Raw genomic sequence first — 72,089 nt, forward strand, 5'->3', positions numbered from 1 at the left:
CATTCCAGGAATCTACTAGAAAATAATGACTTTTAAAAGTTAAGCATCTGCCCGTTTCTAAATGCAGCATAGGCTACACTGCTGGCTGTGAGGCAACCCTTGGTTACCTGAATTTCAAAAGCAACAAGGAAAATGGTACTTAGATTTCAAAGGTTGGGCAGTAGTTCTAAATAACACCCACGTTTTTTTAAAAAAATATTTTTTAAAAAATATAACCTCTCAACAACCAAACAACTGATGAAACAGAGAAACTACTGGCTGTGAAAAAGACTACAAAAGCTTGATCTCCTCACATGGAGAGTTTCATTTTTATTCTATGAGAAAGAGGGAGGGGTTCATGGTGAGTTCAAGCAGCTCTTTATCTCGAAAAATAGCATTGCTCTCAGGCATCATGCATTGTAGGGGTGGGGAAGAATTCGGCTTGGTCTACATTTTAATGTGAACCTACTTAATTCTCATTGAAACAATATGCAAACTTGAAACACAATGCTCCTTCAAAATGCATAGTTCATCTAATTTGGGGATACAGGTCTCCAGCCAAATAATGTGTACAAGAATGTGTATAATCTATATCCATAATCTATAGTGTGACAGGACGTCTGTTAGGCCCACAAAAATAACAAAAATAGTGAGCAAACTTTAGAGTTGTCCAGAACTCTTTGTTGGGCTGGGTGTAAAGCAAAGAAGGCAGACAGGTTTGGGGTGGAGAAAAATTTCAGCTAAACGCTGAAGCCTTGGAGACTTATAAGAGCCTAACCTATTAAATCGGCTAGCTTGTACCATAATCCAGAGGTTTTCAATCTTTTTGACTCCACAGCTCCCTTGACCAACTACATTTGTTCTGTGGCACCCCAGTGGGGCTCAGGAGCCTAGTTGGGTCAGCCCTTGCCTGCAGAGCTGGCAGCCTCTCACCATTTTTCAAACACCCTCCCTTGTGGAGGGTTCCCTCAGCCTCATCTCCTCTCCCCTCTCCTTGGGAGTCCTCTGGGCAGCCACAGCTGCTGCCCCTAGTCTCTGAGCTGCCCCCCTGCCCCAAAGAGAGGTGCCTCCTCACACTGCCCCACAGGGGCCCGGAAAGCACCCCCTGGCCAGATCCAGAGGCATCATTCACCTGCGGAGCTTGTAGCCAGGGCTGCTGCAACAAACAGCTGTGCAGGCCTTTGGGAGGCAGAGATGCAAGAGGGTATCAGAGAAGGGAGGGAAGGAAAGAGGGACAGAGACCAGTGTTGTCCGCGGCATCCCTGACCATCATTCAAGGCACCCCAGGGTGCCACGGCACACTGGTTGAAAACCACTGCATAATCCATGAGTTGCAGACCTTGTGACTTTAACCCCAAGTCAGCCTTCTTCTCATTAATCCATTTTGTTTCTGGTCAGCACAGCTACCTTTTGCTTACTGTGTGACAATAAAAAATTAACATCATTTGGTGAGATGAACACGCACATTACATCACGTCTTAAACTAATCAAAATCTGAAGGAAATGAACACCAAATCTTCAGTTCTCCTCAAAGGAAACACTTTTTGGAGTTACTTTCCCTTGATTTAGTTTTCAAATGTGCAGAGTTATAATTCATAATTAAGCATGCTGCATTTTGATCATGCAAATGAAAGTAGGAAAGGAAAGCTGATTTTTCTGAGGGGAAAATGATCAGAGTAAACAGATGGCAAGCAAAAGAGGAAAGCATGATACAACTCGGTTTAATTAGCATTCAGTGTGACAGTGAGACTGGCTTAGCACTTGCTGAACTTGGCGCTGGGTTGGCAATCTCAACTGCAACGCTACAGAAATATAACATACTTCTGTTTGATTAACAAGCATCTTATGGCATGAGCCTCGGAGCTTGCTGTGAGGCAATAGAAGGGTGGGTGCTTATATAATCAACTATTCTGAGATAATAAATCCTGGACTCAGTACAAAAATATTTGTTCGCACATCCCAGAAGTGAATTACAGGGCGAAATGAGCTGAAACGTTGATGAAAGTCAGCATCTCACAGAAATGCCTCTTTCATAAAGTTTCATGGTGTGATTTTTTTTTTCTATAAAGAAATCCAAATGGGTGGAGTTTGCAAGTCCTCTTTCAGATCACCTTCTTCCTACCAAGTTGAAAAAACAAGGTCCAGAGTGTGGTGTGCTGCATGTGTTGGGATGGTGACATGTTGGGTGTTCATGGCAACCATAAAGTGCTGAGCCACCCCACAGCCAGTCTCCTTGGCAGAGATGTTGCAGTTCCCCAAAATAAGCAGGCTGGGTGTCCTCAACACTGCCTCTGAAACCAGCTCTGTCAGCTCAGGTAAGGAGACTGCTAAGCAGCAAGACGGGTGGTAAACCAGCAGAATCCCTAATCTGTCCTGATTGACCAGTACACACTCTAGACCCCCCCCCCCACCAATTGGGGAGAGAGAGAGAGAGAGAGAGAGAGAGAGAGAGAGAGAGAGAGAGAATTTATATAGACCACAGTAACTCCACCTCCCAGGATGCAGGTGGCACTGTGGGTTAAACCACAGAGCCTAGGACTGGCCGATCAGAAGGTCAGCAGTTCAACTCCCCGTGACGGGGTGAGTTCCCATTGCTCGGTCCCTGCTCCTGCCAACCTAGCAGTTCGAAAGCACGTCAAAGTGCAAGTAGATAAATAGGTACTGCTCTGGCAGGAGGGTAAACGGCGTTTCCGTGCACTGCTCTGGTTCGCCAGAAGCTGGCCACATGACTCGGAAGCTGTACACCGGCTCCCTTGGCCAATAAAGCAAGATGAGCACCACAACCCGAGTCAGTCATGACTGGACCTAATGGTCAGGGGTCCCTTTACCTTTACCTAACTCCCCCTCCCAGACCCTCAAGTCTGCCCTGATTCTGCCCTGAATACTCAGGTGAGCACCATTGGGTGAGAAAAACTCCACCTTGCTCACCCACCCAGGTCTCAGTGATGCAGGTCAGATCAGCCTCCTCATCCACAATCTGATCATGTATGAGGGAGGTCTTGTTCAGAGGTGACCTGGCATTCAGCAGCAGCAGCATGTGCAGACCCAACAGCTGGCTGATAGGACAACAATTTCCCAGGCTGGAGGAGGAATGGGCACACGGCAGAGTCACTGTCAGTGCTGTGTACCCCTTACCCGGTCTGTCTCACCTTCCACACCATACTTCCTCCTTCCCTGAACCACTGCAACTGTCCCCTTCCTCTCCCTAGCTCCTCTGTTCCCAGGCACATCTCTTCTCCTTCAGAAAAATAATCCACACAAGTTAACCCCACAGTCCAAGATTCTGTTCAGCAGCTTCAGCTTTTGTAGCTGGAGTCAGTCGGGGGGGGGGGAGAGACCAGGGGGGAAAGGTCTGCCAGGCAAGAAGCAGGTCCTCCAGGACTCACAGCCAGGATTTCCCTGGTTTCATAGTTTCGTGTTGCTTCCAGAGGACTTTAGTGAAAATTCATCCTGTTTTGTTTGCCCACAGTACCACTTACCTCTGGGTAAAATATGCAGAGGATTATGCTGCCAGGCTACAAATCTACATCCTAGTCTGGAAGTAAGTCCATTGAACACAGTGGGGATTACCTCTGAGCAGACATGTATAGAATTGCACTGGCAGGGTTTTGAAGAAGGCCAGGCATGGTGTTGTGTTAAATGAAGTTTGGAAGCATCTGAACTGAAGGATTATTTCCTCCAACCTGCTGAGTTATTTTCAAGTACATGAGGCGGATTGACAAAGCAAGTTGCCACTTTCTAAATTAATTTCAGGGCCATCAACCACTATTTCTCCTTGACTTGGCGAACTAAAACTTTTTAATTAACATCAACAGAAATTAGGCCAGTGTCAACAATGAGCCTAATGCTGCCTGACATTTCCCACAGACTAAGGCTCAGCTTGAACATACAGCAGTGCGTCTTTTTAATCTTAATTAAGTAAACACAATCAAAAACAGCCTTTACATTCCATTTAGTTCATTGCAGAAAACATGTGTTTCTCTCAGCTAAACGTGGCATATACTGCCATGGCTTTTTATAGGCCGCAGGACTGATATGTCTGATGACTGAAATCGACCATGCACTTGGTAATACGTATTTCCAACATTTCATATGATATGTATCATCAGAAAACACTCCCTCTGGATTGATTTTACAACGATTTTTACAGTAAAATAAAATACTATGTTGAAATGAGAAATACTTGAAGCATTTACACAGAGGATCCTAGATGCTAAGTACATTTCCCTCACTGCAGCTAGCCTTATTTTCTGTTTTAATGCTAAGATAACACGGGGAAATGTCTGAGAGGCCAAGCATTTGTGTGTCTCTTGATCCTGTCAAGGTGAGCAAAGTTATTTGTGTATTTAAAGGTGACTTTGACCTAACATGAGTTAGTGTGAGCTAGTGGATTTAGTGGACATAGAAGTAGACTTGGTCCTCAAAGACATAGGCTGACAGTCACATATTGGCCAGGTGTCTATATTCTGCATACACACCATACATTTAAAGGGCATCTCTTCTTCCCTCCCCCACAAAGGGGGAGAGTACTCTAGTTTGCTTTGCACAGAGCTACAACTCCCAGCCCCCTGAGCAAACTCTGCTTCCAAGAATTCTTCAGGTAGTGACTTCAGGTAGTGTATGGTGTGTACACTGTCCTACTCTGTAATTGGGGGACAGGTGAGGAACTGGCAAGCTAAGAGTTTTTATTCTTCTCTAGGCACATCACTCTCTCTGTATATGTTGGTTTTAGTTTCTGTGGCTTTTAAACAGAGTAATTCAAATCTCTTGAAGGCCTTAACCAAAATTTAAATGAGTGCATTACATGGTTAATGGACTCTTAATATCTAATGAGCAGACTAAAAGAGAGATAGTTTACTGCTTATGTTTTTCCCCATCTGCCTACAAAGGCTGTGTAGTTTCATTAATTAACTATGCCTTTATGTTAGCAGCCGGATCAACTGCAAATCATCACCATGCATTATTTGGAATAGTTGCCCCTGAGTAATCCAAACCATACCCTGAATGTAGTTTAAACAGGATGCTTTAGCCAAACGACATTATCATCTTTAAGTATACCTCTGGTGCATTGTATGGGAGATGAAACTGAGCCTCTTAACTACTCCAGATTAGCACCCACATAGTGCCAACCATATTAGGAAAATGTGTTAGGAAAAATATCTACAGGCTCCAAATGACTTTGGAGTCATGAATAAAAGCTTCAAGGCAGGATGTGTTCCTGCTTTTAGATAAGTGCTAAAAATGCAAAAGACATTTGTCATGACTGCCAAACAAAACTGGCACAAAGCTTTTAAATCCTTAAATACAGTTAATTGTTCACAGGAAAACATAGGGAGCATGTCAAACAGCTTTGTTTTGTTTTCATATCAGGATAGAACCTCAGAGGAGGACAGAATTTAAGTACTTGCTTAGTGAATTTTAAAATATTTAGGCCATGTAATACACACTCAATGTGGAGAATCTTAATTCTACAGGCATAAATTAAACATAAACATTCCTAGCAATGGTCTAAAAAGCTATTGCATGCCACCCTAATCTCAGAGCGGTACAAGATTCCAGGGATTCCAGGCACTCACCCAGGGTGTGTGTTTTATTTTGGAAATGAAGCACAGTGGAGACTGTGGAGTCTTTATGATATATGGTTTATTTATACATACATATATACACAACCTGAAGCCTACAATGGAGGGGCTCACAGCATTAACAACCCAAAAGGTTTCTCCCATATCTGCAGCCTTGGATTCAAACAGACATCAAACATTGTGCTCTGCTTGTCTGGCTTTGCAGCTTGCTGCCTGCCTTCTCCATGGCATCACTCCTAACTCTGCTCTAAGCTTCTAGCTCACATTGCTTCTAACTCTCTACACTAATCTTTGGCTGGAGAACCTGGAGAAAGGATGGGGGTGGAGGAGAAGAGAGACATGAAGGATGAGTTGGCGAGTCCTGGCATCCAAGCCATGTGTGTGCCTGTTCGCTGTTCTCTGAACTTGCCCAGCTGCTAGCATAACTCAAAGGATTAGAGACATGCATAGAACAAGAAAACAAACCCAGCAGCTATTGTGCAACAGAACAACAGGAGCCGAGTACAAAAGCCAATGCTGGCTGTTCCATATAATCTGATCTTCCATTGTAGAAGGCTGTAGAAATGAGCAAATGCCTACTCCAAAATACATCAGCACCTGTTCTGAAATACTTCTTTAAAGTAGATAATTTACTTCTGGCTTCCACCCACCCCTGTGTATATGCTTCCTATTCTAAATATTTGTTTCATATTTAGCCAAGAAGATAGAAATTTGTTGGAACAAGAGTCCCCTTCAGCATTTTAATTAAAGCTTCTCAAATATAGAGTCCCCTCACAGGCATAGTATAAGTAGCTGCTGGCTGAGAGCTGTTTGTCAGTTTGCTTACAATTCTGCAGGGAGATCAGAGTGGCTGGGGCAACCCAGTCAGACGAGCGGGGCACAAATAATAAATCATTATCATCATCGTCGTCAACATCATTCTTCAGATTCAACATTTAGGCTGAAAGTCTGGTGCAAGTCCTATTCTAGAAACACAGACCAATTTGCTTGCAGGCTAATAATCTGCCGGAAATCAATACATTAGGCTTTTCCTGGCTAAAGTCCCCCATTTTCTTTGATCAAGATGTTGGTGAGGCATCTATACACGGTATTTGCAGGGATATATATATATATATATATATATATATATATATATATATATATGCTTTCGTAGATTTTCACGGGTACAGGAATGCAGGTTTTGGTGTCTTCGGGTGTCTTCCCGTGTAAGAGTTGGGGTGTCTAGGCGACGTTTCGACGAGGTCTCACTCGTCATCTTCAGGCTGGTGCTTTCGGCTTCTTGTTACTGGAACAGAGCAGGATCTCAGTGTTTGAGTTCCTATAAATACTGTTGAGGGGGTGTGGTGTATAGCCTCCAACGTTCTGGGCAGAGAGGAAGTTCCCAGGTTAGTGTGCCTTTTCTTCTTTTGTTCCTTAATTACTTGAGGGATATCTTGAGTGATTTCTTGAGTGATATTCTGAGTACCACTTAGGTGGGTCATTAAGTGTGGATTAGTTGCTAAAGCTTTCGTGTCTTGACCTCTTGAGCTTGTGAAGAGTTTTCTATTTAGACAAGTCAGAACACAAACCCAAACTTTGGCTCAGATATGTTGACGACACCTTTGTAATTTGGCCACACGGGAAAGAAAAACTAGATAGCTTCCTCACACATCTCAACAGCCTACACCCCAAAATACAATTCACTATGGAAATAGAAGCCAACAACCAACTTCCCTTCCTTGACGTCCTAATCTACAAAAAACCTGATGGCTCCCTAGGACACACTATCTACCGGAAAAAAACACACACCAACCGCTACTTACATGCACAATCACACCACCACCCTGCACAAATAAACTCCGTAGCCAAGACTCTCATCTCCAGAACCAAACGCCTGGCTGACAAAGACCACTTGACAACTGAGTTACAGAATCTCTCAAATGTGTTAATCGCCAATGGATACCAGCAAAACAGGGTTACGAAGCTAATCCAAAAAGAAACACCCCCCAAAAACCAAGACACAGAAGAAAACAATGGCATGGCCCTCCTTCCTTATATCAAGGGCACTACAGATAAAATTAGCAAAATCCTCCATAAACACAATATCAAAACAGCCTTTTGCACCAACCAAAAAATAGCCAATATCCTCAGAAACCCCAAAGATAAAATCCAGTTGGAAAACCAAGGGGTCTATGAAATACCCTGCAAAGTCTGCCCAGCCACGTACATTGGACAAACAAACAGACGAATAAATGCACGTATCGCAGAACACAAGAATGCCGTCAAAAAAGAAGAAAAAACTTCCTCTCTTTTCCAACACATGAAAGAAACAGGACACGAAATTAATTTTGCAGATTCCAAATTGCTCTTTAACATGGAACATCACCACAAGAGAATAATCATGGAAGCCATCGAGATAGAGAAACACCCTCACAACATGAACAAGCGTGACGACACATCCCGCCTGCCAGACATCTGGAAATTAGCCCTCCCCACAAAAACCGACACCAGAACCAGAGGCACACAGAACGCCATCACCAATCAACCACACCAGACCCAAACCCAGACCCTCTCCACAGATAAATTACAGACACCATCCAGTAGCCAAACCATAGTGGCACCTCCGGATGCTGCACCCCCCTGCAATCCCTACACAGATCTGGCTGGCACAGGGCACAAAACCACAGCTCGCCCCTATACACGAAGCCAAGCCAGAGCACAACTAAGTGCAGTACAGCCATCTTCTCAGAAAAACTCTTCACAAGCTCAAGAGGTCAAGACACGAAAGCTTTAGCAACTAATCCACACTTAATGACCCACCTAAGTGGTACTCAGAATATCACTCAAGAAATCACTCAAGATATCCCTCAAGTAATTAAGGAACAAAAGAAGAAAAGGCACACTAACCTGGGAACTTCCTCTCTGCCCAGAACGTTGGAGGCTATACACCACACCCCCTCAACAGTATTTATAGGAACTCAAACACTGAGATCCTGCTCTGTTCCAGTAACAAGAAGCCGAAAGCACCAGCCTGAAGATGACGAGTGAGACCTCGTCGAAACGTCGCCTAGACACCCCAACTCTTACACGGGAAGACACCCGAAGACACCAAAACCTGCATATATATATATATATATATATATATATATATATATATATATATATATTAGCAGTGTCTTCAAAATATTTATAATGAAGCCATGAGCCTCAGTGGCAGAATGATAGTGACTGACTGAGGGGGGGGAAATAATTAAAAAGAAGCTGTGCTTCAGATCAAATTCTGTTCAATCAGTTGTTGTCTGTAGCTTCTTATTTTTATTGCAAGTGCTATGCACTCCATTGAAAACTTTTATGAAGACTGTAGTTTACTATAGTTATTGTTTAACTACCATGGAGATCAAAGTAGGGGGTCTGTGGCTTGGATTTGAAAAATAGGGAGTCCTCAGTAATTAGCTAATTGGGAACCACTGTTCTGGTGCATTTTGACCATATATTACATGTTCTGCTGGACCTTAATAGCTTGTTCACTTTAAAAATGGCTCCATTTCTTTACAAATAGTCCATAATTGCATAGAATGTAGACTGAAAGTAGCTATGTTGCTATCCAAATGTTATTGGACTGCAACTCCCATTGTACCTTATCATTGTCCAGAATAACTAAGGCTGATGGGAGCTGGAGTTCAACAATATCTGAAGGGCACTACATTGGCTACCCCTGGTGTCGACAATATTTTAACAGGGTGACATTCCAAACAGGGTGACATTCCAAACACCAGTACCAGCACCCTGAAGTCACTTAAATGCTATTGTCCTGCAATAGATAACTCGCATGGGACTTCTTTTGGTGTGCTTTAGTTTGGACCACTAGCTTATCAAGCGCCCTTAAGCACTTTATAGTAAGCTAACCCCTTGATGTGGTTGTCTGTGTTCATTTCTGGCCATGTCCCAACACATATTCAGAACATGAGTAGGGCAAAGCAAATTGAAGCAGTTCTGATAAAGCTGTTCTTCTGGGGTATGACATCTGTGTGAAACTAATTTACATTGTAAAGCAAAATAGACTTTGATTTTTATACCTCACAGAAAGAAAGTCATTGTCTCATTAATTTAACATTTCTTCTGAGACAAAGAACTAAAGCACTTGGCAATTCCCTAGCCACTAAGGGATAACATAATAATGTTATCTACCTTTGCAGCATTAATTCATAGTTTAAAGTTTAAATTGAAGACAAGGAAATACAATTTCAGTCTTGTTTTTCTTCTGAAAGAAACATTCTGTCATAACTGCTTGCCTCTAAGCTCTTGGTAACATGAGTCATTTAAAACAAAAAAGCATTAATGCGGGGGTGTTATGTTATCCTAGTAATTTCTTTTATTTTGCTTTTATTTTCCAGCAAGTGTTAAAATATAAGGCAGGCTTACTTCTTGTGTTGAGGTGATAGCCTGGGTGATGGGCAGTTAAGATAAATGAAGCAAAGGGGCTATGTGAGAGATGGCAAGATGGGCTAGAGAAAGACTCAGAGCAATGTTTGAGAGCAAAGTTTGATTTCTGTTTGAATCCAGGGCTGTGGCTATGGGAGATCAATACCTTTTTGGGATGTTGATACTACGAACACATCCATCGTAGGCTCAGGTTATATGTGTGTGTAAACAAACCATATATCATGAAGACACCACATTCTCCTCTCTGCCTTGTTCAAAAGAAGTATGAACCTCGGGTGAGCACATGGAACCCCTGAAATCTCATACTGCTCAGGGATTGGGGTGGCATGATACGATAAAAAACTCTACCTCCAGTCAATACAATGAATTACCTTATCAAGCTGTTATCCTGATCCTCTGGATAAGTATGCAGAAGTGGAAACAGCCACCCTTTTCTGAGCCAAAATAAGCTCTTTCAAAAGCCCAGTACCTTCGTTAAAAAGAAATGTGTGGTGCTGTGATTGTGCTACCTGGAATGGCATCCTACCTGGCCCAGTGCCCTCATAGGATGTCTGCTGCTGGTGGCTATTTCCAACAGAGTGACTCTGTGCCACCCTATGCCGCCAGTGTGACTGGCTGCACACTGATGCAGCGTAGGCAGACATGTTAACATTGCATGATTCTTGTGGTGGTTGTGCTCCCAGGCCGAGCACTTAAACAGAGTGGATCTTGGGGCCAGTTTTTATCTGCAGCTTCCAATGTACTTTTATAGCTTCCTAAGAAAGAATGACTGGTTGTGAAAGGGTGTCACTTTTATGAAGTGCATATCAGTAAAAAGAGGACAGGAAGAGACTGATCGCCATAGAAGTGCTGAAATATTTCCATTCTTAGACGACTTGTGCACTTAACTGAGCTATGTTGAGGATCGGACAAGATTTTTACACAAAGGCATGTGAACTGTAGCAATCTCTTGTTTCACTGGCAAAAGCAGTAGGATTCTGCCCTTTGTACTGTTAAACTAGCTGAAGTCAGGATAAGAAATTAGGAGATCTGAAATTTCAATAAATCTGAACAATTATTCATTAAACTTCATAGGGATTTTGTTTTTATTTGATTTCTGGTATGCATAACTGTCATAGACATAGGAAGCTGCATAGCAGCAAATCTGATCATTGGTCCATCTAGCACAATATTGTCTACACTGACTCTTTCCTGCCCTATGTGGAACTGGAACACTGGAAGCTGAACTTAAAACCTTCTACATGTAAAGTTTGTGCTTTACAACTGAGTTGCAGCCCTTTCTGTCATATTTAACATGCACATTTTCCATCACCAATAGGTCTAGAAACTTTGTTTTAAAGAAAGGTGGCATCCTCAGAATTCTTACAGAACCAATTATCTTAACCCCAACCTTCCTTTTTGCTCCATGACTCTGGTTTGGCTGGAAATACCCTACAACCTAAGTCCAGATAATTATTTTATTTTATATATATATTTATATGCTACTTTTTTCTTCCAAGGAGCCTATGGTGGATGAGATACACGGTTCTCCTGCTGCCCTTTTCTTCCTTACAACAACCCTAAAACAAAAATACCAGCAGTAATTTGATACTGTGGTAAAGTGATGAGTGATGACTCTACATTGCTTTTTTTGCAGTGATTACAATAATTTTCAGATTAACTCATTGTTATGGACAGTTATGATTATGCTAGTTGCTTTAAAACAAACAAGCCCTCTGAAATTTGGCATTTCAGTGGTTTATTTTTACTTTAAGATGAACCACTAGGCACTGGCAGGAAGAGTAAACAAAGTAAAGAACAAATTTATTTCTAGCTATCAAAGATGTTGGTGATGGTGATATTTTACAGAACAGAAAAATCCAAAAGCACTCTGGTACATACATTCCTTGGAAGCATTTGCCAACTTGCCTTTCTCATTCAGAAGTGCAATGGTACTCCCTAGTGGAAGACCTCAGCAACTACTATTTCTCATTCATTAGTTAAGAAACAGTTGGAAATATACACTATGCAAACTTTTTGTTTCCGAGAACATGGGAGATTATCATTGGAGAATGACACTGGTTGGATCTGGACCACAAACAATTTACACAGATAGGTGTGCAAGACAGTAAGAGGGCTAGTACATTTTAGGAAATTGCTTGAAAGATGGAGTGCTCTCTATCAATGCCACTTGTACTAGCAAAGCTGTAGATCTGAGAAACTGGGTGCTTCTTTATTTTCAAAAGGAAAACAATCACTGCTTTGCTGTTCCTGTACACTTTGATGCCACCTGAGATCTTCTACACTTGGCACAAAGGAACATAATTGCTCTGTAAAGAGCTTCCTGATTCACCATCTTAAGCCTGGGCACATTACAGACATGTCTCTACCATTCCCTTTACAAACAGCACCTTTAATATTCTCTTTCCCAGTTGCCGCTCCACTGACCCACACCATCTTTTTCTTTAGCACCCAGCCTGAGAAAGTTCTGTGAAACATGAAAGTTACACTGTTGTTTTGTGACATTCACTTGGCCCTCCTCATTAAGGCATCACTATACTTTCTCCTGTTTCCATTACTTTCCTCACAGACCAACATGGCTGTCTGCATTTTTAATCTATGAAGCATAGCTTGATGACACAAAGTGTTATCATGGAAACCCATGATCAACTAACTGAGATAAACTAGTCAACCCCTATGCAGAAGCTCATGTGTGAAATCAAAAGGGAGAGCTAAATTATTTGTCCCCAGCCCCAAATCATGAAGGTCTTGAACAGGGGAGCATCCTGTACTCATGAAGGTTTCCCCCATGATTCAAGACCCCCATTTATTCAGGGTTCTGAAGCTCTCTGAACCCTGATCCCTCTTATACAGGATGCCTCCACAGATACACAAGCTGAAAATTCCTGAAGGTAACAGAGGAGTCGGAGGAGTCACCTGGATCTGGGTGATAGAGCTAAACCATACGGGCCTGTTCTACCTGTATTCTCTTCAGGCCATAGCACCTGAAGGAACCTTAAACCATGTAGGGAGAATTTGTGAGTATAGAAGGCTCCCAGCATCAGAAATTTGCTCTCCACAAGGCAATGGGGCAAGGAGTTTATTGCATCAGTTCCAGTTTCCTGCTTGGCAGGGGGTTGGACTCGATGGCCCTTGTGGTCTCTTCCAACTCTATGATTCTATGAATTGCCTGCCCATATTACATTGCCTCGGATGTTTCCTGAAGACATATCTTTTTGCCCAGGCTTCCACCTCCCCATCAGATTGAAGGTCACAAAATGCCTTTACAACTAATCCAGGGAAGCCCCTCACTCCATTTTATCCTCACAATAACCCTCTGAGGTAGATTAGGCTGAGGGACTCTGACTGGCCCAAGATCACATGAGTTTCATGGTCTACTGGGGATTAGAACCCTGATTTCCCAGTTCCTAGTCTGGCACTCTAACTGGCTCTTAGCCCAGCTAGTCCAGTAAACACTGAGCATGCTTAGTCAGGAAATACTGACAGTAAAGAAAGAAAAATGGACAGGAAATGGAAACGCCTGCTGGCACTCTAAACAGGAGCACTCCTGCTGGGAGATTAAGATGCCCTGCAACACCTTGTTAGAGATTCTGCTTTTCCAAGTATAGACCTGAGCTGTAATATTTCTTTTTAATAAAGAATAATGCTTCTTCTCTTCTCACATCCTAACCTTGGTTATTCCAACAGCCTCTCTCTTCTAAGCATATCTCAGTCCTGCAGATTATATATCTGCAGTTCTATCTACTAAAGACCCGCTGCATCTCCAGTTCCCATTATCATAGATACATAGAATTATAGAAAGGTAGAGTTTGAAGGGACACCAAGGGTCATCTAGTCCAACCCCCTGCAATGCCGATATCTCAGCATGCGGTCCATCCAATTTGAAACCATACTTAGCTTTGCAAATGTGCTAGCAGTTTAATTGCTGCACCAATCTTACTGTTTTTACATTGTTAATCAAAGTTAGCAGGAAATCCTTATCAGTTTTTATCAATTTTTCAAAAACTAATGTGGAAGCAACTTAATGTCTTCATCTGCATTTTATGCTGGCCATAAATGGATTTCATTGTTGCCTGTCTGCAATGAAGTGTTGTTAAAAGTCAGTGTAGAGGTTAACTTTTGCATTTTAAAAGGTTAAAGAATAGTGGACCAGGATTTTTTTTTTTTTCAGAAGGAAAAGTATATTGCATGTTTCCCTAAATTAACATTGTGGTTATTCGGCAACATTTAGAAACATCCTGCAACACAGACGTCACAGGAAGCACAAATTGGTCTGGATCAAGACCAATTGGGAATTATAGGAATTTGCTTTATATTAAGTCAGACCATTGACTCACCTTGATTGAATCTGCAACCTTCTGCATGCAAAGCAGATTTCTCCCACTGAGTCACAGTGCTCCCCATACCAATAATTTTAGAAGACATCTGAAGGCAGCCCTGTTTGGGGAAGCTTTTAATGTTTGATAGGTTGTTGTATTTTAGTGTTTTGTTGGAAGCCGCCCAGATGGACGGGGTATAAATAAATTATTATTATTATTATATCCCATGTGTGTATTATCTTTCATGTGTTTGAAGAAACTTTGTATTTCCCCATCAGTTTTCACATGATACCAGAATTGTTTTTCATATAATGTATTTTTAAAAATCACCAAAGATTTTTTAAAATAACAGGTAGTAATGTATTGTGTACACAATTTCAAGCATATTTTATTATTTCTAGTGGCCTCAGTAGGTGATACTAATGTATTTTGCCAAACATGACCTCATTCCTTCTGAGGAGCTTGGAGTCTTAATTCCACCTGTCATTTTTCATATTCCTATAGCCACTCTTTGCAAAGCTTGCATCACCTTGGAGAAACAATGCTATTACACACACCCTCACACCAAACACACACACACACACCTTAAACATATCTATTTCCTTGTACTAGCTCTCTGCAATGTTTATGATGTATATGCTTTAAAAGTGCTCGTTTTTAATCTATATCTTGATCAGTGTTATGTCTACTTGCTTTTAGAGTTTGTTTGTATATGAATATTTTGTGTGGTTTTATTTAAACCGCTCATAGGGCAATCCAAACTCAAGATCCACCAGGGTGAGAGTTTGGACTGGATGGATCTTGGGCTTTCCCGGCTGAGACTGGGTTCAGGAGGTATCAGGTCCTTCACCTTGGCTGAGCCAAAGATATGCCAGCATAAAACACCCCTGCTCACCGGGGGCTCAGAACGGTTTATGCCAGTCCAAGTCCCTCCACTCCAAGTGACAGAACAAGGAGAGGCTTGCACCTATTCCAAACCCCTTTCAACTCACGTTATGTGACCTAGGAACCTAGTGGAGCTTAAATGGCAAAAGGAGTAGTATAAAACAAATTCCTCCTAAACTGGGTTTGGCATAAGGGTACAGTCATACCTTGGTTTTTGAACAGCTTAGTTCACGAACAACTTGGAACCCGAACGTCGCAAACCCAGAAGTAGGTGTTCTGGTTTGCAAACTTTGCCTCAGAAGCTGAACTTCCGAAGCGTTTTCCGTGGCTTCTGATTGGCTGCAGCCAATCGAAAGCCGCACCTTGGTTTCCGAACGTTTCGGAAGTCAAACGGACTTCCGGAATACATTCTGTTTGAAAACCAAAGTACGACTGTAATTTAAGATGGCATTGTCTCTCTGTAGTTAGGATTGCTCTGTTATCGGTTTGTGTTGGTTAAGAGGTACATAAATCTTGTTAAATAAGTTCAAGTACTAAAGAATCCTCTTTAGTAGCTCCTTGTTCAGCACCATAAATATAAGGAGAGAGCAAAATTCTATTTCTGTAACCTTTGTTGGGAGTGGTGGGGGAAATAAGTCAACGTGTCTTCTATTTAAGGATGGGAAAAGCAGGGGTGGGATCTTTGCTTACTACTGATACTTCATTCCCCTTGCTCTCTACCGTTCCTAAATCTGCCATAGAATTTCATATGAGTGAACACACAGTCTGTCACTTACTAGGAAATCTGCCACCCTAGTTTTCATTACAATGCGACAGCCTGTTCTTCACTTGCAGGTTCTTTGCAAAATTAGTTTGGTTGTGAATTGGCTGCCAGATTAAACTGCTGTCTTGGTGGGTCTCTAATCCAAAGAAATCCGCTTTTCAGATCAACGTCTCACCTCCCATCTAATTTGCATAGCAAAGTGGTTCAAAAGTAGTGCCACACTCTGCTCAGAAACTTCATTTTGACCTCCTCCCACTCGCAATCTTCCCTTGCCACCAGTTTCAAGTACGGAATTCATCATAAAGTTTAAATCAGTCTTTCCAGGGACTACAGTGCATATCTGGACCATTTCTGATATGACAAGTTCATGTTTGCTTCAGCATCTGATTAAAAAGGTAAAGGTAAAGGACCCCTGGCAGTTAAGTTCAGTCGCAGACAACTCTGGGGTTGCAGTGCTCATCTCGCTTTACAGGCCAAGGGAGCCACAGTTTTTCCAGGTCATGTGGCCAGCATGACTAAGCCACTTCTGGCAAAATCAGAGCAGCGCATGGGAACGCCGTTTACCTTCCCACTGGAGCGGTACCTATTTATCTACTTGCATTTTTGGCGTGCTTCGGAACTGCTAGTTTGGCAGGAGCTGGGACCAAGCAATGGGAGCTCACCCCATTGCGGGGATTCAAACCATCAACCTTCTGATTGGCAAGCGCAAGAGGCTCAGTGGTTTAGACCACAGCGCCACCTGCATCAGCATCTAATTAGAGGCCTGCAAAGCAGCTTCTTACCTTCCCAGTTGTTTTGCTACATCATTTAATGCGACTTAGTTCCCCCTTAAGCAGAATACGAATAATCTTCCCTTTTAAATATACAAGGTGTGCATAATTTCTTTAATTAATTCAATAGCTGTTTTGAAATAAATAAAACAACATAAGGGGGATAGATCATTGTGTATCTCCGCCTCCCAATGATTAGAATGAGGCTCACAACAAGAGACATTCAGCCTAACCATCTACAATTTGCTGCTACAGGCAGCTGAACTAAATGCTGATTCAGTTTATTGAAATGAATGGAACTGGATTAGGCTTGTTTGTCTGCGTACACAAAGACACAAACACAGTAACTCACCATATAACCATAAAGCATGGCCACAGTGTCATTTTACTGAATTCTGACTGTGATAGATGAATTCAGAAAGTTACCACAGCATTGAAGAGGTTTTCCACAAGGCTTCAGGGGCCAGTTTCAAGGAAAAGAAAAACATTGGATTCACATAGGGAGAGTGCTTTTGATTTCCATTCTACACCACATCATGACAACTGAGACACTGCGTACCTTTATGCATGGATCTCTTTGTTGTTGTTGCTGCAGCTCAGTTCCACTTAGATCAGACAAGCAGGAAAAATAATTCTGTTCATCTCAGTAGACACAGACACATTTTTATTATTCGCCTCTTTGCGCCCCACCCCCTTTATCAACAGACTTGCGGAAACATTAACGAACATTTAATTGTAATCCTAAATTACAAGCCTGCATTACTTAGCATTTGGCCTAATTTAATAAAAGGTTTTCTTCTAAATACCCATTGTAGCAGCTAGGAAATAAACGGAGGGTATGAGAAAAATACAGGGAATTAGGTTCTTCTTGGTTTTGATTGGTATCTAGTTGCTCTAAGCACTCATTTTATCTCATTACATTATTGGCTAAATACTATTAATGAGGTGATTATCCTGTATATCAGCACGGATCCCATGGTATTAGCCATATGACACGCATTTGAGATTAATTAGGTTGTTCCAACTCAATATTTGGAATTCTATCTTTATACTTCTTAGTGAATTTGATAAGATGAATTATGTATGCTCTGCCACCTTGTTATACATTTATTATCAGCTGTCAGTCTTCTTTGAGGCTGTCACCCCTTCAGACACTAGTTCATGTCATGGACTATTCACTAACATTATAACTACTTGGGCTCAGGGTATTTTTTATTCTTCTTATTATAATAATTCCATGTCTCAGTTACCCTGAATACACACTTAGGAAAGGATACTAGGACTCAGAAATTCACTTCACATAATGCTAAGCTACTTCTAACTGAAGAGCAAGTCAAAATGACAACCTAGACAGACCCCAGTCAATTATCCAAAATCCCCAGCGTCCCCCCATGTCTTGTTTGAGTTGTTCTCAACACTTTCCATGCATGCAGATTACATTTCATGAGACAAACTCTTTAAATATTTACTTGTCAGCTCAGCCTAAAAGCAAAGGACGTTACAAAAGTTCAGATAAATGAACCATATTCTGAATATCCCCATTTCATGACCTATGAAAACAGCGATAAAAGTCTTTTGCACACAAATGTAAACCTTAGCCATAGGCTGTGCTGAAAACAAATTGAATATGAGAGGCAAGCTGTGATTTCTTTGGGTTCACACCATTTGCTAATATTTAAGAATGTAAAAGTATACCAATGATCTAGCTAGCTAAATATTCCATGTGACAGTTAGCAAATGCCGCAGAGTGGCAAGCAGAGTGTGGGAGAAATCTTTCCTGTGGTTATTCCTCGGCATCTGACAATCAAAACAGCAGGTCAAAGGATCCAAGGGAGGGGGCACATTTATTACATTTTTATCCTAAGAGCTCAGCACAGCACCCCTGGTTGTCGCGAGGCAGCTAGGCTGAAAGGCAGGAACCAGACCAAGGTCACCTAGCTTCTTGGCCATGTGGGGATCGGAACGTGGATTTCCCTGATGCTTTTCTAAATATCTAATTACTGTACTGGATGGGCCTTTAACCACACCTTTTGATCCAGCTTATGCATTTTTGCCAAGCGTGTACAGTCCCCTCCTTTCTACTGTGGACCTATATTTACTGGAGAGCCACATGTTTTGGAAGAAGCATATGCTTCTCCAAGTTTAAAAAGGAGGTTTAGATAGAGGTGCTGCTGGGGGGGGGGAGGAGAAGACGAGGAAATAGTTCCTTTGCAAAAGCAGCAATTTCCTTTAGCAGATAGCCTTCCAGCAGCTTCCACCTCAAGCTTCCTGCTTGGCAGGGGGTTGGACTCGATGGCCCTTGTGGTCTCTTCCAACTCTATGATTCTATGATTCAAAGCCTCATACTACTGTTAGAAATAGTTATAAACTTAAAACACATTTGGGGAGGAAGCTGGAGTCAGCTGACGTGAAGTAAAAAGAGTTAGTTCATGATACATGTATGATGGGTCATGAACACACTGTGTCTTGGTATGTAGGCTTTTAGTGTGGTGTTGTTTAGGGTGGCGCTGTGGTCTAAGCCACTGAGCCTCTTGGGCCAGCCAATCAGAAGGTCGGTGGTTCAAATCCCTGTGACAGGGTGAGCTCCTGCTGCTCTGTCCCAGCTCCTGCCAACCTAGCAGTTTGAAAGCATACCAGTGCAAGTAGATAAATAGGTACCGCTGAGGCAGGAAGGTAAACAGCGTTTCCATGCGCTCTGGTTTACATCATGGTGTTCCCTTGTGCCAGAAGCAGTTAGTCATGCTGGCCACATGACCCGGAATGCTGTGGGCAGACAAACATTGGCTCCCTCAGCCTGGAAGCGAGATGAGCGCCATAGCCCCATAGTCGCCTTTGACTGGACTTAACCGTCCAGGGGTCCTTTCCTTTACCTTCTTTTTTACCTCTTAATTAGCCACCTCTTAATAATCCACCCTTCCCTGCGACGGGGTAAGCTCCCGTTGCTTGGTCCCTGCTCCTGCCAACCTAGCAGTTTGAAAGCAACCCCAGAGTCATCTGCGACTGGACCTAACGGTCAGGGGTCCCTTTACCTAAGTGTCCAGGGATCCTTTACCTTCTTTTTTACCTCTTAATTAGCCACCCTCCACCATAAGGTCCCAGGGTGTGAACAGTTAATTGCAATTTCAGCACCATTATCTGTGATGCTCCATGTTTTAGGTCTCTGGGTGATCTTTGTTGTAATTCTCCTCATTAACCATTTATTTTGACTTCTTTAGTTTTCACATTCCCCCCATCCTCTCCAGCCTACAACAGCCACCCACAATTCTCTTGAGTCAGAGCTGTTCAATTACCTCCAAGAGATGTGTTTCCAAACAAGAGGTTTAAGGATTGCAGACTTCCTGAATAAGCACATTTTCTGTAGGTGAGTCAGCCAGCCCACAGAAAGAGATAATCCCTGGTAATAAACTACTGCTTTCTGCCTGAAAGAGCAACACACACAGTTTGCAGGAAGAAAGAGCAACTACCAGTTGTTGTTTTTAACAGAATGAAAGAATGTTGTCTTAGCTGACCTGCTGGTGTAGCAATCTATTTCAGGAAATCTGAGATTGAGCAATAAAAGCAATTATCCCCAAATAATTTTTAAGCTACGAGTGTCATTTTCAATACTTTGTACATGGCATCAAATATTCAATTATGCTTTTCATAATATAACATTAGATCAAAATCTCCTGCTTCTTCAGCAAGTCATACAAAACTTTATATTTTTTTTTGGAAGCTGCCTAAAGCCTCCTTGGGAAACTAATTTCATCCCTCAAAATTCAGGAGGTATTGATCACCACAGTGGATGTATTTATTCTGATATTTCCATTCTGTTTTGACCTCTCTGTTGCTTTTACACAATCATAAAATCAGCCCACAGTGCATTCAAGTTTAGTGACCCCGGTGTTAGCTTTGTAATATTTGAGAGGGCGCTAACACCCCTAGCCAAAATATTCTTACTGATATTCCTTTCTGCAAAACCCAGATCTAACAGCATTTAGTAATGCTTTGCTGACGGCACATTATCATAAACCATTCCAAGCACCTATTTGTTATAGTAGAAATGCTAGGGTTAAATCATGTGCTATGTCAAACTACCTCTTTATATGTTATTCAGAACAAACATTATGGCTAGCAAGGCACTTTTTGTTCCACACAGCAGGCTTCACATACCAAGAACTTCTTGTTTATTTCTAACCTCTTCCCAACACAGAGCTTCAAGGGAGGTATTACACAGGTTGCCAATCTTCCTCCTCCCTTCATTAATCACCTGGATTTAAATTAAACATGAATCAACCTAACAGTGTTGCAAACTGGCAACACCTCAATGTCTCTACTGGTACTGAAGGATGGGAGAGAATGGTGAGGTACCTTATGAACTTAAATAGAAGAATCCCCCCAGCATTTGATGGAAAGGTCATGCTAAAATTAGTTTATATTGGCTCAGGGTCTGGAATATTACTACTACAGTAAAATAAAATGAGTAAAAAATGCTTCAAATCTCAGTATGATGGAAGATATAAGTGTTGAAGAGGCACAGAAAAGGAGTTCATTTTCAGTTTCCTAGCACATCTTTCAAGTTCCAAGGTCTAGTAGCAGATAATATCACGTTGCTATGTGAACTATAGGAAATGTATACAGTGGCAACTGAATTGCTAAAAGCGTAATCTGAGACTCCATATGAAGCTGCCTTGTATTGATTTGGACACTGGTCCATACAAGACAATGACTGGCAGCCATTTTTCAGGGTTTCAGACAGGAATCTCCGTCAGCTCTACCTGGGGCTACCAAGGAATGAACCCAAGACCTTCTACATACAAACCAGAGATACTCTACCACTGAGATGTGGTCCTTCAGTTTGTTATTATTTACAGAAGCTATTTAAAAGAATAGAATTTATTTTAATCTTATTTTAATTTTTAATAAAAAATGTTTCTAGCCTGCCTTTCTTCACGCAGTGAAACTAGGGCAAGGTACAAGAAATGAAAGCGGGGAAAAATATCAATTACAAATCATCAGAAAAACAATAAAACAGAAACAGACAGAAAATTATGGCAAAGTCAGTAGTACCAGTAAACCAATATCAGAATCCAACCAACTCATTAACATCCCACAAAAAGGCCTGTTGGAATAAATTAATTTTAGATTTCATTATTTTTCATTTATTAATTAAATGTATCTGCCACTTTTTACCAAATAATAATAATAAAAAAAAGTCTAACAGCAATTTAGATAAGACTGAACCAGCAGAGGTCTTGTTTTCCATCTCAATCTGAGCTTCAGCCCCTAAAAGCTAACAGAGGCCAACATCTAGCACATAATGCTAATTTAAGTACTGTTAAGTGCTAAGAAGCAGAAGCTTAATTCAGGCAAGACAGAAACTACAGTGGGTCAGTCTAGGGATAGAGAGTCAACAGATCTACCCATCTAGATGAGTGTGCAAGGTTCAAGGTGTGGTGGAAACATCTTTCAGGAACAAATTCCCTCATGGATGAACTTCTGGGACTGCATGCCAATGGTGGGCAGGGCCAGTACTAAAATGGGCAGGGCTACCATCTCTCTCTCTCCTCTATTCCCCCCCCCCACCAATTCACACACATCCACACATCATGTGCCTCCGTTCCCCTCCATTCATATTCTCTTATACACACAAAGTATTGAAAACGGTATTAGGAGTCTTGCCAGAGGGCGGTGTGGAGGAAGGAGGGAAGGACTAAGCCAGGGGTAGGCAACCTAAGGCCCAAGGGCCACAAGTGGCCCACGGGGGTCGTTTAACTGGCCCCTGAACCGAGTTGCCCGCTCAGCGAGTCCCCACACGCTGCGCTAAGCCAGCAAAGCACAGTGCAGGGACTCGCTTCCACAGTGCCAGAAATTGCATCTGTGCATGCTCAGATGCCAAAAATAGTGTCTGTGCAGACGCAGACGCCGGAAATTGCGGCTGCACAAACAATCCGGCCCATGGAGGGATCTCTGCTGGAGTGAGGTAAACCTTGCCGACCCCTGGACTAAGCCTTGCCTCTCTATAGCTGTAACCCTCCTAAATAGCCCTCTGGGAGGGCGTTAGGCTTGGAAAAAATGCTGCTCAGTGGAAGTTAATGGGTGGCTTTTATATGTCTTGTAAGTCAGATGTTCTCCACTCCAGCCTATTCTTCCTGCATCGCAATATCAGCCAATACAGAATTCTGTGGGCTCACCCTCCTGAGAAGGAAAGTTGGTGGTGAACATATTATTCAATTGCACTGGCTTCTCATTTGTTTCAAGACCCAAATCGAAGTGCTAGTAATGACAGTATCTAAGAAGCAGTCACCAGGTTCACTGCAAAAAAATCTTAAGAGCACAATGCTTAAAATTACCGAACCACCATGTAAATCATAGAAATCAATGGCGATTACAATAGTTCCCAACTTCAATGGATAAACATGTGCTGTACATGTAAGATATCATCATACAAAATTTTATTAAGTGTTACAAAGCACAAGTATTTAAAAAAGGTGTGTTTGTGTTTAAAAAATCAGAAGATTAAAAAAGACAGCACCAAAATATACAGTATGGAAGGCACATGTTGCTTCAAACATACTAATTCATTGCTAAGTGTGATTTCATACAAATCTAAGCAAATAGATTGAATTAATTAACCACAAAAAATATGAGCTACATTGTTATCTGGGTTGATCTTTCGAATTTGCACAGATCCAGTGTTAACCTTCATATTTCCCCACATATTCATGTCTAGGACTATTACAATGGAAGAAATCTTTAAAGCAAAACATGTTGTAAACAGTCAGCAGGCAAAATGCTACCTGCAATATAAATTTAGTCTACATTACCATCTTGTCTGTAGATTCTAAAAGTTATGACAAAATACAGAGTACTTCATTTGTTCCGTAACTTGAAATTCATGACAAACAAGTTGTTTCTTCAAGTTTATACCACTGTTATGTCACCCATCCTGCATGCGTGGCCATACTATAAATAGAGAAAATATTATCAATCAATACAGAGCTCTAGTATATTCAAGTATAAATAATCAATTTGAACTGGAATATAAAAAAATTAATCCAGACACCCTTGAGCTGTAAAATTGTCGTGGCTGGATAACTGCAATTCAAACTGTAAAGTCAATGAAATTAAAATTGTGCAAATGCTCCAGGATCAAATTCTCCCCTCCAATAAAACCAGTTCTACTTATTCAAAAAGAATATTCATCAAGCTAAGTGGTTTAGGATTCTTTCTGTTGTATGTTTGTTTTATATAGCGTATCTCAAACCTAATTCACAAACACAAGTGCTACTACTCTTTCCATCCCAGATTAGGAATATGTTATTCATGAATTTTCTTTTTTACATATAATCAAATCATCCTGAACAAGATGGTGCACATTACAAAAGTAAGAAACACTGCAGAATCGCTTGTACTTCTGACTCCCAATTCTAAAGACTGAAGGAGCAGGTGGGAAGCAAGATGTAGAACTCAAGGTTACGAGTACGAGGCAGAACTCAAAAACACAAAACAATTGACATTTTTGACCCCCTACTTTTAATTTGTGTAGGTATCTTAGTTTGTTTCTGTAATCAATTTCTTCTCCGACTGTTGCATCTCCCTCCCAGATTTTCACTCCAAATTCTTATCAAGTTCTGCAAGCTGATGTTCCATTGACATTATTCAAATAGCTGTCTCCAAGGCTGTTGGCTTCTTTTAATTCTTATTCATTCTGCTTTCATCTCTAGGTCTAGGTCTGTTATCATTTTAATGATCTTTTTTAAAAAACAAACCACTTTTTTTGGGGGGGAACCCAGAGAACTCAGGGTTATAAGCTTCAGACAGTCTTTTATTAAGCCTTAAAACCTTCTGAATTTGGCACAATTGTCTGGATCTAAGATTCCACTTGTAGGAGGGATGCATCCAGCTTAGCTAAAGAACAGAAGAATGACTATCCAGAAGATATTTTTCTGATTGTGCAAGCACTTGAAATACCATTTGCACAAAATCATTGCCTATTTACGCCTAAATTCAGTACTTTTAACATTTTATTTTATTTATATCTCACACCTTCAACACCGCAGTGCTCTGAAGAGTGGCTTACAGCTTAAATCCCTTGCATATATGCAAAGTGAGTCCTTGTCCCTGATTTAGGATTTAAAAAATAGGTATGTACTGTATTGACTTGAATGTAAAGTGCACCTTTTTGGATCAAATTACGTCGCAAAAATTAGGATGTGCATTAGATTTGATGGCGCCAGCAAATAGTTTTTTGGTTTCAAGCATTTTTTGAAAATTGAGGTGCACATTACATTCACTGGTGCATTAGAATCGCATAAATATGGTAGTTAATAGATCCCACTAACATAAAACTAACTTGCATGCTTCAATGTCCCAGGTTTCAGTATGGGCAGGAACTCATTGACCTAGGGGTGAGCAGAATTTAGGCTTGTGGGATCTAGTGGGGGTTTTGTCATCTGTAACACCCAAATCCCTCAACCAGAGCCAGGTGCAAAACAGTGGTAATGGGGAAAACATAGAATGTTAAATATTTAAGAAATAAATGCCAGTTAAGGGAAAAGGAAATTTTTACTTCGTACAGGAAGTACATAGCATAAGAAACAATGGATATGCAGAAATAGCCACAAATCTTTCTTTATTCCATTTATGAACTGCTTGCCATAAAGCATTTAAAAGCAATTTTAAAAGAAAAACATCTACAATAAAAAGATGTATTTTTAAAAGTTCAAGTACAATACAGATAGTCATTTAAAATACTGGCTGGAAAAGGAAGGCCTTCAGCAGGAATAAAAAATATAAGAGAGAGAACCTCTGTCTGATACGTAACAGACTTTTAAAGGATATTAATGTTGCAAGTATTCATTAGAAGTACTGGAAGCAAATAAAGCAGAATGCCCTGGTTACCTCAATTTAGGTCTACTAACAAGACTACCTGTCACAAGGAATCTTCAACCAAGGGATTTTCTCAGCCAACAAAACTACCTCTTTCCCTTATAAGCACATCATCACAAGGGAAACAAGGGAGAACTGATGTCTCGACTTTTTGTATGATTTGGCATGATCAGGGTGTACTATTTCTGCTCTAGAGAAGTGTTCTTTCCTGCTTCCAGAGTCTTCTCATCTGATGCATTAAGACCTGTCCCAGGAATTTATATCTCCCTAGAAGGGCAGTGAACCAAAAAAGATTTTTTTCCAAGTGCCTTAGATAAGTTTGGTCTTTGATGAACTGACATGTCAGTGGATTCTTCCTCTGACAGCTTCACTATAAAGGAATTTAACTTTGGGCTTTATGGCTATTGGTATATCAGGCAAGTTTATATTGTACAGTGAGAACAAGAGATCAGTTTATGCAAAAAACACAAATGTCCCTTACTTCACACAGTGGAATTTTAGGTGTTTGATGAACAGTATGTTTTCAACAGAACTACTCATCTTTTCAATAATGGCAGGGTGAAATATCAGCCCCTTTAGTTCCATTATAGTGTGTGTGTATGTGTGTGTGTAAACACACAAACACAAAAACACACACACACACACACACACTATGGGAACAGCTGCATGCCGAAACTCTTTCAAAATTCAATGCTATGAAATAATTGCATCTTAGAATATTTTATTAACCAAGGATGTTCTATATTCAAGATACAGAAATTCGCTATGTGGAATTGAAATGAACGCCATAGAGATGAACAGGAAATTAAACTTAAATTGGTTTTATAGAACCAATGCGGTTTTTAAAAGAAAGTTTATACAGTATCATCACTCAGAGGAAGAAAATACAAAGCTTTATCTTTTTTTTTTTAAAAAAAATAATTTTTATTAACCAGCCAATCAAATCAAATTAAGTCACATCACATAAGTTCCGAATTACAAAGCCAAATTTTAAATACAAAGCTTTATCATCTTGAAGGGGAATAAAACATTTTAGATAGTCTGTTATGCATTAACAAATCCTGGCTGATCCAAGCCAAATGTTTCGTAAATCAAAACTTTTAGCAGTGGTATAGGATGCTTCAAAAATGTGATATGGAATCACTAAAAGAAAAAAAATCTCTTAAAATTAATATACCACTTGATTGTAAGAAAGATCTCAAAATTGTTTACAAAAGGAGTACAACAATGAAATTTATGCCACAAGGGTGAATGAATTATTTTTCTATCAGTGCAGTTTTATTATTCAGGTATGGCAGCGTCAGCCTATTTAAAGGACAATATGCATTTGCAAAGCACCCCTCCTCCCCCACTTACTTAAAATGCTTTGCGAAATACTGAATAATGCTATAAGCAGCTGAGTTGGGAAATGGTTGGTGCATGTTGTATAGACAAACTCTTTTATGAGATTATGTAGTCTTTGAGTAGTCTTATACCAACCCCCGCCCCAACAAGGGAATTTTTTACACATTTACCAAAGGCAAAAAGAATCAAGGCACTAGGGTCTACAAATGGGTCATGTCATACATCTAAACTTTTCACCATTTTAAGACGTGTGTGAGAGATAAGCAGTATAAACTAAAAAGCATTTCTACTGTTTCTAACCAATATTAAGCAACATTTATGCAACAATGAGGAGCTACTTACTTTACAACAGAGGTCAAGTGTCTGGTTTATATTTTATTTAGGCCACCCCATTCAAAAAGAAAGTACCTGTCAACTTGTATAAGCAGCATGGCTTGGCTTCCCCCACCCCCAGGCAAAAATTTTTGCAGTTAGGTTGTCAACCCAAGATCCAGTTTTCAGCCTACTCTTTTTGATATTATACCTGGAAATGGAACAGGAAGATCACAATAACATTTATCCGAAGGCTTGCGGATAGCTTCCTGAAGCCTGCATTCACTCCATAGGACGCACACACATTTCCCCTTCATTTTTGGAGGGGGGAAAGTGTGTCCTATAGAGCGAAAAATACGGTACTTCATGTTGGCAAATTCATTTTCAATCGTCATTCAGATTCTCCTCCATTCTCCACCCCTTTCTAATCCTGGTTATTAACATCAGTCCAGGTACTTATCGGTGGCCTGGTTTGCATGACACACTTAAGACAAACATTGGTTTAGTGAGATTATGAAAACATGTGGGCTCCTGGAGAAAACATGTGGGCTCACAACATATTTGCTTCTCTGCTGTTCTGAGTTAAGCCAAAGCTTGCCTTACTGTGTTGTCCAAACTGAAGCTTATGGTAAAGATAGAGGTGCTGTGTGGGTAATTGATCTGGATAACTGATCAATTTCCTGCTTTGGATGGGATTTTTGTCTGGCTGGAATGTTTTTGTTTGGCTGGAATGTGTCCTTTAACTTCTGCCTCTCTGTGGTCTGGATGGAGAAGAGGGCTGGTGCGTGTGGGTGTAAAAACCAACTCTTGGTACCAAGGAAAAACTTGCATTAATTGCTTGGCCCACTTTTAACCTTTGGCCCTTTCTGGCATTGAGGCTACAGAAGGATGCCCATATGGGAATGGGGCCTTTGGTGTGACAAGAAAGTTCCCCGCCCCAGCCAAAATCCAACCTTAAGGTTACCAGTGCATGAACCACAATGCTTAGGCTATGTTAAGATCTGGAAGAACCAGTGTAGCCTAAGGTTAAATAAAACTTGCAGTTCAATGGGGGAAAGTATTAATCTATAGGCCAAGATCCAACATTTGTCACTCCATTCCCTGAAGCTTCTACTCCCTATTCCCAGAGAGATGTTACGTCCCACAGATATTTGTTGGCATACGTCTGTCCCAGGAGACACTGGAGGACTGCTCCTTTGAACTGTTGGAAGGTTGCAGTGCCTGCTGTTGCTGTAGAGAAAGATATGGGAGAGACCTGTTTTGTTACAGCTGAGGCAAATGAAGGCACCTGGTTGTGCTGCTGCAGATGAATCGTGGTGTTTCTTCTCTCTGTGCTCCCCCAGCAGTCATTCTTCCTCTGGTCACTGCTATTGATACGCAACCTGACTATCTGTCTCCAGGCCCTGTGGTTGTCTGCACACGGCAGGGCTGATGTTGCCATTCCTCATGTCACATTTGCAGACATCATTGTAATGCAGTTGGTCTGCCAATGGACCTGGTGCCCTAAGCCCCATAGAGCACATCCTTGGGGATCCTGCCATCTTCCATTCTGTGGACATGACCAACCCAGCATAGGCGTCACTGAGAAAGGAGTGCAAACATGCTCGGAATGTGGGAGAGCACATACTTGTTTGAAACTCTGTACTGCTACGTGACACCCAAAATCTTCAGTCCATATGAAAGGCATGAGGCGTCGCTTCTGATGGTTTTAAGTTGCCCATGACTAACAAATTGCACTTCCTCTTGCCACACATACTTTAGTTTGTTTTGCTAAGCATATTGTATTACTGAAAATATTACAGTATAGAATTAGAGGTGATGGGAAAGGGCAATCTATTTACTACCAGAAAGCAGGAGCATCTAGCACAGAGAAAGCTGGCAGCTACAACACAGGCTCTCAACTATGTTCCTCGATTCACCAGCTGTGCCCAGAGATGTCAGCTTGCTTCAGCCTCAAAAGTAATCATTCACTAGTCCAAAGCCTTGCATAGCTTTTGTGCTTTATTAACTTGGCACCATATGATTCAGTATGGCGAATTAGATAAAAGTAACAGAAGAAAGGTATAAGCAGAAAGGGAATGCAAGTCCTAAATTGATTTATAATTTTATCAAGCATCACACCTTTGACACCAAACGAATTCTACTCTTCATACTTTCAGAGTAAGAGTGGGATATAATTTATTATTAGAGCTCCATTATACTACAGGACCAGTAGTTTAACAATCATAGTATTCTCAGGTTTTGATTTCTGAGCATCATTAACTATCCTTTGCATGCTTTGAGGGCAAGCCTTTCTGGGCTTTGTGAATTTTTAACTCAACCCATAATCTTAAAATTGGCTTCAGATGTTATGACGACATGTTTTTCTTTAAATCAAAAGTAGAACTTTTGCAATCATACCCTGAATGGGAAAACTACAAAAAATTCTACACACAAAGAGAATTTTAAAAGTATGAGTTTGGAATTTGTATGCAATCTGGGAATAGTACCCATAGTTTACAGCACAGTCTGGCATGAACAAAGTGCTGATTTTTATTTTTTTCCCCTTCTCTCCTCCCTATAAATTCTAACTGTTGTTGATAGGAAGTATCTTTTGCTTATGGTCGCCAATTTAACGTTAATCAACATTTCATATCTGTAATATTTGTTAACTTTGTGAATATATTCAGAAATGTTTATCTGGGTGTTTATTCTTTTATTTTTAACTTTAGGTAATTGTTGCTCTAATGTAAACGGATATATATCTCATTGCAACAATGTTACACAGATGAAAATGAATAAAAGCTGTTACCAAAAAAAAATATGAATGAGTTTAGGGTTTTCTCATGTTCTCTTGTTTTCCAAATGTCTGGAATACTGGTGGGAAAGTATCTTATCATTAGTTTCACCCCAATCTTAAACACTACAGGAACCCCTGTTGTGAACAAATATTAGTATTTTGCTTTTAGATAGTTACTGAAACTTTATACTACTAGCAAGTGGAATCTGTATGATTCGTGGTTTTAGATTGTTATGTATCAATTTATTTTTATTGCATATGGATTTTTGTTTTTACATGTCTTTCCTACAGACACACTTGTTGGGAAGCAGTTTATAAATCCTGAAAGCAAATAATGTACCAAGCTCTCTTCCTGTTACAACAATGAAAAGGATTAGCTACTTTCAAGAATCTAGACTCTTATTTGTGGAAAACCTGAGGGGGGGGGGAATAAACTATCATGCCTGCTATCAATTTTTGAAAATCCTAAAGAGATTTAATGAAGGATTTATAAACAGCTTCCCAAGAAGTGCTTCCAAGTGCTTTGCACAACAGAAATGTCAAAAACAAAATATAATGAAAATATATAGACAATAACATCCGGACACTCCAGACTCCATTCTTGATAGACCTGCTCTTTCTATATAATGAAGGTACAGTATACAAAAAACAAAACAAAACCCTCAATAGTTTCAATGTTCACACACCTACTCATTCAATCATCTGTCTGACAACATACATTATACTGTAGTTAAAATCCAATAATAAGCACAAGGCTAAACAGATATGCAATAAAAAAGCAATTACTTTTTAAAAGCCATCTTTATGTTTTCATAAAACATGTCGTCATTCTCTGGAAATACAAAGTTCATGTGATTTGCATTGTGTTAAAAATATTTTATGTGATTTTCCTTTTCATGAAAGGGAGAACATAAAACTTACTTAATATATATAAAAAGCACACATCAACTAAGTCTTCAGCATATTCAGGAATACAAATATGCAGGAGTATAAATACTTAAGATAAAAAAAACCAAGGTTGCTGGCCATACTGGGTGTGCAGTTATTACGATTTTCCCTTTTGGACTACGTGCAGATTGAAAGATGAAGTTCCACACATAGCCAGGCATGATTGGAGCTTAATTTTGGCTGCTTTCGTGGTGCATCGAGTCCAAATTATGCGTAGGCACCTACTTGGGACGTGTTAAGGTTTAATTCCATGTTTCACTGTCCCTTGGATGCAAAGGCAACTGCATTAGCACAGTAGAAAATATGCATCAATATAGCTAACAGCCACCCTAAACCCACAACTCCTTCTAGTTTGCTGTCTGATGTGTTAGAATACATTTGCAAAAAGGCTTGTGGATAAGCTGACATCTTTCATGCTGACACAAATTATACCTCAACAGTTAGATGCTAATAAACAGGACAACTGCCCCAGCTTTCCGCATGGTTTTACTTGTTATCTTAATTTTTAAAGGAAGAAGCAGAATATTAAGAATGACCACAACTAACTTTCACAAAAACGAATTATCCTTTCAAAATTACTTACAGGAGAAGATGGGGGCGGGTACAGAGAGAACACACACTCAGACACTGCATCAGAATAATAGTTTTCACTAACAACTTTATTTCAAGTAATACATAAGTCATGAAACTACAACAATTTGGGACTTGTCCTACAAATTTCAGTGCTTGTACTTCAGAAGTCTGAAAAAGCGAATTGCATACAAACTGCATTCATTGCCAAATCCAAAACCTATCACAGTGCCTCATTAATGTCCTGTATTATTGCTCCAAATGCTGTTATACACTAACACCAAATGGGCCTAAGCATTCTTAATAATGAGCAAAAACTAGGAAGGTCCACAAGTACATTTATCCCATTGCCTTTAAACAAATGAATTACCACAAATGAATTACCCTTTGTGCGACAACGACTTGTACATGCCAAGAAAAATGAATTATTTCATAAGAGGTACAATATCAAGATTGCCTCTATCAACAGTGAGGAGGCTCAAACCAAGGAGATGATATTCAAAACTTTGTTACTGACGTTTTTAAAAATAATCCCTTTTTTAAAACTATTATCAGTTCAATGTTATGAGGGCGTGCCAATCAGAGATACTGTTAAATATGTATTTGCTTAAATGTATGGTAATACATTAAAATTATTAAATCATTCTAGGTACCGTCTTTTGATTGAAAGCAAATGTATTTCATAAAGACTGCCATTTTTAAAAGACTTGCCATTTTAAAATCAACAACATAGAAAACTGCTGTGAATGAACTACCTTACAGATGGCCTTAATATTTTTATTTAACTGCTTGCTGCCTTTCAGAGAGGTTTAACAGAAGTACTATTACCATCTGAAGACTTTTATTTAGGTTATTCTGCTACCTCCTCCCATCTAGCAACTGGGATGCCATTATTTTTTCTTCGACATAAATCAGTATTTGACATCTATTTTTTAAATGTCAAATCAATGCAGACCATATTAACCTTAATTCCTACATACCAGCTTCCCCCACTCAAACACTGATTGTGCTGTTGTTGCACAGCTTCTCTACAGATCATCATCATCCAGATGGTAAATTAGTACAATAATGAACTGGCTGTGTTGACACTATTGGTATGCAGGGGCACAGTGCCATCCCAAGCCATGACCTCTCTCCCTTCTCCTGCCTCCTGGTTTGTCAAAGCAACAACACACACAGCCTAAAGAAAATCCGACAGTTTACCATGGGAAACTTTTTCGGACCTTATCATGTTTATAACAGCAGTGTCCTTCAGACTGGTGTTTTGGTTATTCAGTAGGGTCTAGAAGTTAAGTGCTTAGAGCAAAGTCTGTCCCAAGTCACTTCTTACCTAAAACATATAGATCTGCTATGTCAGTTCCTATTACTACAGTCTCCATGCAATTTTATAAACAAGCAGACACTGTCAAGGTTCCAAAGCCTAAGAGCTATGTTTTGAAGGCTCATCGTGCTATCCTTCATTCTACCCATTTATTACTTTCATGTGAGATGACAAGTTAATAAATATGCAGAAATTCTTCTGACTGGTGTGCTACCACACAATTATGCCTTTTGCCCATTTATACCACAAGTAGAGTACTGAGGCAATGCTATATGAATATACCCCATGTTCATCAACTGTGCAACACAGCATTTTTAAATCGTTCAGTGAGAGTTAATCTGCTTAAGCAGTGTGGCAGAATTCTAGAATCTGGACTGTATTACTTCAGAAACAGTGCAGTAGGGTAACCTTTTCGAATATTCCTACAAATGCTCCCTCTGTATGTACTAAATTTGCAGATCATGGAAAGAGATTTATTAGTTGTTGCCTGATGTGCCAGTTTATCACACTTAGTATTTCTTGTTTGAGTGGGGAAGCATGCAAAAATACAATAGCTTGGCTTCAGTCTGAAGCAAAAGAGTCCAGAGTTCAACCAATCTATTGTGTATAATGTCAAGCCTGACTTTAAGCAGCAGTGTGTGCTCCCCGCCCTCTAAAAAAAATGGATCTACCGTGTTACATATTTAAAGGCTTGCTTTCATATTGCATGTTTAGGTATTATTATTATCATCATCATCATCATCATTATTTCTCTCCTCTTTTCAAAAGCCACATGTTAAATTCCTAATCATCCATCTGTCTGGTGCAACACAGTAGATAAACAGGTTTTACAGGAAATAGTAACAATCCCCATGAAGGTATTATAGACACAGCAACAAACAAAAAGGAGTCATTTTGAAATACAGGACATTATGACATTATGTAGGCAATTGAGCAACATCCAAAACATTGGCAAGGGAAAAAAAATTAAACATCAAGTAAGAAGGGATTAAGTCACAGCGTTGTGTTGAAAACTATACCTTCATCTTGTAGCACCTTTAAGAAAAGTAAAGTCAGGCACCAGAATATTCCATAATTGAAACTTAACTTACAATCAGATGTAAAGTTTATTGAAAAGGCACAGATGAAAGAAAAAAAAGGATATTCAATCCAAGGGCATCAGATAATCTAAAACATCTCAGTATATGAATACTATTTACACACTTACAATCTATTCACTACCAAAATTCATCAGGGCGTATGTACTTCACATAAAAGTCCTGATGTGAAGTTATGCAATACTCACTATAATACATGAAAATATCAGATCTACCCAAGTTAAGAAAATCATAGATATTTACAACATTGTTTTTTTTATCTGATGTTTTCAGAGCTACACACACAGGTAATCCAAATTTCTTCAAGTTGGAAGAGCAGATAATGCAGACATTGTATTTTACTAACATCAGAGCAAATAATACACAGTAATATAGCTTACTGCAATGGCAGTTTAAATATCTGCTGATATTTAAATCCGTGTAATTCTGACAGGGAACATTTCTATACAAATTCAGCATCAATGGCTTCCTTGTAATTCATCTGGTTATTTAAATAAACAGATAAAAGACTACAAATTAAGTAGAGGTTTCACTTTTATGGCCTTCTAGGTTTTTCTTTTCTGTTTTCTAATTAAAATAGTATAGGAACACAGATGGGAGGAACAACCAAAAAATATTATCAGAAGGTATTGGAAAGAGCCATTGAAGGTATCAATACTGCAGAAAAGCTAGGGGACGAAATCCTTAAGTCCTTCACTATCGTTACACAACATAAAGAGCAATATTAAATATCCCAAGAACACACAAGTGATAGTGGGTTTTTAAAAAAACCAACCAACCAACCAACCCGCAATTCAGACTTCTGCACACACAAATCCGCAGAAATTCAGAGTGTCTGACATGCAGCAAGTATTGGTTACAGAATGCCAAGTGTTAATTTAGAAATAAGACTTCAGTTATAAATTTTCTTTTTTAAAAAATCAGGTGCTTATTGTGCAAACACACACAGTGTTATGTATCCAAAAATAAAGAGGTTTATGCTCATGAGGCAAGCAGTACAAGATATATTTAGTGGCTGCATGGTCATAGAAAATTACTATCTTCCTACAAGAGAAAGAGACCAGTGGTAGTGCCTTTTGAACAACTGAGATCAAAAACCAACCAAGCTGGTTGTGTCTAGCTGGAACTGACAATTCATTCAGTTTAAAGTTATTGATAAAAATATTCCGGGGTCTATATTACAGGAATTTACGTCCATCTTTTACACAAAAAAATTCCATCACTGTAACAGATGTTGAATATATTTCATTCACTCTAAAAATGTAAGGACAAACAATTCATGTCATACAGTTCAGTATCTCCTAATATTATCAAAAGTTCAGAGCAAAGGGTTCATTTAACAACCCATACAGAATTTAAATATTGCTAGTGTTTCATGTTTACTCAGAGATGACAAAACTTTCTTCAAAAGTTTCAGTTTTTAGTGTATATGGTCAAAACTGGTACAAAGGTAGTAAACAAAGCGCACTTGTCAATGCTCGAGATCAGTTCTGTGCATATTTAAAAGTGTAGAACTGGAACAAGTAAATGCACTGAACTGCAGAAAGTATAAATTAATGCTGTACTATACTATGGAACCATCTTTGCTTTGTGCTGGAATCATCACAGGAATTGCTCCCATTCTACTTAGATTAGGTGCAGCTACCTTTGGTGGTTGAAAATTTGGATTCTGAGGAGAAGTACGCTCAAAGTCTTCACTTGGTACTTTGTTGTATTGAGTCTTGGCATATCCATCCATATTGGAAGGAGACATTGAACCCAAAGAAGAGCGATTACTCCCTATATAGCTTCGGGCTGTGGAACCACGACTCTTCGGAGGAGGAACGTCCTCTCTGAAAAATTAAGCAGATTTTTAAAATTACTTAAGAGTCTTGTAGGAAGGAAAACCCAAACACTTAGAAACACCCCTATCCATATTGACTTGGTACCATTTATTTCAATGAAACATTGCCTCAAGGCCCCCCTCTGCCAATCCTGGCACCTGAGGTCTGCAGGGAAAGTGGTCTTTAAGGTATTTGGGGCTTTAAGCACCATCCTGAGCACCTGAATTGGACCCAGCAATGAACTGGAAACTAGTACAGCTGTTTCAAAACAGGGGTTATATGGGACATAAACAGAAGCCTAGCCAAAAGTCTAGCTGCTGCATTTTGGACCAACCAGTTTCCAAGTTGCCTTCAAGCACAGTTCCACAAGGAGCACATTGCAACAATCCAATCTAGAAGTTACCAGAGCATGGAGTACAGGAGCAAAGTTATCTGTGTCCGGAAGGGACCAGAGTTGGCAAACCAGCCAGAGGTGAAAAAAGGAACTCCTAGCCACCAAATCCACTTGAGCCTGCAATGATCCAACAGCACCTCCAAGCTGTGAACCTGCTCCTTCTAGGGGAGGGCAACCCTGTCCAGACAGGCCATCTCCCCACCTCCTGGACATGAGAACTTGGAACACACAACACCCGTCTTTTCAGGATTCAGCTTCAGTTTATTGGCCCACATCCAGCATATCCCCTCATCCAAGCACCAATCTAACACCACAACTAGAACAAAGAGACAGAGCTGGGAGTCAACTGCATATTGATGACAATTCAAATATCGTGATGACAACTCCCAGAGGTTTTGCAAAAGATGCTAAATAGCATGGGGTGGGGGGCCAAGACTGAACCCTGCAGCATCCAACAAGACAACTCCCATGGCACTGAATAGTAGCCTCTCGTGATTACTTTCTGAAAATGGCCCTGGAGATAAGAGTGTAACCACTGAAACAGTGCGCCAACATTCTGAGACACTTCAGAAGGATACTGTGGTCAACAGCATTGAAAGCTACCAGGAAATTGAAGAAAACAAGCAGAGTTCCACTCTCCCCAGCTCTCTCCCAATAAATGTAATCAACCAGGGAGACCAAAGCAGTTTCAGTGCCATCCCCAAGCCTGAACTCAAGACTGGAATGGATTTAAATAATCAACTTCTTCCAAGCATGCCTGAATCTGGACCACCACCACCTTCTTGAGCACCTTGCCCAGGAAGAGGGCATTTGCCACTGGGTGATAATTGTCCAGGGATATCTTCTTAAGGAGAGGGAGCACCACTGCTGATTAATCACCCTCTGGACCCACCCAGTCAACCCCTACAGCTTGTCCACATCATCCTCAAGCTGCAACTACCTAAACTGATCCAGTATAGATGGAGCTGCAGACCCCTCAATCGGATTTGCTCTTATTGTGGCATCCAATGCCACTGAAATCTAAGTGATTTTGTCCCTAAAGTGCATCACAGAGTTGTTACAGCAGGCCTTCAATGGTGTCAAAGCAAGGCTCTCTTGGTCAGGTAACTCTGCAATGGTGTGTTGGATGGATACTTGTGAATGCAATGATGGCCAAGAAACTTTCTTTGTCGCTACCACTAAATAGCTGAAGCATGAAATACTATACCAGGTGCTTGATCCAAGGAATGACTACACATTTATGAAACTGCCTCTTAGGGGCCAACTTTGGCACATACACTACATAGGCTCCCCTGCATTTAAAGGATGTTCGTATAGATTAAGGAAGGTGGTGATTTTTTAGTGAAATAGTTCAAACTGGTAGCTTATGTACTACTTTCCCCAGGGCAAGTTGTTAGGATATTTTAGTCTTATAAACCCTATACATACTATTGTATATATTTAATATTCTTTAAATTGTTTGTATAAGTTATAAGTAACTTTGAGCTTTCAAACTGAGGACAGGGCAAGGGAAAAGTATGAAGTCAAAGAAGTACATGAGTAGATGTCAACATTTCTGGTATTTCATGCAAGTTGGTTAACCTATATGCCTTTGTCAAAACATTTTGTAAAATTGACAATTAAATTTTTGAGCTCATGCCTAGTTTCTCATGCCAGAGTGACACACCTTATATCATGATGCACTTCTTTTTCGTATTTCTTCTCTCTTTGTTTCTTGCAGCAACAGAAGATTATAAAAGCTAGTAAACAGAGACCTAAAAGAGTCCCTATTACAGCTCCAGCAATGGTTCCAGCTCTATTCACCGCTAAAACAAAGAGAACAATGATATATGAGATGGCAGGAATTAATTCTGCAGTTTAATGATAAAGCCTTACCAAATTATTATTTCTATGTTTTTGCTTTCAAAAGATAATACTTACGAGGGGTGACATTCAGCACAAGAGAACACTCATCTGCACCAACTCTGTTGGAAGCTACACATTTGTATGTGCCAGAGGAAGCCCGAGAAGCATTTTTAATCAAAAGATCACCTGTATCCGAATCTGTAAATATATATATACATATAAACTTCATTAGAATTTGTCAAAAATAGCATTTGTAGGAATAATCAATAAAGCATGGACTTATGTTCTTACATGTTTAAGTTTTGACTGTGCATATTACTTACACAAAATAATTCAACACAGTTAAGGTACAAAAGAAGTTTGTTTCCAAACATATTCAGAATTAGCAAGTGGAAAGTCAGAGACACTCACTCTGCCAATTCACCCACCCCATTCCTATTAGGAATAGTCTTGGGGCTGCTGCTATAACAACCCTCCAAATCAAGATGAAGTAGCTATGAGGTACCAAACTGATTAGCAACCAAATCTGCTACTGCTATTTAGATGTTTACTAGCTATAACTTAAACTGACTTTTCATAAGGTGTCTGGAAAAACTCCTGCCCCCACATATTTACCCACCCATTTAATCTAGGTTGATCTAGAGATTTGGGATTTTCTACCTTGCCTGGATAAACTTCATAGCATTACAAGAGGATACCATTTTCTTCCAAGCTTTTTTATGATTCACATTATTAGTATTATCCAATGAAAATTTCTATTAAAATTAATTAACTGACTGCTGAGAACAGCCTGCTTTTATAGTTTTATAAATAGGAAAAATAAACTAACAAAATATTTAATGAACTGGCACACTGTTTCCCAACCTTAGGGCCAGGAACCCCCAAGGGATCCATGGGTAATGCTCCTCCAAGTCTGCAGTTGGATGGTTTCCTATGCTGCTGTACCTCTTTGCAGCAGCATTCCCAGGAGTGCTGTGTTATCCCTGAGGAGACTGTGACCGCTGGAAATTGTGGGAACATGGTTCAGCAGGGTTGGTCTATGCCTTCCCTACTTTCCTTTGCTGCTGTGAGGTGTACTTGGGAAAACCTGGTGGCAAGTTGCAAGAACGTAGCAGAGGCATGTTGCATTTGGCGTTTTCAGGCCATTTGTGATGCACAACACTTAGGGCTTATTGTAGAAGGTGGAATACACAGTGTGGAGGGCTGTAGACCCTCAATTTAATTTTAGTGATCTCCATGCTGTGGACTTTCTGCCTACTAATTATTGGCTGCATTTGAGTTCCACAGTTACGGCAGCAGTGGAGATTAGTTTTGGTGCTCTATTAAAGAATAAAATTTGTGGATTTGGGGGAGTTTTCTGTCTTAGAGATCATTTTAGGGTTGTCTGTTGACCTTTTAGGGTTGCCTGTTGTCCTGAGCAGCATTTGCTGCTCATGCCTGCCACCTTATTAAAAAAAAAAGAATATAAACAAAACCTATAAGTGAAATAGAATCAAATTAACTGCATATATAAGTAGATTTACTTACAGTGGTATTGATATGCAATACCTTTTGGAATTAATTGCTTAGGTTTTGATTTGTGGGTAAACTGAGGAAATAAATAAATGAATCCTTGCTGCTTTCTTTGATTTTGGCACATTTGCCTTTTCTTTTAAAAGTGTTACTGTGTTCATAATTTTTTTGCTCATTATTCATTATATGACTTGCATGTGAGTTGCATCAAATTACAACAATTAGCATGTGGGGGACCATTAATTTTTTGAGGATAAAATAGCATCCTCATAAAGGTTGGAAATCACTGCAGTAAAATGCATGATAGAAATCATTTTTGTGCTCTTCCACCACCCAGATTCTGTTATTTGACTGAGTAAAGTTCGCAAACCGGGACACCACATTTTGCAGAGTTTGTAAACTGAATCGTTCGTAAACAGGACCGTTCTTAAACCGAAGTACCACTGTATAACTCTTCTTTTCAGCAAGTTCCAGAGCTCACCAGGGGGCATTGGGTTTTTTTACTACCTTCATGGCCCAAGGAAACATCACTGGAAAATTCTTTAAAGAAACTTAGCAGAGCAGATTCAATTTTTAAAAAATCAACTCTTTAAAATTCAAAGCTCTGCTTGTAATTAGTTTAGCATTTGAAGTTAGAAGGGAACAGACACTCGTATTCAAATATGAAAAAGACAGTAATAATATAGAAGCATACTCAGAGATGATCTGTCCGGAAGTCCTTCTTTACCCATCTTCCCCCAGTGGTAGCTTATAAGGGGAGTGCCTCCTTGGGATTTACACTTCAGAGTAACATCAGTTCCAATCTCCTGCGATCCTTCAACATAGCATTTGGTCTTTTGAGGTTTTTCTATTAAAAGAATATTATTGTACTATGAATGCAAACTTTAGAACTATGTACTCATTAAATGGTATTTGTAGCCACAACATAAACTACATACATCACAGACATTTTACCCACATATTTTATTGTCTTTCAAATATCAGTAGTTTGCCAACAAATTGTTACTACAATTTCAAAAAGATTAAGCTACTTCTTCCATGAACAATATGAGACCAACTACAGAGCCATTTCTTAGGATATCACACCACATATTTGTCCCACCCACCAGTTTGTACTATGTCTTGCTTCAAAATGTAACAAATTTATGGCCATGGTGCCCTTTAATCTGAAATATGGCATGCAAAATGCTTTATTTCCTGGCCCAGCTAATGCAAGATAATAAGGGGGCTGATTTAAATACTGTCCATCTAACAACTCCTCTTTACAATGTTTAGAATCTGTAGCCTTTTAAACTGTGTGGGAGAGGGGGTGGTATTGTTCTGTTTGTGTTGTTATACTATAAACTGCCCTATGATCCTCAGATGAAGGGTGATATATAAATTATATGAATTGAAATAAATACTAGCAAATCTCCAACTATTCATCCAATACTTACAGCCACTTTATAAAATCAGATAAAAAGTAATATTAATTGTATGCATGCAATAACTCACTAAAGCAGGGCAACCTGCAGCTCATGATTTCAGAAGCCCTCTGCAAACAAAGAGTTATCCATTCCCCCTATTCCACAGACTGCTGAAAAGGGATGAAAGCCGGGGGGGCACCTACTTTTGGCCCCATTTCCACATGCTGCTGCTGCTGCAGCCTTGCCCCCTGCCAACATGCAGCGAACATGTATCTCCAAGCAAATACAGCTCTCGACAGAAAAGAGTGTCACGAGCCTGCACTATGTACAGTTTACGCAATTGCAAAACTAGAAATATCTTACCAAGTACAATCAGCTGAACTCTATGGGTCTGCATATCAGGAGCCTTCTTCACTTTACACTGGTACGTGCCACTATCAGCCGGCTGTAAGTTCAGGATATCAATACTCGCATCTCCATCAGCTGGGTTCTGATTAACAAACTGTACCCGCCCAGCCATATGATACTTGTCATAAACCGTGTCCTGACTGTACATAATTACCTGAAAGGAAAGAGAGACAGATGACTCTATCTTGTATATGAGTTATCACAGAGTTGGAAGGGACCACTAGGGTCATCTAGTCCGACCCCCTACGATGCAGGAGTGTTTCGCCTACCATGGGGCTCAAACCTATAACCCTGAGATTAAGAGACTCATGCTCTACAGTTATGTATGTTCTATCCAACATGATTTCTATTTTCCCCAGTAGTAAGTAAATATGTCCTGGAACTATTTTCTGGAAGGACATTAGGTTAAACATTTGAATTCTTAGTCTGACCTTTGGACTCACCTACGTTCAAAATGGAAGTGAAACATATGGAAGACCTAGGAGTTTAATAAAGCTTTTCACTTACTGGTTGCTCCTTTTTTGGCTCCAAGACAACCCATTCAATGTCAAGTAGTCCTTCATCTCCTGCTGCAAGAGTATACTGGCAGAGCAAAGTAACCTTCTCTCCTAGAGCCTTTGTTACCATCGTCTGTTCAGTTGATGTTATTGTTACTCCCTCAGTGAGATCTAGAAGCAAACCAAAATTTTAACACCTTAGAAGTTAAAAAAAGTATGAAAATATATTGTATGCACAACTTTGAAAATAGGAATAGCTACTCTCTCTTTTAGACATCTAAATAAACCACGTGACTTGGAACCAACTATTGCAAACCTCTTGCATTTCTATGTATTGCAAGATACAAAGGAAACACTGATTACATTAGCTGTTTGCTCTTAGGGACTAAAACATTACTGTCAGAGCTGCTTCCAGATCCTAGCTCACAGAGGATCACGCTAGCCAGCGGTCACTTGTAAAAGTCTTTTATTGAGTTACAGTTTCCATTCTCAAGCTGCTGCGCGCAGCTCTACGTCTTAAGGGTTAGACCGGCGAAGCTCCGTCTGAGTCTCCGCCCCCTGTGCACCAGCTTACTAACCTAGCCTTACTCCACCTTTTCCGCCTGACCATTCTTCTCTGGGTCCCTCTGCCCCCCGGGGTCTCTTCCTTCCGGGATTCTTCTGACGCTGACCCCCCCGGACCCTCCTGTCTCCTTGCTTTAGGACCTGGCTCCCTTTCCGGGCTGCTTACTGCGCCACCTTCCTGTGCATTTGAACTTGGCGCGCGCGCCCAACCTTCCACTTTCCGTCTGACCGTTTCTTCGCTCCCCGATGGAGGTGTGGCCACTCCTGACTCGTGCCCTCCCTCCTGTTGTGAGCTGCCAGCGCTTGATACCTGGCGCCCTTCCTCTCCCCTGCTCTCTGTTGGTGACGCTGGTCCCGATTTCCAACTGCTCCCCCTCTGAGCCCCCTCTGGCCCTTTCTTCCTGGGGTGTCCCCCTAGGCTCCCCCCTTGCCCTGGCCACTGGTGCTCCTTTCTGTGAATCTTCTGATTCACTGGAAAGACTCGGAGATCTCGGGTCGTCGTCATCACTCATCTTTTCTTCTGCCTCCTCCCCCTCGCTCTCTGTTTCCTCCCTTGTCCTTGCCTCTGCTCCTGAACCCCTGACAATTACTCATATCTTTTGAAGAATTTTTTATTTTAAATAGATGTTGCATGCCTTTTTCATTACTCTGCTATACTTAAAAGGCCAGTGCAACGCTGTGCAGGCTAAAGCAAGGAGGACTGGATTCTACAACCACGGTACCTGCATAACGATGATGTAACAGTATACTATCTACCTCCTTTTATCACAGCAAAAGTAGTTTCCATTTTACAATAATGGTTTACGATCTAAGAGACACGATATAAAATCAAGGGACGAGGAAGGCAAAGTTGAGCACTTTCATTGCAATAACTTCATGGAGTCATTCTGAGCAGCCATAAATCTCTCTGTGTGTTATTACTGAACTACCCCCTCCCCCACAAAAATGGGGGGACGTAAGTTGGTAATGTCAAACTCTGAGGCTCCCATGTGTCCAAATTCAGACAATAATCTAGTATTGACATATTGGCCCAATTCACATGGTAAACCAGTTATGTGGCCATGCTGTATGCGCTGCTATTTGCACTTCAATTCCTCCCCTGCTGGAAATGAAACAAGCCACAGTCTGGCTTGTCATCATGTGCGAACACGGACTTATCAATAGTTTCTCCCCCCAAAACAAACCTAGCTTAGAAAAAAACCACAAGCTTATGTTTTCATTCATGAAAATGCAAGATTCTGGCTTGTTTCTTTTACAGCACAGCTGGAGCAAGGGAGGAGTGAAGTGTGGACTTTGGGGCAGTGGTACATGCAGCTTCTTCACATTAAACCATCGTTTCTTTTAACTATGGCTTGATGTAACATGAGAAACAGGCCACTGTTTGATAAACAATTCACTAGAATCAGGAAACATTTACTTCATTCCTCCTATTTTTCACAAAAGTTATATAATTTTAAGTGTAGGACTATCAACATATGACTGCTATTTCTCAGTGAATTCATGTGACACTTCTCACATCGTTCTTCAAAAGAGAACACAGTAAATATACAGCCATATCATGAAGTTCCATTTTCAGACAAAGACAGCTTAATTTTAAACAACTGTGTAGTTTAACATTTTCATAAAATCCCAAATGAGTTTTCAGATCTAATGCTTTTGGCAGCTTTTTCTGCTTCATCTCCTCCTGGAATATCAGCATAATCCTCAGTTGCATGCTATACTCAGAATAACAATAAATGTCTGACACACACATTTAGGCAAGCAAATGATTACAACATCTGCATAATGGCCAAAGAACTTTTTCAGAGATAGTTAAGTAAAGACCAAGAGAAATGTTTGTACAAATTTGGGGGTTCTAAATAAGAATATACGTTCTCAACTCTCAAAAAAACAAGTGAAAAGTAGTTTTCAAAATTATTCCATATAAATGGTGAGGTGTGTTCTGCAATGCTTAAAAAAGAAACAAACTTGTTCCTATACTGTTTTTTGCTACCAATTAGATTTTTTTGGCAGGATTTCTACTGTTTTTACATTAACATCCAAGTAACAAAGGATAAGGAATGCTTCAAAGTCAAGCAAGAATTGCTATACCACCATACAGTACTAGAGTTATTAAATGCCATTATCCATAACATATGCTGTGACATATAGATTTATATTTAAAACAGATTTTTGTTTGTCCAATACTGTTTTCTACAAAGGTATGACAAGATAGGAAATAAAACATAAACACAGATATATTGCCAGAAATATCTGGGATAAAAGCCCTTTTAGATATATATAGAAATCTTACTCCCCTCCCCTCAAATTTATCCAACATTCCAACATGCAATTCTTCCATAATATTTTGGTAGTACCGTGGTGCTCTTCTCATTCTCTCAGGACAGCTCACATGAACTTTCACATGTATGGAAGTGTGGGTTTTCTGTAGACAGAATGTGTTACTTGGACATGAAATGTAATCTTGCAGTTCTAAAGCTCCCTCCTGCAATGTTAGAGCTGAACAGGATGCACATCTTTAAAAGATGAAAGCCCAAACACCAAATCCATTTTCTTGGTTGCCGCTCGTGCTTATAATGCAACGTTCAATACGCTCATGCTGCAGAGGCACTAGGGTCACAATGAAGAATTCACCAGGCTCTGTTTTCAGTCTACATGATTTACAGAAGTGTCATATGAACACCAGTGTAGGGCAATTTTCAAGGTAAGTGATGCATTAGCTTTACCTACAGACTTCATCTTCCTAGCGTTGCAGCAATAGAACTGCTGGCACAATTGCAAAGCTAAGCAGGGTCCTGTATGTTTTCAACTTGGATGGAGAACCACATGTTATGATTCCTGCACTGCAGGGGGTTGGGCTACTTGACTCTCAGGGTCCCTTCTAACTGTATAATTCTAATAGCTATATAGGAAACAGCCTTCACCAACCGAGTGCCCTCCAGAAGTTTTGGACTACAACTCTCACTACCCCAGTCAGAGCAGTTATGTTGGCTGGGGCTGATGGGATTGTAGTCCAAAACAATTGGAGGGCACTACACTGGGTTAGATATACAAGCAGACCAGGTAGACATGAAAAAGCAGAACACCACAAACATGAGCTTTCACACTAGTTTCCTTCATGTAAAATAACGGTACTACTTAATTACTAAAAAGTAAAATATTCAGAGAACCACATTCTAATACAGGCAACAGCTAATTTGCGTGGAGGTTGCATTCCAGGCCAACGCGTGCAACGGCAGAGTACCCATAAGCTCACCCCACCCCTTTTCCAGTTCGCCGTGATGTACACATGCACAGACGTGCATCAGACAGTTGTTGCCTGTAATTAACTCAAGCTCATATCTACACTACGAATGTCTATTTCTTTTCTTAAGCTAGCATGGACAGAACCAAACTGTGTTGTCTTCAGCATCTTCATAGATCTTTAAAGTCAAGATAGCAATAAATAAATCAAACACATAATTAAAACTGACATTTTGTGTAGAAGTTTTGGGAGGAATCTAACGTTGGAAGAGAAGACTTACTTATGCAAGAAAACTTCACCTTCCGCATCTCTCTCTTGCAACCCAATGGGCATCTCCAAAATCTGCTTCAGAGAGCCCACACTTACCCCAGCAACCTTCCAATGCAGATACTGAAAACCTGCTACTGGGCGGAGGCAAGGAAAATAAAATCCTACTGCATGAGCTGTTGTCTATTTTGCTTGAAAACATACATTGTTTGATGTTATGTCCTTACCAGGGACTATACATTGTTTGATACAGTCCTTACCAGTACAGTCCTCACAGTAAATTATGTCATAGCAAATACTTTTTAACACAGATTTAACGTTTTCTGTGGTTGAACAGTTACACTCCTGATTCTCATAAAAAAATAAAACTATAAATATATAAAAACATATCTCCATAATTAAAAACTAGTGTGTTCACAGCATTTTCTGAACAAATTCAGAATCTAATTACCGTATTTTTCGTCCCATAGGACGCTCCGTCCCATAGAACGCACCTAGTTTTTTTGGGGGGGAAATAAAGGGGGAAAAAATTCCCCTTTATTTCCCCCCCCCAAAAAAACCAGGTCGGGAAAACCGAACCAGGTCGAGGAACAGCCTCCTTGCTGTCCCCCGAGCTTGTGGGGCTGGCCAATGTCTGTCTGGCGTGCGGGGCGCTCTGCTTCAGGGAGCCGTGCGTGCCGGGCGGCAGGCTGCTATCCGCAGCGTGGGGAGCCCTGAGGGGAACTCCCGCAGGGCTCCCCAGGCTGCGGATGTGTTCCTGAAGGGCCAGGCGCTCTGCTTTCAGCGCGCCCTGCGCTCCGGGAAGCAGGCTGCTATTCACAGCCTAGACAGCCCTGCGGGAACTCCCGCAGGGCTGCCTAGGCTGCGGATGTGTTCCTGAAGCCTCCAAGCTTCAGCGAAAGCCTGCATTCACCCCATAGGACGCACCCAAATTTCCCCTTCATTTTTGGAGGGGAAAAAGTGTGTCCTATAGGGCAAAAAATGCGGTAAAAGTTAACCAAATATTTCTCCTAGCAACAAACAGTTGATGGCCTTGCTCTACTGAGACACATTTATCAAATTCAGAATACATTTGTTTTCTTTCAGCTTCAGGAAAAGAGAGCACTAGCCAGTCAGTCCTGTGGTCAAATGAATTATCAATAGAATGAGGGAGCTTATGGCATCAGCGTTGTTTGTTATCTCACCAGTTGCTGACATGTGCAGCAATGCATGTTTGCCAACTTGACTGTTTGGTGCAACACTCTGGCCCCTGTGCACTGACTTCACATTCTCTTGTGGTTCTAAGATTTAGTTTGTGCTGCAGTGCATGAAATTCAACATCATATTTGTAACACATGTTCCAGGACTTGAGAACAGTGTGACTGGGGCTTTGCCCCCCAGGCCATTTTTTGTCTCGCCCCTAGAATGTCTGGGCCTTTCCTGAGTTTTTAGTGTGTAGGGCTTGGCAATACAGCAATATCTCGTCCAAAACTGATTTGAAGTCCTATCATGATGCTGACAAGTCTTGCATCAAGGTGGAGGAGTTCACTGCTTGAAATGGTACTTTGCTGGTCCTCTTGAGATACATTTGAAATGGTACATTGCTGATACTCTATTGGAAAGGAAAAGTCTGTTTCATCTCCCGTTAGGACACTTACAAATTGGAGTAATTATGGGTTGTCCGGAAAGAATGGGGGACTCTGATATTCACAAGGTTTCTCTGGATTGTGGGAAAAGTCATGTCTCTTTCATGCACCCTACTGAAAGACATGCAGTCCATAGCACAACCTAAGTCAAAGTTTTTAATAAAGTTTCTCACCAAAGACTCTTGAATAACTAACAAAAAGAAGTGCAACTTTACACTGTGCACAGTACAACTATGGAATTCACTCCTACAAGATGAGGTGGTGGCCACCAACTAAAAGAGAATTAGACATATTCATGGAGGTTTGGGTGATCTGTGGCTACTAATCATGACTTCAAGGATAAGCATCTCCTCTGAAAAATGGTTGCTAGGAATCGTGAGTGCTATTGTGCTCATTTTCTGGCTTGTGAATAGACACAATGAGAACAGGCAGCTAGAAGGACCTTTGATCTGATCTAGCAGGGCTTTTACCCATTTTCATTTGTTGTACTATGTGGAGCTGCCCTTGAAATGATTGCAGCTAGTGCATAAGGAAGGCAGCTGCTGGAGGTCTAATAGGCCTAACAACTTGGGACTGTGGAATGACAGTGCTGGGAGACCTGCACTGTCTGCCTTTTCTTATGAAGCCCTATTAAAAGTGATGGTTTTGACATATAAAAAAGCCCTGAACAGCTTAAGACCTAATTACCTGAGTGAATGTGTTTCCCATACTGTACTGCTGGTGCTTTGAGAATCAACTGGAGGAACCCCCTTTTTCTGTAATCTGCAGGTCTAGGAGTTGACAGGGGCTTTCTCAGAAATGACACCTCTATTACAGAACATCCTCCATCCTGGGCTTTTACTGCCACTGATATCATCTGACTGTAGGCACCAGCTGAAACCTCCTTTCACTAAGCTTTTAAAGGTCTGAGTATTTTTGAAAATACTGGCCAGCGCTGTAGAATGGATAAATAGAGTAGGTTTCCCCCAAAAAATGAAATTGATACTTTACATACATTATTAAGTAACCTGGGATGGATGATTAGATATAATATACTTCTGTGTGACCATGCTTTTATTTCCATCCCTTCTTGGCTGGAAAAGTAAATATAGTAGCCAAACAGAATCCAGGCAACTATTGTGCCACTTGGGAAAGAATGAAGATGTTTCTAAGGCAACTCTCTTAACAGCAGTTCCCAAGGACATATGACACCTCTATGAGGAGGAGGATTGTATTGCAGTTATGTTAAATATAGGTGCAGCTCCCAAAGAGAGTCTCTGTATTTGTTAAGCAACCTGACAGGTAAAGAGATTTATTTTTTTTTAGTTTAGCTGCAAATGTAAACTTCTGAAGATGAGCAAAACTTGACTTGACAGCGTAGTTGTTGAAATCCTAGGTATTCACACTTTTCAGCAGAATAGTAAAAAACAAAGGCCCAATTGTGGAAGTACTTGGAATAGGATAATAATAATCATTATCGTCCTTATTATTACTGCTAAGAGACAGCTTTCCCAAGCAGCCCCTTTTTGTGGTTGCTGGTTTGAGTTTCTTTTGGTCTCAGATTGCAATTTTGTTATTTTTACCTTTGTTTTTGGGCCAGCCAAGAGCAGCCAGGTGAGAGGGAAGGAGGAAGGGACTCAGAGAGATGGGAAGGAGTATACAGAGTGGCGTCTGCCTGAAAGGGGGGCACCTCCACTCTAAAATTAAGTGAGCAAGGTCAGGAAGTTCTCCTCCTAGTATCCTTTCTGCAACGCACCAGGAAACAGTTCCAGACTGTGCGCTGCCACTGCCTCCTGCCCACACTCCCCTCCCTCATCAGCTGACCTGCCTTCTCCCCATTCTCTGACAGCCGTGGGGGGGGGGGCTTTGCTTCTGTGGTACTGCACGAACAAGCTGGCTCACAGTAGCTGAAGACTCTGCATGTCGCTACCGTGCAAGCCAACTGCCCCATCAGTTCCAATTGGGCAGTAACAGCTACTTTACTAGACAGTCATGCAGGGCGACATTTCTCTCCTCCCACATCTTAAAAAAAAATAGATACCTAACAAAGCCCTATTATCATTAAGTAGAGAATGTTACACATGGAAAATTAGGACAAGGAAAGGGATGATGATGATGATGATAACGACCTAAAAAAAGTATTTTATCTGCATGACCCTGCCCTTAGGAAGTATGCATTTATTCATTTATGGAATTGGTGGAGGAAGTAAGTGTGGGCATTTGGAGATCAGTGGTGGCCAGCGTAAGTCTTTGCTTCAATGTGATTTCTGACCATATGTGAAACTCTTTTGACGGCATCCACACTGTCAAGAGTTTTCTGGCACTGAGCATATCATTAGTGGAATCATGAGCATAGGACTAAATACTAGAAATGCCTCAATCATATTTTACAGAAATCCATGCTACAATCCTTAAAACAATCCTACATAGCAAATGGTCTTCACTTAAGGGAGCTAACCGAGCATCAATTGATATTTGCTACGTTTTTGGAAGCAGAAAGGACATGGCAATGAGCCCAGCTTTGGCTGGGGAGGGTGGGATATAAATAAATAAATAAATAAATAAATAAATAAATAAATAATAGGATTGGTCAATAGGTGATAGTAGTAGTAGTAGCAGTAATTATTTATACCCCACCCATCTGGCTGGGTTTCCCCAGCAACTCTGGGCAGTTTCCAACAAAAGATTAAAAATATATTAAAACATCAATCATTATAAAAACCTCCCTAAAAAGAGCTGCTTTCAGATGTCTTCTAAACGCCAGATAGTTGCTTATTTCTTTGACTTCTGATGGGATGGCGTTCCACAGGGTGGGCACCACTACCGAGAAGGTGACTACTATGCATACAAGCTTCTTGCACCCAGAAAATAAGGGAGCTGCGGTATCAGTTAAATAAAGAGAAAATAGATCTACATCCGTGGATGTTTTAATCAATTGTTGGCGAGACAGTGCTAACAAACTCCACTACCCCTATTTCTGATCTAAAGCTTCCAGTCAACTAAAGTTCCCAGTCTTCTTCCTGAGTAGTTTCTCCTCAGTAAATATTCAATACCAGTAGTTCCCAAACTTTCTCCCCTCACACACCACTTGAAAATTTCTGAGGGTCTTGGTGGACCACTTAATGATTTTTCTGATTGTTGTTAGAAGCTGTTATGTACAGTGGAACCTTAGTTCTCAAACTTAATCAGTTCCAGGAGTCCATTTGACTCCCGAAACCATTTGAAAACCAAGGCGCAGCTTCCGATTGGCTACAGGAACTTCTTGCACTCAAGCAGAAGCCACGTCGGGCATTCGGCTTCCGAAAATCGTTAGAAAACCAGAACACCTACTTCCGGGTGTTTGGCGTTTGGGACCCAAAACGTACAAGTACAAGTACCTTTTATTTTGTATATATTGTATTTTATTGTATTACAATTTGAACTCAGTGTGCGGCTCGCAGGTTCTGTGTCAAAGTACTCTTGCAGCCCAGCCCACTTGGCCTGAGAGGCTGGACTGTCCTAGAGAAGACTATGTTGTAGTCACACCAGTCAGCTCCTATCTAGGTGTTGCCACAAACTTTTGCCACTAGAGATTGGCTGCCCAGTGCCTGCCTAGATAACACTACCTAGAAAGTGGTTAACAATGAGAGAGCAGAATTACATGGTAGCTAGTTAACATCCTACCCACATCTTTGGAAAACCAGTAAACTTTTGCTGGGCTGGGCATTTGCAGTGAGAATGGTAGGAAGCAGAAAGCTTATGCACCTCCTTCCATCTCCACACCACTGCAACTGCCAACCCTGTCACTGCTTTGATGTTACAAGAAAACACAGAATTAAGACCACCACATTTCCCTTTTTAATATATAATTACTTCCAGAGACCTCTAGAGACTATTACTGAGGGAAATGAAAGGAAGTTTCTAAAACATAGAACACTCAATTAAATTTTTGTTTTCTAATGCTAGAGAGAGAAGACAAACTCTAAAACAAAACCTTGCAGCCTCTTTTCGTTATTTTAGACACATAAGGCTAGAACAAAATTCAAAAACTAGTAAAATATTTAGCTATCAGATACTTAAGAAATGCTATGCCTGCCAGACAAGAACTTCAAAAATGGGAATTTTAGCATTCTTCCTTAATTAACAAATAATGAAATTAAAAATTAAGACACAAAGATTGGTGAACAGTTTTTGTACATCTTAATTTTTTAAAAATTATTATTGCTGAGAAATGTGTTTTTTCCATCTGAAAACCGTGTGCACATTTTAGTTTGAATGTCTAGGATTAATCACATGGGATCCGATCTGATTTGCACTGCATTATCTGTACAGGCCCAAAGTTAAGACTGAAAGCCTGAGGACATGGACTGTCTTGTTGGGTTTAACTAAATGATCTGTAAGCTGCTCGGGAAGTCTTAGCTTATGGGCAGGATAAAAATCCTTTAAATAATTAAAGTGAAGCCAACAATCATTCAATCCAGCAATTCACAACTTTTTAGTAGGCACAATCTGTCTTCACATATATCCTTCCTCCCACAAAAAGAAGGTTCCTTGCCAATCACAACCACCTGTAACTGACAGGTGCTTTGGCCACAAGTGAGCCGCATTGTAGTAGAAGTGGAATGCTTTGCACTTCATGGGAGACACCCTTTCACCACCAATGGACTATCCTGTTCATTTCCATACATTGAAATGCTCCAGGGACTTGGCTAGTAAGAAGGATGCAGAACCAGAATCCGTGCAACATGTGGTCAAGACATCAACTGTGGAAATCAGAAATCAAATGTGGTTAAGATACTGAGAGCCATTGCGTTAAACAGATGTAACAAGGAAAATTACAAAGCCAGCTCTGACTACTTTAACTGTTTATTAGGTGTTCCCAATTTAATTTCTTTCTAATATATAAGGTTCTGCACATTAACTTGCCTGCTTGCTACTAGCAACCACCCTAACACATCTGAAGAGCATCTCTATAAATGTGAACTGTGTGGAAAAAAGCTTCATGCAAAGCCCTACTTTACACCAAGTAACCCACACTGTGAAGAGGCCATATGTGTACCAAGTATGGGGGGGGGGAGGCTTCTGTTACAAGGAAAAGCTTGCTGAACATGGAAAAACCCACACTGGAGTGAGGCCTTATAAATGCCCAGAACGAGGGCAGAGCTTAAATTACAGCACCAGCCTTCAAGCACACTAGAGAACCCACGTAGGGGAGAGTCCATACGAATGCTCGGACTGTGGAAAGAGGTATACTTTTCATTCCAACCTTAGTGTGCATCAAAGAAGCCTTTTAAATGCTCAGAATGTGGACAGAGCTTCTATTGCAGAAACAGCCTTAAAAGTGTATTGGAGACGACATAAAAGGGGAAATCCACACAAGTGCTCAGACTGAGGTTGGGGGTATAGTTCTCAATCAAACTTTGTTAGATATCAACTCATCCACATCAAGGAGAGGCCTTATAAATGCTTGGAATGTGAGCAGGGCTTCCAGAGAAGCACACAGCTTATTGCACACCAGAGAACCCATGAAGTGGTGAGGACATAAGAATGCTCAGACTGCGACAAGGGATTTACTTCTCCATTTGATCTTATTAAACATAAAAGAATGCACACTGAAGTAACACCTTACAAATGCTCAGAATTTGGCCTTTTAAATGTGTTGCGTGAGGGGGGGTTATTGATTTGCTTTTGTTTTTATTATGTATTTTAATGCTGTGATCTGCCCTGTGATCTTCAGATGAAGGGTGGTATACAAATTTAATAAATATAAATCAATCAATCAATCCCTGCTTTTCCATTCATGAGACATTAACTACCCTGCCCTTTTCTCCCCATAAAAGTTTAATGAGCAAAAGCTGTGACTTCTGTCCCACCTCTGGGTTTTGCAGTAAGTAAAAAAACAGAAAACAAACCATTCCTTTCCCCTCCCCTTATTTCCCCAGCTTTAGTTACTATAGGATTTTGCAGCTTTTCTTACTATAGGATTACCAACATTTCCTGTTCCACCACAGAGAATTGGGAGGAAGAAAAGGAGGCATGGATTCACTCCCTTTCCCCATTAGACGTTTGCAGAAGCTGGCAGTGGCAGAACCCATTTCTCCATTTGCAAAAGTCTAGCAGAAGAGCAAAGCAAGCACTTGCTCTTCCTAAATGTATCTGCAAGGAAGATTACAAACAATAATTTAACTAGTAATCCAAGACAAAATTTGCAAACCTTCAACTGTACAACCCTGTTTTCAATTCTGAAAATTCTTAATTACCAGCCAACAAACTATAAACTAGTGGTCAGTGTTATTATATGCCTTCATTGTCACATGAGGAATTATGATGATTAACATTCAGTGCAGCACTTGATGAGCAACCTAAGTTATCTGTGTATGGTATAATTCTGTGACAACTGGGAAAGAAATCCATTTCTGAACCATCTATTTTATAAGTACTGGTTTTCCAGATAAAATGAAAGCATTTGTTGACATCAGACCAAAGTTAAAATAGTATTGCCTTATAAATGAGATTTAATCAAGCGTCACTTTTATTACCACACAGTAAAAACTGGTGTCTGATTCTAGGCTGCTATTTAAAACTTGAATCCGTTTTTTACTTCTATGTACATTCAACAAAATATTATTTGATGACTGGACAGGATTTTTATCCCATGAGTAATGTTCCAAAGCATGTATGACATCAACAATAGCATAAAACATTTCAACAGGAAACAAAGGGCTGAAAAGTGTTGAAAAGCTTTTATTTTGCATAGCTTTTAACTCCACAGGTGTTGAATGCATTGAATTCTGATTGCTGCATGCAATTTAATAGCTAGGTTTTGAGAAGAGGAAATAATTACAAGCAATTTCTCAAAATGAAGAGACTTGTCCACTATTACATTACCAGTTCTATGAAGAAAACCTTTAAAAAGGCTTTTATATTTTCAAAGGTATCCAGATTGCAAACTTACATTTATAATTTAGTTTGTGGTTATTGCAAAGTTAGCATACCAAAGATATTTACAACTTGGAGAACACACGCAAAACTCCCATCATCCTATGCTCTAGCCCCAATACTTGTGGGCAAAGCATTTTGCATGGAGCATAACATCTACTTCAATTAATTTCCAAAGATGCTCCATCAGTATCTCAAGTTCAATACAAGACGACACACTGGAAGAAAGCCACTTCACTTTTCTTATGGATAAGACTTCCATTTAAAAACAAACTAACCATATGTGCACTAATATCTGTGCACTGTGCAACTGCCCCAAGACCGCCAGACTTCTTCATAGACACTCCAGCCAGTCTTGTTCCTCCTGCAGATTTCAGGAACTGAATCTTCTAAATATAAGTCGTATCAAACCACTAAGAAACAGTCCTGCCCGTTTTGTGAATTGTGCCAAAGTAAAAAGACATGCATTCGCCATGCGTTATGGATTTATTTCAGTACAACCGGTAATACAGGTTTTCTTTCCTAGAGATACCAAGGTAAAAAAATCACTGTGATGAAGGCAGCCTTTAAGTTCACATGTTCAAGCCGCAAAATAGCCTCAGCCTTTAAGCAAAAAAAAAAAAAAAAAAGGGGGGACCTACTCTACATGCAGCTTTTAATCCCATTTATTTCCAGTATTCAACTAGCTTCCCAATCTACAGTCACAGAGTCAAATTCTGAAGAGGCTAAAAATTAATCCTAAACTGAAGAGCACAATATTTTGCTTTTTTAAAAAAAGATATTCGGTGTCTTTTTCTTTCTTTCCCAGAAACACATGGGAAGAGAGTAGAAGAAAGGATCACGCTGCTGCCCAGATCACAGAGATTGCAAGGAGAGCTTTGCCCCTCCTCCCTCTCTCCGTTGAGCCCTCCTGGCGCTGCCGGCTTGGCTGCTTGTCGAAGAGCCCACGTTTGGCAAAATAATAATAATAATTATTATTTGCCTTGCACCTTCCAAGGCACAGCCAGTCTGCCGCGTTCGGACTGTGTGGATTTGAGATGTCGGTGCTAGGATCTGGAAGAAACCTTGCTTTTATTTGTTTTGTTAAGAAGTCATCCCACGCAAAGAACACACACATATTCCGGCGGCAGCCGAATCCAGAGGAGGGAGGGCTTCGCTATGGGGCGTGGGGAAGGGAAGGGCGGCGGAGGGACGTTCAGCACACACAACAAAGCCTTCGACCTCAGCCCGGGTGAATCACCAGAGATAGAGAGAGGAGCTCGGCCAGCCCAGGTTGAGACCAGTCCGGTTTGAGCGCGCCCTCGCACCCCCAACCCCCAACCCAGAAACAAAGCCCACAAAAAAAGGTTTAAAAAAAGAGAGAAGTTGCACACATCACATTTTAAAACATTATAGCTACGTGGGAAGCCGCCAACAGGGAAAGTACTTCGAGCCAAGCAGAGGCGCTCGTATCTCTCTTTTACATCCAGCCCCTCCATAGTTCCGAAAACATTTTATTTCAGAAAGTGCGCGCGGTTATCTGTAGGCAATACTTTGGAGCAGCCCAAGCGCTGAGTGATTGAGGACCTCCAGCCATATTTCGCGAAAATACAGCCCACACGCGCGCTGCCCACCGCGACTCCGACTCTTTGTTCCCCCACCTCCTCCCGCGGAGACCAGAAGAAGAAGCGCGCGGAAGGTGGGGCGGGGGTCGCCACAAAGCGGGGCGCAGGGAAAACAGTGCGGGGGGAGCGAAGCGGGGTGGGGGGGAGCGGGGTCTCTTTCCCCTCAGGGCGCCGGGTCCGTCGCCTCCTTTCCTTACCTGCGCACAGAAACAGGAGACTCCACAGCAAGCGCGCCAGCAGAAGCGACTCCATGGCGGGGACAAGCCAGCCGGAGAAGCAGCAGCAGCAGCGGCGACTCCCGAGTAAATTCCCGGCGGACACTCTTCGGCCCGACCCTCGCAAGCCCAGCAGGTGAAGCGGCCGTCACTTCCGCCCGGCCACAGCTCCGCCGCCGCCGCCCGCTCCGCTGTGCTGGCACAAATGGGAGGCTGAGGCAGGCGCCGGACTCGCCGCGGAGGACGGGCTTCCCTGCCTGCGCGTCTGACTGGGCTGAGCTCACACCCACCTACCTTGCAGCCTCCCACCGAGCAAGCAATGCCCGCCGGGCGAGGCAGCGCTGCGCACACCCCTGCGGACACTTTCAGCGCGCGCTCTTCTCTCAACAATGGCTGCAAGAGCTGCGCGGCTGCTGCTTCACCTGGGAGTAAGCCCCGTTGAATTCAATGAGATCTACTTCTGAGTAGGCATGGCTAGGATTGCTTGCTCCTTAGCACCTTAAAAAGAAAATAAAACGGTGTGAGTTCCCCTGCCCCTTTTCGATATCTTGTTAATGAGTGAAGTGGGGCCATTCCAATTTCCATTAAGGAGTGCGAGTTCGATTTATTTCCCGCAGAATCCCCATGTTTTGTTTTTTGCCCATGTGGCACTCAGGTAGGTATTCTCTAACTAAGCTGCAGTTGCTACAGCAACACTCCCAAACAAACAGCACAAAGGCCCACACTCAACACCATTTTAACTATCTTTACATAAGGCACTGTAGCCCTGGGAGGTGCATAGGGGTTTTCAGCACCCTTAACAAGCTATAATTCCCATGATTTTTTGGAAGGAGCCATAATTATTGAAGTGTCCTAATAGTGCTTTAAAGGTATGGTGTGGGTATGACCATAAATTAAGGAACAGGGTGCTTCTGAGCACATGTTGGCGTTTGAATTCAGCACCAGAGATGACTAAAGATCATGGTTTTTTTGCACAAAATTCCACTCCCAATATATTTTGTACCCCCAGGCAAAGAAAAAACAACGATATTCCACATATGGAACCCTGACATACTGATAGTTGACTCTTACTCCAGCACTGGCCATATGGACAACATCTCCACAGCACCTGAAGACATCAATTAGTTTAGAGGGACACAGGGCAGGATATAGCTCTACCTTCCAACACTTTGCCCATGCTACCTGCCCCATTCAATCTGCTGCCTGAGGCAGTTGTCTCATTCTGTCTAATGATAAGGCCAGCCTGGTTGGCTTTCTTCATTTCAGCAGCCTAGATGAAAAAAGTTGTATTGTTGCAACTGCAAAGCAATTGGGAGTCAGAAACCCTTCCCAATCTATAGCAGATTATCAGGGATCTACTAGCGGATGCCAAAATACCTTCTGCCCATCCCTGCCCTAAGAAACTGTAAGGCATTTCCTCACTGAACCTGTTTAGTGAAAAACGATTCCAGGTCTAAGGGAGCAATCCAGATCTTCTGCTCCTACTGCTGGGGTTTTAAGAGAGCCGCATGGCTACTGCTGCATCTACAGTTCTGCCTCTCATAGTGGCCAGGAGGGAAAGAAGGGGCTGAATAATCAGTGCAGAGCTACTACTACAGCAAGTGGGCCCACAGAACCAGCTCAGCATCTCCTCCTTGCCTCCAGAACACCTCATTTTGGGGGCTTCTGCTGCCCACCCTACCAACAGCACTCCTACCCACAGATAGGGTACCCACATTCTGCACTGGCAGAATGACACCTGCATCGCTCCACCAACAGGTCTGTTTAGTCAACAGAACTGGGCAGATGGAAACATCCACCCAATCCAACCCTCCTCCCCAGCCAGCATAAGAGGAGCTTCGATTGCTCTGCTAAACCCCAGCACACTTGCACGTGTCAACCACTTCAGTGGATTTGCAGAGCCAGCCAACACTTGTGTTAAACAGTTGCACTAAGAGTGCATTAGAAATGTTATCAAACTCATTGTGAGAACTCAAATGTTTAAAAACTAGAGCTGCTGATTTGTCTAAACAGTTCTAAATTCTGATCAGGACTTTAGGATTTTATACAGCAGTGTGGTCTAAAATATATTCACCTTAGGCTGGAGTGTGTGTTTACAAGCCTTTATTATTACTTACTTACTTACTTATTTATTTATTTATTTATTTACTTAAAGTCTTGGCTCTCTCCATAGAGCTCAGGATGTCATTTTCACCTTAACAGCAGTGCTATGAGGTAGACAGATTGAGCTGCAATGACTTGTGTCAGGCTATGCTGTTATGGTTGTAACTTGTTTGTTTGTTTGTTTGTCTGTATACTTCAGCATTATAACCTTTCCTGGGACCTGATAGTAAAGGGAAGGTAAGAAATCTAATCGGTAAAAGAATAAGGTTAAAGGCCAACATTAGCCACTACATTAACATTCAGTTAAAAGATGGATGATACTGTCCATTGGAAAGAAGGATTAGGACTGGAATGTGTTTGCATGTGCCCAGTTATCTCCATTCTCAGAATAGACACTGAGCTTGGCAAATATAATTTTGCTGACAAGTAGATAGAGATAGCTGATGGTACATTGTTAACTAAACCTTGAACATTTGAAGTGTATTTGTGTTTTTAAAATGTTATGAGAAACAGTTTAATAGGCGTTTGCTTGAGAAGGATAGTTTATTAGGAGGAAGGATTACATAGCTGTCAACGTTTCCCTTTTTAAAAGGGAAATTCCCTTATTCCGAATAGGATTCCTCACAAGAAAAGGGAAAAGTTGACAGCTATGGGATTGTGTATTAATTGAAGAGATTTCTTCATTCTGTCACAGGGTGTCAAACCCTATTCTAATTGTGATAGGTTTTGAACAATTATAAAGCATTCAGCTGAAAAAGTCCCTCAGCTACAGCAACTCCTTAAATTCATGTTTGCGAACTCCCTAACTCTCCTATAACAATTTCATATTGTAGTTCAAGCGACTGATTATTTAACTATGCCTAAATCCACCCACAAAACCGAATACCTCAACCAGTAATAATTTATTATGAAACAGTGTGCTATGGTTAATTGGAAGTGCTTTGGCTTGCTGTCAAGAGTCACCTGCAACTACTCCTTTATAAACACCCTCACAGAATGCTCTTTGCTTGGGGTGGCCCAGTGTCTTACATGGATTGATTTCTGGAGGCTGGTTAGGTCTACTTTATGGCAAAATGTTGAACTATATACAGTGTCTTTTTTATAAAAAAAATCCTCACAGAATTTAAAAAGAAAAGCTATTGTGAGGAAATGGGAGTAAGGGAATAGCTAGGTACTTAAGGGCCCAGACATGACACAAATTCGTATAAAATACCCATACATCAATTTATATGGATAGATGTCTCTGAGCAAATGAAAAAGACAGGTAGCTGGAGTCTCACTAGTACAGTTGTAACTTGGTTTTCGAACAGCTTAGTTCCTGAAGGTTTTGGCTCCCAAACGTCGCAAACCCAGAAGTGACTGTTCCTGTTTGCGAACTATTTTTGGAAGCTGAACATCCAGCAGGGCTTCCACGGCTTTTGACTGGCTTCCTGCAGCCAATCAGAAGCCGCAATTTGGTTTTTGAACGTTTTGGAAGTCGAATGAACTTCCAGAACGGATTCCGCTCAACTTCCAAGGTTCAACTGTACTGTGCGTCACAGGATGCTCAACTGCTCTGTAAGTAAACTATTTCAAAAATATGTTTTTAAAAAGGCAGAGAGCGGACCAGGAAATGTGGGCTATGGTGCAAAAGACCTTGTGGGGCCATCCCCAATAAGGTCCCTCCATGGAAGAAATCCCATGAAGAGGAAAGATCTGAATTAAATTACACAGACACTAAAGGAGGATTTCCCCAATACACAGAGTTCATGAATTGTAAATTACAGACAGCATGGTGAAAAAAGAGACACAATTGTTCAGGGAAAGTAAATAAAATAATAATATATAGTCTGAAGCTGCAAAAAATCAAGTGAACAGCATGACACTTTGAAAAACTGAAGTGGTATCACAACTGATGAATTCCATATATTTGGATTGTCTTTCACAAGCATCATTTTGTATTTCTGCTGAAGGCATGGGACTTTGTCTAAAGCATGCAAGTGTCTCAGGAATGGGGTTTTAGTTAAACTGCAGTGGGGAGAAACAGCATTGTATAGAGAACAATGCAACTGTGGTTACTAAAATGAGTCTTAATGACTGGGCAGAGTCTGAGAGTATTCCTTCGTAGTATCAATCTAGTCCTATTAACCCAAGTCAATTTATGCCTTCTATGGACATGAATAGAGCCAATGGGCTGTTACCTAAGAGGGTGTATTTTCTTCTTGCTAACAAAAAGGTGGTTATTAGTCACTTGCTGTGGTATATGGCTCCCACTGATGAGAATCAGGATGCCCCCATTTCTGCTGAAATAATGAATATGTAAATGTGCCCTATATCTTTTGAAATCATTAGTTATATTACCGTAGATAAAGCTACAGCTTTTACCTGCCAAATCTGAGTCTCTGTTTTCCTGGTAAAATTACAGGGGACGCAGTAGATGCATGTCATTTTTTCCTTGAGAGTACAATCGAAAGTACTGTTTACCCTTTACAAAGACAATCACTGTGTTTAACAGCTTCTTCAGATTTTCCTCCAGATCAGGCAAAACAAATGTTCGTGTAAGGGGTTATTTATATATTTAGCATTGCTTTTTAAAAGGTATGTTTTTTCCCCAAGAGAAAAGTCTGGTAGATTACAATAAGCACTTGTGGCTTGCCAAATTAGACTGATCATGAGTCTTTGTTACTAAGCAAGCCCTAAAGCCAATGTCTTTTTAGCCATTTTAGAAACAACATGAATCTCTTTAACTTGGATAAACAACAGATAGTATTGTGGCACCTTGAAGAGTAAAAGTTGTATCCATGACTAACATAGGTCCATTAGTTTCAGTGTCTACTCTGAGCAGAACTAATGCTGACTACAACCCTAACACATTTACTACAGCATAAATTTCAGTTGATTACTGTCAACCATCAGATTAAATTTACAACAGTGTAGCCAACATGGTGTGGATGTTCCTGGTCTGCAACTCCATTTGGCTTCAGCCAGAATGGCCAATGATTAGGGCTGATGGGAGCTGTGGTCCAGCAAAATCTGGGCAGCTATCCCTGGTTTGAGACATTTGTTAGTCTTTATCATAGAATCAAAAATTTTTATAATTGTGTTGCAATAAAACTTGTTGCTGGTTTTGGCATTGCAGCCTAATATGGCTACCTATCTAGAAATTTCAACCTGCATCGGTTCTTTAAGCAAGGGGTTTAATTTATTCGCTTGATGTGAACTATTTTGCATATTGCAAAAGGGAAAAATGGGAGAGAGGAGAAATCAGTACCTCTGGACTGAGATATCTGCTCCCATAACTACCTTACCTTAATAATTGGTGTGCTCTAAGTTCAGATCAGTCCTTGGACAGTGGGAACACTAGGAGGCAAGACACATTGATTTCCCAGTACAAATGATTATATGCATACAGTCTAGGACCTTGAACACTATTTGTGTCAACTGCTAAGGAGAAGAGAGATGTGGGTAGCCAGTGAAGCCATCTGCATGCTTCTTGTTGAGGTTCCTGAGCTTCCCCAGGACTGGGAAGGGGAGAGGAACACAATCTATGGCATACTGCCATTCTCTTTTCCTTTGTGTATGTATTGTGCTCCGTTCCGAATGTGGATAAGAAATGAGAGTCATTTGCTATTGATGCTTGTGACACCACTCAGGGTGAGAGCCTGGGTGTTTAGGGAGTGGGGGTGAATTGCGTTAAGCAGATTTGCAGTGGTATTTTTCTATTTAATATGAGTGATCATACATGATTGGAAATATACATTTGACTATACATCATTCTCCTTGATGTTCTGAAGACCAGTAGTAGTCTAAATTTGTTTTTATAGACTAGATGAGTGAAAAACCTGGTTGCGTGGCCTGTTGACATAAATTGTGCATGATGGAATAGTTAATCAGGTAATTATACCCTGCACAGAAAAATAAAAAGCTATCTTTGTTAGATTGGTGGTCTTCATGTTTATGCAACATAACACCACCTAGTAATTTTATGTAATACTATACAGCATTTTGGAAACTGAAACTCTTGTGTTTAGACTTCACAGATCTGCTCCCAAGAGTGAATGGGAAATGATATTCCTGTTGGCTTGAAATGAGATCTTTGTATCTCAGCAAGTTGCTAAAATTAAGAGGCTTTATGGAAAAAAGATGAAAGCTAATTGAATTTAGTGCAGTCTTTTCTTCTTTACAAAATGGTATAGACAAGATATCTTTAGGGGGCTTAAATCTGTAAAATTATGTGAACCTAAACATCAACATCATTGTTCATTATTAAATTGCTTATTGTAGCCATCATGGTCACTTATACATCATGTTCAAGAAAAGGGGAAATACTATTGCTTCCTTGTTCTCTGACGAACCAGTACAGCCATTGCTCTGGAAAGTCGGTAAAGGTAATTCCTTTCTGACTTGGATATCACACACACACACACGGCTGAAGGAGAAAAAGAAAAGCCATACAACAAGGGGAAACATTTTAAAACAAGCTTCTACATAGAACGCGAGGGACAAACACAAGTCAGGAAAATGGGGAAATGAAGGTATAGGAGCTTTGTGGGTTGCATAAAATGAAGTTGGGAGCCTGTGGTCTGATTACTCACCTGTATTCTACTCAGTCTCATGTCTATTCAGTGTACTCTCAAGTGTGTGATACAGGCATTGGCTCTCCTGCTCTCTTTTTTGACTAGCTAAATGATGAACACTACTGGAAGAGAAAAGTGTCTGAATGGTTTTTAATGACTAATTTTAATGGGAAGCCATGAGTGGATAAAGGCACATCTGCATGGTACATATTTGGGGGATTTGATGAACCTCTGCTTCACAGACAGGTTGCTTATACTTGGTCATACAGTTGAGAGGAACAGCAGTGGAAACACAGGGGTCCATCCTGCCCCCATCCCCTGAAAGTATGACTGTCCTGTGGAGAAAAAGTACTTGTCATATTGAGGGAGATGTGCCCTCCAGCACTGCACTGCCAAAAAGCAAAAGAAGAAAGTAAGAGTCTGAGGTAAGAAGAAATGGGATGACTTAGTTTTAGGCTTTTGAAGAGGAGAGTCTTTCTTTACTCTCCCAGGGGAAAGGGGGGAGAAAGAGAGAAACAAGCAGCAGCATATCTCAGGAGAACACAGCTCCATTAATATTGGCTGTGATACTACACACCAGGCATAGGCAAACTCGGCCCTCCAGATATTTTGGGACTACAACTCCCATCATCCCTGACTACTAGTCCTGTTAGCTAGGGATGATGGGAGTTGTAGTCTCAAAACATCTGGAGGGCCGAGTTTGCCTATGCTTGCTATACAAAGTAAGGCACCATGGTGATTAGCATGGAGCAAGCATTAATTAAATAAACCCCACAGTGTTTCTGCAGTTGAATTATAGTTATCGAAACTCCGTACCTTAGAGTAGGCATGAAAGCAAACCACAACTTGTCTATTTCAAGGGAAGGATCACATGGTTAGAATAAATGATACTTGGCTCAGGTCTGATTATGATGAAGCATCTTTAGAATCTGATGAATACTTTACAAGAATTCAGTGTGAGATTAATGGGATAATGACTCCCCAATTACATAATTTAATAAAAGCCAAAGGTGTAATAAGAAAGTGAAGTGATCATGTATCAGTCAAACAGTGTGGCTGAAAGAAGCAGAAATAAACAAGTCAATAGTCCATGGATCATAGGTTCAGAAGTGAGACTGTAGGCCACAAGGCGAAGAAAACCTATGGGCACTTAATAGGAAGTAGGTTTCACTAAAGTCTCAGGCCAAGGAAACAAGCTAGAATTGGACTGTGAGCTAGAGATGAAGTACAGCTGGTGGGAGGGACAATACAGTGCCCTTTCTACGACTGCATCCAGATTACGAAACACCTTGTCCCATAAAGTGTGGTTGGCTCCCCTCCCCTATTTTTTGCTAGCTACATAAAAACCTTTTTATTACAGTAGGCTTTTATTTTACGGGACAGACAAATGTTTTATGCTTTTTTTAAAAAAAATGTGGACCCTTTCTCTTTTTTGTAATTGTTTTATAGAATTTAAATGTTAACCTGTGTTACAACCTACAAACCACAATGAGTAGTTTTTTTGCACCAGAGTTCAATGGTACATATTCTTAGATAAGTGGGTATATGAATAATAAAACTGTTTAGCGATATCTAAATGGCACACACACTTTTAAAATTTGTGATCACCCATTTGCTTTCAAGAGTGTCACTTCACTTGTTTTACTTTATCTGAAACAGACTATAAGTGCAATCTTATACATGTCTACTTAAGAAATCTTCTCAGAAATAAATACTATTAAGTTCAATGGTAGTTTCAGATAAGTTTGTATAGCCTAAGATACCTTGTTCTTTAAGCTGCTGCACCTGTCTTCTGAAATAACACCTTCTGAAACCCTTTACAACATGTGTATTTAAAGAGCAAGCTATGCAAACTGCTTTCAAAACATTTAAAACAGGTTGGGCAGGTTTCGACAGTCTGCTGTATTATACTAGCTCTGGAAAGCCTACTGCAAGGTTAAACAATACCTTATTTTGGCAGATAAGGTTCTTTTTAAAGGGTTGCATAGTCCTTTACAGTGAACCTTTGTTCAAGCAGTCATTGAGGATAGGCAATGAGAAAGCAATAGAGATAATTTTTTTATACAAACTGAATTGTGAATCCCACCTTTAAAATAGCTCATTGCTGATTTCTTTCTGCGTTCTAATAATTTTATATTTTATGAAATGACACAAGGAAGAACCATTTTTAGTGGATTAGTAATAAGGAAGTGAAACCAATCCACAGTTCAAAACGAATGGTAAATAGATGTGTCATCAATTCTGCAAAAATGTTTCATTCCTTTCCTGCATAATTCTCAAGGCCCAAATGAGTTCCAAAATAGATCACAGTATATAATATGCCACCCTTCAGTTTACTTGTTAGGATCCAGTTTGGGGCCAGAATTGGATTGCTAATTTATTAAACAATAGCCTTGCTGTGTGTGCCAAAGTGATCAGGCCTGAGACACAGCCCAGTGGATTTCTTTACAAATAACCACAGCCTGAGGTCCTTCTTTACATTGGAATATATAGGCAAACAACCAGACCAAAAATGAAAGTTTAAAAGTTTTATTTCCTAATCAAAGTTTTACACAGCTAGGGTGTCCTTTCTCTAACAGAAAGTTATATTTATGAAAAGGGGAATAGAAATTGTAGAGAAGATTTATCCTACCTAAGAAGACTAACCCTAACCCCCCCCCCCCCCCACACACACACAGAGCAAGGATGGAGTGATGGTCACACCAATTATTTTGGCCAGGAATCCTTGTAGCAAGCAAAAATAAGGAAAGGGTGAGGTGTGAAAAGGAAGTACTGCAGACACATTTCCTCTTTAGGAGTTCACCACATAGACTTCTCTGAACTGGCACAGAGAAAGAATTCCTTTTGTACGGACATGGGTTGGAGAGCAAAATCCTACCCAACAGGATCAAGAATGGCATTGCCAAAATCTATTTTCTAGCTATCAGAGAAGATCTCAATATTGACCACTTCACAAACATGGGGACATGCATTATGTAGGCCCAGAGTCTCCATATATTAAAATAGAAAATCTCAGGTTGCTTGTTCCAGCTTAATTTTCAAAGCTCATACCCACTAACCTTAAGACTCCTGTGGCACAATGGCTCAGTGCATCTGGCTGTTAACCAGAAGGTGGGTGGTTTGATCCCAGGACAGGATTCCTTTATTCCAGGGGGTTGGACTACATAACCCTCAAGATCCCTTCCAACTCTACAATATTCATGATTCCATATTTCTGTGCTCTCAGCCAGTGCTCTCAGTCTCTATGAGCAAAAGCCAGTTAAACATACACACCCAAATGTATCCTTTCTACTATTTGGTTGCCAGATAGTAGCACTTGCTACAGCTTAACTTGTTATTTCCAACATTGAGCTGCAAAGTTTCATTATGCTAAATTTTCAGTCTAGCCAGGTTACAGACACATAGCTTTAAAATGAAAGGACAGAATTAAGAGTGTGGGGCTGTCTCTGAAGACAGTTCAGAAACTGGCTTGTGCAGAGTTTGGCAACCAGGACAAAACAGTTTGAGCATGTTGCACTGATCCTGGCCTGACTGCACTGGCTGCTGGTTGTTTTCTGGGCCCAATCTGAGGTGCTGGTTTTGACCTATAGAGCCTATAGTGGAAGAGATTCAGAAGAGAGCTACAAACATTCTAAAATAGTTTGAAAAACAAGTTCTTTGGGCAAAGTTATCATGCCTCAGGGCAGGAAGTGAGACCTACCTGCTGAGCAGCACGCCCCAGGCTTCGGGCAGATATCCGCAAGCCTGGGCAGACTGGCGCGACTTCCCGCCGGGCTTCCTAGGCTTGCGGATAGCAGCCTGTTCTGGGGGCTGGGGTCGGGGGAAGCTCAGGCTTCCCCCGCCCCAGCCCCGCGCCTGGGGGGGAAATATTTTTTTTTCTTTATTTCCCCCCCCCCAAAAAAAAACTAGGTGCGCCCTATGGGCTGGTGCGCCCTATGGGGCGAAAAATACGGTAATTATCAGATTCCTCCCATATCCTCTGCTTCATCTAAAACGAAAGGTTCTACAATCCTGATTGCATCAGGAATGAAGGAGAGTCACTCTTTAGCATAGTTGCTCTGAAAACTGGAGTTGGGAATACTGATTTCTCCAGCCAATACAATGGCATGCATGCCTCTCTGTTTTCTAACAAATAGTATTTTGGCTATTTTATGTTTTTGCTATTTTATGTTAAGCAGTTAGATAGCCTATGAATAGCCTATAAATTATGATGAATAAATTCACCCAAATATTTTTCACAGCCTTACAATCATCAGTAATAGCGTTATCAATTATTTTCCAAGATGCCTCAAAATGACAAGCCTTACATATGTTTAGCTTTGTAGTTCACATAAGAAGATCAAATGTGCAATGTTTTGGGTGTTCAGTTAATACAGTGGTGCCCCGCAAGACTAATGTCTCGCAAGACGGAAAACCCGCTAGACGAAAGGGTTTTCCGTTTTGGAGGTGCTTCGCAAAACGAATTTCCTATGGGCTTGCTTCACAAGACGAAAATGTCTTGCGAGTTCCTGCGGTTTTTTCCCCTCCCCCCCTTTTCCTAAGCCGCTAAGCCGCTTATCAGCTGATCCTAAGATGCTAAGCCGCTTAACAGCTGATCCGCTAAGCCGCTTATCAGCTGATCCACTAAGCCCGCTAAGCCGCTAATGGGCTTGCTTTGCAAGACGAAAAAAACGCAAGATGAAGAGACTCGCGGAACGGATTCTTTTCGTCTTGCGAGGCACTACTGTACTGTGGACGCTTTCCAGAATTGTTTTGCACTGTGTGAGAAGGTTTCTAAAGCATATCTCCTGCAGCATGTTGTTAATTTACAATGAAATGGATGTAGATTCAAAATAGCTTGCCTCATAATAGCAGCACAGGTTGGAAACTACATATAAGCATGTGTTAAGATAACAGCTCTTTAGCCCCGCCTCTGAAGCACAACATGGCTCCTTATTGAGGTGTGCCATGGCTTATGTTAGAGAAGTATACTACAGTACTCTTCCGGCCAGTAGTCTATTCTTCTATGATTTATATGATTTCTTAATCTTAGAATTCCAGTCGATAATGACAGTTTGTTTCTAGTGCGTTATGAAGAACTGAGTCAATAAAAATAGTTGTGCTAAAGCAAGAGGGAGGGCTACCCTTATGCTATTCATATAATCAGTTATCAGTAATCAATATATTCACATATGCTCACACATAATCAGGGCTTACAGTGATTTTTATAATCCATTTGAATCAAGAAAATCTTTTGCTAACTGCAAACTGCTTGAAACCGCAAGTCCAGACACCGACTTTTCGCCTAGTACTTTTTACACCCTAGAGAAAAGGGGAAGCCATAAACCAGAAGGCGCTGGTACAAATCTCCCCCTCAAATCCAGGCTAAAACGGTCCACGAAACAGAAAGGGCCAAACCACAAAAACTCCCTACATGAGCATATGCATAGGGGAGTTAGCGCCAAACCACAAAAACTCCCTACATGAGCATATGCATAGGGGAGTTAGCGCCAGGAGATCCCCTCCCTGAAGTCTCATTTCCCTGTTCCATCAACTAGAGAAAAGGTCAGACTGTACTTTACTGTACAGACAATGGAAAGCAGAAGTTGGGGAGTGAACTCTGCGTACGGCCAGGAGAATGGCAGATGCATGCTATTGGTTATTTTCGCTGGCGTTCGTGATTGTCTCATGATCTGTGATGCGCACAGGAATATAACTCCTGAACTTGTATTCTTTGAGGTCCCAGTCTTTTGGAAAGGATTCCAACTGGGTCCATTATTGCTCAGCAATAAACTTCACCTTCATTTTTCTCCAAATTGCTGCGTCTGTCAATCCTTGTCTCCATAAGTGGGTACCACTTAATTTCACTTGCTTCAGTGCATCTAGCTTTGCACATGTGCCTTTTTGTGTGGCAGCAAGCAACAAACATTCAACAATGCTTTTGTAAAACTACTCCAATTCTACCAAGCAAGAAGTTGTACTGTATAGTATGTCCTAAAGTCCCACAACTTTTCTTGTACATCTAATGTAAAAACCCATTCTCATAACCACACCAAAGATGCTACAGGGTTGTTTGGAAAAATCAAAAAAATGATAATATATGTCAAAGGATATTTGCTCCAAGCCTTTCACATTTGCTTTGTCCCTGTGATGCTTCAATGATAAAATGAAAAAAAAGTGGCTCAGGGCTACTCAATTCCCACAATTCCAAGAAAAACACAGAAAGAATATAAATGCACATGATCGTGGGCCTTGAAGCTGAAATCAAAGCTCTTACAAATATAAATAAGCAGCCCCTAAAATTCATGACTAGTGGAAGAGTTTATTTGGAAAGAGTGTTCAAGACATTCGTCGTCAGAAAGCTCTTTGTGAAGAAATGAATGAATGACTCTTCCAAACCAATTCAATTAGCACATTATTTTGGATATTTAATCATTACCAGGCACAATAAGAGTAATGTCTATTAAAATAACCATATATTGAAGAAATTCAGTCAGAATCTTTGGTTTTAAAATGTTCATCATGAGCAATAGGCCTCAATCAGGCTAGACTAATCTCCACAAAATATACTGTTTTACTGTTTTGGGGCTGAAATATATAAAAAGAATAAAAAAATTGTCCAGTAGCACCTTAGGGACCAACTAAGTTTGTTCTTGGTATAAGCTTCCGTGTGCATGCACACTTCTTCAGATACCCTTCTTCAGATACCCTTCTTCAGATTCTTCTGTGTTGGGACTGTCATAGCATTGGTGGATTATGACAGCCAGCAAACATGCTAATTCTTGTGTGTAAGAACGCTATCTGTGGAAGAGTTTCTAGGGTCAGAAGTCAGGCCCCACCTAGCTTCAAAACCATTTTCACAAAATAAAAATGTGAAATAGAAGAGTTACAATGATTTGAAAAATACAATAAAAACCAATTACACTGAGTTCCGCAATTACTAATTAAAACACAAGGATTAGTGAATGTATAATAGCTGAATATAATGAGTTGAGAAAGCAAGCATACATCAACCCAGTATCCCCTAGGGAGGAACTAAATAAAAATCCAAAGTGCAATTGAATAAAACAAGCAGCTCTTTAACTCAAATAGCCTGCAGGGACCATTTGCATTTGAGTCAACATGGATGCCAGCTCAATTGTTTTAAGTAGTCACAGAGATGCTGAGCAATAAGGATTCCTTCTTAAATATTCAGATTGGTTTATTTAAGGAATGTCCTTCTTTGAAGGTCCCCTGTTTCCTTGCATTGAATCTAAAACAGGGATTTTAAAGAGCACAACACGATTTGAAAGTTTACCAGAGGTGGCTAACCTTTTTTTGGCCCATGGGCAGATTTGGATTTTTGAGCAAGTGCTGTGGGAATCATCCTCTCTGGTCACTTCTCTCCTCCATCACTAGGTAAGTCCCCAATGCAAATACACAATTATACTGTACTTTGCTTTTCCAGGCAATCTTGATAAAAGGCCACTCCAGAAGAACTAATCTGAGCCTTGGAAAGCAAACAGAATTGAAAAATGAAGTGGGAAAAGATATCGGTCTTCCCATTTCCTACTTCAGCTATGTGCTTCTCAAGGGAGAAGAAGATAATGACCGTCACCATCTTTTGCTTAGGGGGCAGTGAGTGGGTGGGGGGCTCAGGAGCTTTGTAGGAACCAGGCAAAAACCTCAAGAGCAGACCCTCCAAGTGTCCCTATTTTCCAGGTAGGTCCCTGCTTTAGAGAAGCCATCCTGGTTTCTGATTTGAGCCTGGAACGTCCCACTTTTCCTTAGGATGTCCCTTTTTGCGTTGGAGAAATGTTGGAAGGTATGGAGTTATTCAACCCCTCCAAACCATCTGAAGGCAATCCTATATAGGGAAGTTTTTTTAAAAAAAGTTTAATGTTTTCTTATGTTTTTATATATGTGTTTGAAGCTGCTGAGAGTGGCTGGGGCAACCCAATAAGATGTCTGAGGTATAAATAGTAAAATTATCATTATGGAATGGGACGTCCCTATTTGCATTGCAGAAATGTTGGCGGGTATGCAAGAGCACCACATTAGGGAACTCTGGCTTATGCAAATATTTTGCTTTGGGAACAATGGAAGAGACCATTCTGCAAAGTAGAATGGGTGAGGAAGCAGACTATACCGATACTCCCCTTAGCAGTTACTTCCAAAGATGTCCTGGTTCCCACATTGAGTATGTCTACTGTAAAGAACTCTATCAGTTTAACTGCAAGGGTTTCTTGAATGCCTCCTAAGAAATATAGAATGGTATGAGTACTAAGAGCACCCAGTTAAGGGTACCCAGCCCCTATTACAGAACTGTTGCCTTTAGGGTCACCAGAGCCCTCCTCTGTTGTAAGGAGTCATTGACCACCCCCTTCACCCACTCAGCGACACCTCCGCTGGCTCTTTCGATGAGCCAGGAAGGTAGCTCTCGCATTACCAAGGACCTTATGCTCATCTTCAGGCTGTACAATTTGAAAAGTTTCCATTAAACATGCCCAAGCAGAGGCCAAAGTTACATCCACCAGATGTATATCAACTATAGTATCCAAATCAGAATGGATCCAAGCAGTTGTTTATCCTTTGCCTCTCACTAGAGCATGTACGGTATATGTTCCCTGTCAGGTCCAGCATCAAACCTCTTCAGAACTGACTTTGCTCTTTTCTTCCCTATTCTTCTAGGGCTGTCACCATGGACCCTTCCATTTATAGTGCTATAGGTGCTATATTTAATGATGTTTTTGTAAAATGAAAACCTATAATGAAACTATAGAGGACTATCCACATACCAATCACATGTTACTGTTTTTTAGAGGGTGTTTGTCCTTTTTTCCATCATGCCAATGACATGAAGTGTTCAGATTGAGCAAAGTTATGTGCCTATAGTCCCACCCCTTCCATTCCGTCATTCCACCAACCAGTAAATGTTGGATTTTTGAGTATGCACAAAGGTTACTTAGAGTCCTTGCACACATTTTTTTAAAAAATAAATACAGTACCTGGTACAGTGGTACCTCTGGTTACGAACTTAATTCATTCCAGAGGTCCGTTCTTAACCTGAAACCATTCTTAACCTGAAGCACCACTTTAGCTAATGGGGCAACTGCTGCGGTGCCGCGCAATTTCTGTTCTCATCCTGAGGTAATGTTCTTAACTCAAGGTACTACTTCCGGGTTAGCGGAGTGGGTGTTTGGAACCCA

At 40.8% G+C, this 72,089-nt stretch overlaps 1 protein-coding gene and 2 long non-coding RNA genes across 4 annotated transcripts in view; 1 reads left to right on the top strand and 2 right to left on the bottom strand.

The window, feature by feature from the left end:
* Nucleotides 1–2,196: 2,196 nt before the first annotated feature.
* On the top strand, nucleotides 2,197–38,061 carry LOC310705839. The gene is made up of 2 exons (XR_014525477.1): nucleotides 2,197–2,294; nucleotides 37,900–38,061. It is a non-coding gene; the product is annotated as an uncharacterized lncRNA (long non-coding RNA).
* On the bottom strand, nucleotides 23,138–56,568 carry CXADR (CXADR cell adhesion molecule). Of its 2 annotated transcripts, XM_083500687.1 has the most exons (8): nucleotides 56,246–56,567; nucleotides 41,858–42,018; nucleotides 41,306–41,504; nucleotides 40,231–40,383; nucleotides 38,100–38,222; nucleotides 37,846–37,984; nucleotides 35,608–35,794; nucleotides 23,138–23,665 (listed from the first exon to the last, which is right to left on the bottom strand). In XM_083500687.1, exons 1-8 carry the CDS (start codon nucleotides 56,298–56,300, stop codon nucleotides 23,624–23,626), a joined length of 1,059 nt encoding a protein of 352 aa, XP_083356813.1. In that variant the 5' UTR covers nucleotides 56,301–56,567; the 3' UTR covers nucleotides 23,138–23,623. The 2 variants fall into 2 exon arrangements, with proteins under 2 accessions (XP_083356813.1, XP_083356812.1); XM_083500686.1 differs by lacking the exon at nucleotides 23,138–23,665 and having other exon boundaries at nucleotides 31,613–35,794; nucleotides 56,246–56,568.
* Nucleotides 56,569–62,797: 6,229 nt separating this feature from the next.
* Nucleotides 62,798–72,089, bottom strand: part of LOC310705533 — a 21,696-nt gene continuing 12,404 nt past the window's right edge. Inside the window, exon 5 of the long non-coding RNA XR_014525374.1 lies at nucleotides 62,798–63,257. This is a non-coding gene — a long non-coding RNA (uncharacterized lncRNA). The remainder of the gene's footprint in view (nucleotides 63,258–72,089) is intronic.

This window comes from Podarcis liolepis, assembly GCF_965112155.1.
Source record: "Podarcis liolepis genome assembly, chromosome: 4".
NCBI classification, from domain to species: Eukaryota; Metazoa; Chordata; class Lepidosauria; order Squamata; family Lacertidae; genus Podarcis; species Podarcis liolepis.

Coding starts and splice junctions, on each gene's coding strand:
- CXADR (XM_083500686.1), bottom strand. CDS start 56,300: ATGGAGTCGCTTCTGCTGGCGCGCTTGCTGTGGAGTCTCCTGTTTCTG. Junction 40,384..41,305: donor AGTTCAGCTGATTGTACTTG/GTAAGATATTTC, acceptor TTCTTTTAATAG/AAAAACCTCAAAAGACCAAA. Junction 38,223..40,230: donor TCCGGACAGATCATCTCTGA/GTATGCTTCTAT, acceptor ATATATTTACAG/ATTCGGATACAGGTGATCTT.